The following is a 70,850-nucleotide window of genomic DNA, read 5'->3' as shown; positions in this document are numbered from 1 at the left end:
ATTCCCGGCTGGATCACGCTCGCTTGCATCCCCTTCGCGAATTATTAGTTTTATGCAAAAGACTACCTCAACTGCTATTTACGTGTCTGTAGAACCTAAAATATACAGTGAACCTTGTGTATTCCCTGAGTTTGTTTCCTATCTACCACTCCCACGATAGGACTACCTCATAGTGGCGCCCAACTAGTGGAGATACGAAATAGTAAGTGTGCGCCAGTGTCTTTGTGAAAAACTATGGCACCGAAGAAAGGACGAGCGAGGCGTTGCAACCTCGACAACGATGACGACCGCAGCCGCACCGGTGAGACCATGGTGATGACCCGCCCCGGCGCGCCCAGCGTGCCCGCGGCGCGCGCCCCCGCCGCCTCCACCACCGTGCACGGCCCTCCTGCCACGCCCGGCGCGCCCTACGAGCACGCGGCGCGCGGCCCCCCCGCGGCGCGCGCTACCCCCGCCGCGGCCGCCGCTACGCTCGACGCGCCCGCCTGCGTGACCGCGGCGCAGCTCTCCGTGCTGCTGGATACCATCGCCAAGGCCGCCGAGACCAACCGCGTCCTCCTGGAGAGGATGTCGAGCGACCCCCGGACCTGCACGCCGCCCGCCCGGCGCGGGCCCGGCGCCGCGAGCCCCCCCGCGCGCGCGACCGCGTCTGACTACCAGACGCCACCGCCGGGGACGTTCGCCAAGTGCACGGCGAGATTCGACGGAGCCGGCCGCAGCGCGGACCAGCTGGACGCCTTCATTGACGCGGTGCAGGTGTACAAGGAGTGCGCCAACGTGTCGGACGAGCACGCGCTGCGCGGGCTGCCCATGCTGCTGGAGGGCGACGCCGCCGTGTGGTGGCGCGGCGTGCGCGCCTCCGTCGCCGGCTGGGCCGCGGCCCTGCAGCGCCTGCGCGCCATGTACGGCACTCCACTCCCGGCATACAAAGTGTTCCGCGCGATATTTTCGAGTGAACAAAATGAAGTGCGGTCTGATGTGTACATATCGCGAGTGCGCGCCCTTTTGGCACAGCTTCCGTACGAGCTATTAGAAGACACTAAGTTAGATATAATTTATGGACTTTTAAGTTACCATCTAAGAAAACGCATTCCCCGTGAAGGTGCTGCAAGCGTTGATGAGCTTATTGTTAAATGTAGGGCGGTTGAAGAGGCGAGTCGCGAGGTGCGCAGTTCTAATCGGTTTTACCCCTCGAATATCACTCATAGTAATGTTAACCCTTCGACCGCGACCCATAATTGTTTTAACCCGCCAAGTGCGGCGCCTTGTATAAATGTAAATAATCCCTCCGTAGGCCACAATAGATTGACTGACAGACCGACATAACGTAACGGCACCAGTAATGGACATGGAACCAGTAATGGACACTACAAACTTATAATGTCTAAAATAAGAGTATGCATAGTTTTACGAAAATTACAACACCTTAGTTTCAAAGCCTATACATCCCTCCTTTGTTATATCTAGACAAGTGACTTATGTCATCCATTTAGATTAAAAATTGTGAGGCAAAAAAGTTCATTTGGCGGAGGTTCACCAATTCAACCGAAATTTGATAAGGAAATAAGGAAATCTTCGAAGAGGTTAGGTGTAGATTTTTGTTGATGATTTCGTTTTATTTTATGTTATATTAAAATGCTGTGATTTTATGGAAACTATACTGAATTACGCACATATTTTCAAAATAATAGGAGAGCTTACGTTTATGGATATGATTTCAGAGGGGGTGTTCATTACTGGTTTGTAAATTTTCAGTAAATCCAGTTATGGACACATGTCCATAATTGGGTGTCCATAACTGGATTTTTTATTTTGTTCAAGAAAGACTTATACGCCCAAGCAAATGGAATATCCTATTATGGAAGCACAAGATGGCCACTGCAGCCATGCGTTACGGAGACACAAACATGTTCCCCCTACATCTATTTCAAGTATTCCAGAACAAGTATTGATCAAAGTTGCACATGAAAATCCAAGCCTTCACAGGAGCGGAATTTAATTGAAATTTAGTTTAGCACGTCTAGATATGTGAACCCATCAACCCGCAGTGGACCAACATGGTGGGAAATGGTCCAAACTTAGGAAGGCAATTTAGACCTAGGGGATATTCACAAAGGTTCCATTCGAGAGAGCCAGGTGCAGGTACTTACAGCCCCACAGAGAATAGAAATAGAGAAATAAACAGTGATAGTGTGACAAATAGACCAGAAAAGTTGAGAATACTATGAATAGAGAGGCTTTAGGAGGAGAATAGATTAAAAGCAAAATTTTACTACATAAAAGGGAAGTGAGAGAAAAGGTTGTCAAAAGAAAATTTAGACTTAAACTTAAAAAAAAACTGGCTAGTGTAAATGCAAAACCTGGATAACCCAGATGATATCTGTCTGTCTGATATGACGAGAGGGTCGTAGGAACGGTACAAGTTGGGACGGTATCCTGGCTCATCTACTAACGCTACCTAGTTGTTGCAGGCGATGGTGGCATTGACCTAGATGTGGGAGCCCGTATTGATACGGTCAAAGGTGCATTTGCGTGTCTGCGATCCATGTGGCGGTCAAACACCTCTCTATTAGAGTGAAAGATATTTAACACCAACGTTACTAAAGTCGGTACTGTTATACGCTTACGAGACCTGGTAGACCACAAAGACAAATAGATACACAGAATCTGCAGGTCTTCATTAACCGCTTTCCTTCGCGGAACCTTCCAACAAAGATCTGAGGAAAAGATCCTGTTGGTTCACAGATAAAACGAAGTTGGAATAGCCATAGCCTGCGTACAAAGACAAATTCCAAACCCTGAGACAGGCTCTAGAATTGTATCCGCAGGGCAAGCATAAGAAAAGCCGCCCTAAATAGACCTGGCGGAGCTCGATCGGACGGAGATGCGGGAAGTTTGAATGACGTGGGCCGATGCAAAGGCTGCTGTCCACAGTCTTGGATAGAAAACTGTTGTGTTTACCTTCTGCCCCACTGTGGGAACATAATGATACTAAGAAGAAGAATAAAATGCAGGAGGACAGGATTTATAATGTTATAAATTAGAAATTTTAGTGTTTATGTAAAACTTTTTTTTCAGAAAGTTGTATTAGCCATCTTTGATGGATCCAATAGTGTAACTGGCAACCAAGCCTGTTTGTGTAAACGGTTATGATAACTCATAATTACGGTTTATGATTACTCAAAATCGATACAATTATAATAATATAAGCATAAAATATTATTTTATACTTTAATTCAATAAAAAATCACTGTCCAACATTGGGTGTCCATAACTGGAGTTTGGGTGTCCATCACTGTGGTTTTAGGTATTTTTTACAAATATACAATTTACTGAAAAACCAATAGTTTAAATCGAGCTAGTGTACATTCATCTTAAACGGCATGATATTCCTACGATTCATACCAACTTTCAATATTTTAACTCAAAAATTGAGCGAGTAACAGCCAAATCATTTGTAAAAAATCCTTAAGGTGTCCATTACTGGTGCCGTTACGTTACCTACCAGTACACAATATACCGACGCCCTCCTCCTCCTCTGGCCCGAACGGCGCTACCAGAGTGCGGCCGCGTTGTGCATACTGTAGGAGACTCGGCCATCATGTCGATGACTGTAGGACAAAGGAGCGCGACACTGTAGTATTGACCCCCGGCAACCCTCCCTTGAGTCCGGGTCATGCAGTTAACAGTCAGAGAGGCGAGCACGAGTTTTTATCCGCCGAATTTCAAGGTAAGTACGACCCGCGCCCACTGGTCAACATCAAAGTTGGCGGTGCGCTCGGTGCAGCCGTGCTCGACACAGGTGCCACACATAGCATTGCTAGCAACTTGCTATATGACATCCTGTGCAAAAAGGGGGTGAAATTCGAAGACACTTTCCACACCGTGTACCTGGCCGACGGATCGAGACAGCTGAAACGAACGTTGGTCGGTGCAACACAGGTAAGTATAGAAGGCAGATCTTTCGAAGTTTCATTCCTCGTATTCCCGGGTTCAAACACCCGCACGACGCTGGGGCGAGACGCCATTGTCACCGCCGGTATAGTGCTAAACTTAGCACACGGAGCTTGGACTTTCGGCGACGCACCCGAACGAAATTACAAGTTCGAGACCTCGGTCCGGCTTCGCACCACTACCGGCCACAACATTGGTCCGCGCATGAAGGTAGGTATTCATCCACCTAATAATACCCATCACCGGCAGACTCCTACGTGGTTCAGGCGAGTCATACCGAACCACGCCAGCGACGCCCGGCCACATACCAAACCTGTGAGGAAACACGACCCACGGGTTCGGCTCTACCACGACCTCAGACCTGTCCTAGTTCAGGGGGAGGCTTATCACGAACGCCCGTGCAGACCACCCCACCGTCCAACACTCAAGGATCTCGAGGACGACGATCCGTTTAGGGGGAGGACCAGGGCTGCTCAGTATGCTACTCCGAACGCGAGGGCGCTTAGTTCGGACTAGAGGGGGAGGATGTAACATCACTATCTTTAGTTTTACCGCGAAATTAAATCGCGCGCCAAAATGTTAGCGTCCTACGCCGCCTCACCGTTTCTCGCGCAGCTTCTCTGCGCATACCGCGTCCCGCGCGCTCAGTCTTCACCCCCGCGCACTCCCGCTCGCGCCACCGGCCAGCGAAGCCCGCGCAGGCAGTCGGCGCCAAACCATATTCCCGGCTGGATCACGCTCGCTTGCATCCCCTTCGCGAATTATTAGTTTTATGCAAAAGACTACCTCAACTGCTATTTACGTGTCTGTAGAACCTAAAATATACAGTGAACCTTGTGTATTCCCTGAGTTTGTTTCCTATCTACCACTCCCACGATAGGACTACCTCATATATACTTATATTATAATATAAACAATAAATAAATAAATAAATAAAAATTCGTTTACTTGAAAACCAACAAAGACACATACAAATTGTTGCAACCTTGGTCCGCAAACTAGGATTCCCTGTGCTATGAGGACCAGGACCCGCCGTTGATTATTTATCTAATTTAAATGTGCCTATTAGAAGCATATATAAATTACAAAAGTTAGATGCTTACTTGCTTATTAGGCATATACTTTAGATCTGATGAGATTACATCTGGTAGGTACATACTTAATGAATAAATTAAAAAAAAAAAACAGTTATTGAACATTTAACTTTGTAGGTACATTTTATGAAAGTAGAATATAAAAAGTTAAAAAATAAAAACCAAATCATGTATGATAGTGAGTGTTGTGTGTGAGCTGTGTGTATGTGTGTCAGGTGTGTGTATGTTTGTGTGTGTGTGTGTGTGTGTATGTGTGTGTGTGTGTGTGTGATTGTGTGTGTGTGTGTGATTGTGTGTGTGTGTGATTGTGTGTGTGTGTGTGATTGTGTGTGTTTTCACATTTTTTTAAATATGCAATGAGATTGCTCCACTTTAGTATAGACAAAAGGAGCCAGAAAGTTGTAGAAACGCTTGTAAAATTCTGTATTTGTTTTAGGCGTTAGCCACTTTTTCAATCTTGCATTTTCTTTAGAGTAAATAGTTTGAAGAGATTTCCGATGAAAGTATAATATAAGTCATCTGAGAAATTGTTGCCTTACTGTTAAAAGTTTCGTCTCTTCATAGAGTTGTGTTGTTGGAAAACGGATTTTTTTGCAATACATCACTTTGATTACAGCTCTTTGTGCTCTTTCTAGTGATATAAGGGTGATTTTTGGGGCCCCGCCCCATGCTATTATGCAATAAGACACAACTGACTGACATAGGGCAAGGTATATTGATTTTAAAGTCTCGTGTGGCAACCTTCCGAAGACACCTAAAGGTATACATCAGTCTACGCACCCTTTTTGAGAGTACCTCAATATGGGGTTTCCAAGACAATTTGTGGTCCAACATCACTCCAAGATATTTTATTTTGTCTGTGCGTTCGATGGACGTACAATCACAGGCATCCGGGTTGATGTTGGGGGGATTAGCGTATTTGCCACAGGTATGTATGGTTAGATGGTCTTGTGTTGGTTCTGTTTTTTTTGTGATGTGAAAACCAAGAAATTTTGTTTTACCAACATTTAGGGTTAATAAGTTGCTATTTAGCCAGTCAGCTACCTCTGCCATCCCTTTTTCAGCTTTCTGGTACGCATCTTTCCAAGTATTGCCATTAAAGACAATAGCTGTATCGTCAGCAAATGTAAATATTTTAGAGTTCTCCAGTTGGAGTTTTCCAAGGGTGCTAATGTAAATTAAAAATAGTGTTGGCCCCAGGACACTGCCCTGGGGGACACCAAAATTAATAGCTGAGCACTCACTTTTTGTTACATCCTCGGAAATTTTAACATACTGTCTTCTGTCTGAGAGGTAACTTTTGAACCATGCCCATGGTAAACCTCTTACCCCTATATGATTTAATTTACTTAAAAGTATTGGTATTGAAACAGTATCGAACGCCTTGGCTAAATCAAGAAAGACGCCAATGCACTTCTGTTTTTTATCCATGCTCTCAGCTATGTGGTTTACCAAATAGTTCACGGCGTCCTCCGTGGATCTTCCAGCTCGAAAACCGTACTGATTGTCAGGCAAAATTTGATTTTTTTCCAAGTAACTGACTAAACGTGAATTAATTATCTTTTCTAGCAGTTTGGCTATGACACTCAGTAAAGAGATGGGTCTATAGTTAGATACTTCCTCAGGATCGCCGCCTTTGTGTATGGGACATATGCAAGACTTTTTTAGGGCCATCGGGACGCTGCCATTTTTAATACTGAGGTTGAAAATATACTCAAGTGGTTTTAAAATTAGTGTTTTAGTATTTTTTTGTATTTCAGGCGTTATGTTATCCCACCCCGAGGAACTATCAGTTTTAAGGTTATCTATAAGTTTCGCAATTTCATATGAGTTGGTCGGTCTTAAAAAGAATGACTGCAAAACGGCCTCACCTTCACAAGCTTCTGCTAAACGCTGCTCCGTTTGATGATTTTTTTGTAGTAGGGTGTTAGCCAGATTACGTCCTACAGAGGTAAAGTAATTATTTACTAAGTTTAATGAATCTTTTTTAGACTCTTTGTTAAGGTAAAGCAGCTTATTACTGCTACTTTTATTCTCAGTGATATGACATATATTTTTTATGATACTCCATTGTTTTTTTGGATTACTACTGTTTGATACAAGTTTTTCGCTATTATAGGGTAAAACTGCCAGTTATTAGCCATCGTTAGTTACTGGCCACTATAAACTTAAAAGTCATAAAATAAGGAATGAGGCATCACCTGCCATCTGTGTTTTTTAATAGAACTTTGTTATCTAACTGACTTTGATTATAGTACATTTTTTTGCCACTATGAAAAAAAGCGCCATACTATGCCGCCTTTTTCTGACAGTTGGCGGTCGGACTTCCGCGTGTACGCTTCAGAGTAACGTATTTCTTAACGAAACACATTTCTTCAAAATTGTCATTATTGGTGATAGAACGCAATTTAAGTGATTTCTTTAGCATATTTATATGGTGTTAATGGTAAGTTTTATTAATATATTATAGTTTCATGCAATTACCTTTGGGAAGGTGAGTTTATGGAGGTGGCCAATAATTGAATCAATATATTGCAAATTTTGTGTTACTGGCCGCCTATGCCAATAACTAAATAAAAATGCAAGTACTCTATTTAGATGAAAATCGACTGTTTTCACAATATTTATAAGTTGTAGTATCGTGTGGCTAAATATCACGCACTTTTATCAATTAAATTCAGTTACTGGCATAGGTGGCCAGTATTTAGTGGTGAAGTGGCCAATATCTGACCGATGTATTTTGTTACGGTGCGCAAACCATCAGCAACGGGATGCCACCTAAACGAAGACAGATGACTTAAATGAAGCCTTCAAATTCATAAAAGACAAGACATAAGACAATAGAAAATAGTTTTCAGAAATTCAACAATATTTTATTGAAGGATATCGATCGACAAACCGTCTTGCCCAAAAGCTCGACGAGTTTCAGCCCCCAGAGCAAGCTGGGTTTCGAAAAGACTTTAGTACAATAGATCTACACACACTACACAGTAAGGCAGATTATACAGAAGACCGAAGAGTATAATCAGCCTCTGTGTCTAGCCTTTGAGGATTATGAGAAAGCCTTCGTCTCCATCGAGACGGGCAGTTTTGGACTCCTTAGAGAGATGCTAAATCGACTGTCGCTATATCGGGGTGTTGAGATGTCTATACAATGCTGCTACTATGACTGTCCAAGTACAGGACCACAAGAAAAGACCTATCCAAAGGCAACGAGGAGTGAGACAGGGAGATGTGATATCTCAGAAACTGAAGACCAATGCATTAGAAGATGTCTTTAAGACGTTGAACTGGAACGGACACATGTCAATGTCACACCTCTGCTGCGCAGACGACATCGTCAATATGGCAGAATGTCTGCCGGAACTCAGCTGGATGCTAAGTGGCCTGAATGCTGCTTCCCAACCTGTAGGCATCCCTCAAAGCCTGAAGACAAAAGTCTAGTCAACCACTGCATCCTGCACAGTGATGACGTATGGTGCAGACTGGTGCACCGATTAAAAGTGCACATGCTATGGAGAGAGCTATATGCTTGGGGTTGCTCTGATAGATCGTATCAGAAATAGGGTTATCTGTCAAAAAACTAAGGTTACCGACATATAGCTGTCAAAATGTGCTTAGATAAAATGGCAGTCATATCTCCCGATTCTGCCGAAGAACCGATAAGCGTTGGGTTAGACGAGCTCTCGTATAGAGACCACGAACAGGCAAAAGCAACGTGCGACGCTCTCCTGCCCGTTGGACCGACGATCTTAGGCGGGTAGCTGGTAGTGGCGGGATGAGGAAGGCCGAGGACGAGGACCGAGTGTTATGTTTGGGAGATGATGATTCTATGACGATGAATAAAATACGCACGTACAGCGTCGGTAGATCTTGCTTTGCTTGATTGGTTGTATGTAAAGTACGCAGGAACGGTCTATATTAAGTAATTATATAATTATGTATACAAAAAACTTGTTGTATATAAATGTTATATTCCTAGTATTTTATTCTTAGAAAGTTGATTGTTTTTTTTTTTGTTTTTGAAGTTTAGCCGTGGTTAATATTATTCTGCAACTGATTTTAATAAAGTTTTTATTAAAAGAGACAACATTAATGACTATTTTTTAGAGGTTTAAAGCTTTTTTATAAAATTATTTCCTGTGGCCAATAACCAGCCTATGGATGGCCGGTAAGTGATTTTTTTGGCCAATAACTGCAATTTTACACACGTTTGCAATAACATATATATTTTTATCGGTTATAGTTTTCTAAATAAATTATTGATTTACTGCGAGGCAAAAGTAGCTTTTCTAGATTACATTCATACACCATCTGTCAATTTTGGTTTAATCTGTATGAAATAATTCAGCTTTGAAGTGGCCAATCCGCTTAGTTGGCCAATAACTGGCAGTTTTACCCTAAGTGTTTTTTAGATTTTGTAGTAAGTTGTTGCAGTAATTACGGTAGTTATAATAAGTTTGCTTTAGAGCATTGTCTTTAGGTCTTTTTTTACATTTTTGGTGCAATCTATCTCGTTTTCGAATACATCTGAGGAGATTGGGTGTAATCCACGGTTGTTGGAACTGTTTCCTATGCGGGATATTCACAGTAACAGTACAGCTATCGACGGTGTCAGTTATTTTTTGTATAAAATTATTAGTTGCAATATCTATGTTATCCTCGGATACTACATTAGTCCATTCTTCGCCACTGAGAATAGCATACAATTTATCGTAATCAACTCGCTTCATATATTTTTTCATATTTCTTACATTATTTTGTAGCCTACAATCCAACGTTAGTATAACACTGTCATGATCAGTAATTTTTGATGAACAAACAATTGTTTCGGGTTTACATTGTGATTTAATCAGAGTGTGGTCGATGCAATTGTTTTCGTGTGTTGGATAAGTATGTGTAGGGTAGAATCCATGCATAGTTATTAAATTTAGGTAGGAGTCAGAACGACTGTCTTTATTAAATGGCTTAATATCAATATTAATGTCACCCAGAATTATAGTGTGTGTTGACTTTGTATTTGAGATAACACTATCCAATGAAGTTAAAAAATTATCAATATTGTACATAGATGGGGATCTGTATATAGATATTAATGTAATTATGTTCTCAATGTTCACCATTAAACAACTGGCATCTAGAAAATCCGGTTCCTGTATCGTAATATTCAGCTGTATCTTAGAGTATATTATAATGCCATCATTTTGGTTTAAGTATTTTTTCGACCAATTAAACTTAGGTATATCCATCTAGCTGTATAGGGATCATATCTTCTACCAACCAACATTCCGTAAGAACTATTAGGTCTGGGGTAAAGTTAAGTCGTGATAGAACGAGTAACAGTGAATCGAAATTGCGTGAACATCTTACACTACGTATATTTTGCATAAATATAGATATTTTTTGTGAATTATTACACGTAAATTGTTTCACCTCATCGACGGAATTCACATAGTGGCTCAATGAAATGTTTTCGTCAAGTTCGGTACTTATTTCAAGTAAATTATTCACTATAGATAAATTTCTTCCAATATTGCAGCATGGGGGTAGACACAATTTTACCAGCTGATTTAGCTGGCAAACAAAGGCGGACGTGTTTTGGTAAGTAGCGGTCTCCACTCTGCGAGGTGTAATCATAGACACCAGCGTAAGGTCGAGCAGTTCTGCTGTTTTGTATTAAAGAGTAGTTTAGTTGTGATGTATGTATTTTATAGGAGTGTAGTATTAATATGTAGGTATATAGTGTTGTGTAGTGTGTTATTAGTATTGTGTTGTGTGTTTGCGCTGTGTTTGTTGCAATGAGATGTGTTTTAGCATGATAAGATAGTAATAGGAAGATACATGAAAGCAATAGATAATACTGTATTTGGAAGGAGTAATATAAGTAGAATTAACTTAGCTAGTCATTCTTGGGTTTCGGTAATCTCTCGAAGTTGCAATTCACTTTTCAGGCAAATATACGGTGATCCTTCTTCTTTACGTAGAAAGACTCGGCCGTGGTTTGTCCAGCAGAACTTGAAGATTTTTTGTTTAGTTAGTTCCCTGCCATGGAAGAACAGTTTTTTAGCCAGCGGTGTTAGGTATTCGGATACATATATTTTGTTGTGTCCTGACAGCGATGACGCAATTGGCTTGCTTCCACCCATCGCCTTTTTCCAACATTTAATGAAGTTGTCGCGTTGTTTACTAGATGCAAACTCAATTATTGGCCGTATCTTACCACCTCTGGCAGGAACACGAAAAACATCGCAAATAGTTGTGGGACCATATTCACATCCTATCTCTCCATGCAGTTTCTCAGTAATTTGCATTAGGTTTTCGTTCGGAAGATTTCTAATTTCAATTTTCTTGCAGCCGATGTGTCTCTGAACTTCTTCAAACTTTGATTCCAGATTCTCAATTAGCAGAATATTACCTTTTCGCTCTTTCTCCAATTTTTCAACTTTTATTTTCAGGTCATCGTATTCGGCTGAGAAGAATTTGATCGATTTCTCTAAATCCTCGTATTTTTTAATTATTGATACGTTTTGTGCCTTTACATCCGATAAGTCTTTCTGGATATTTTTTATGATAGGAGCTTGTTCTTCTTTCCATGAGTTTAACATGCCCAATATCTCCGTTTTAAATATCTGTAGTTCCTGTGTCATTTCTTCTCTTGAATCACGCCCTTTTCTTTTATGAAAAATCTCGCCTTGCTTCGCCGATACAACTGATACATCTGTTAGATTCGGCACCGATGAAGCATGCTCCATTTCAGCCTTTGAAGGAGTCCTCAACATTTTCTATCAGATAGGTACTGTTTGTTGTGGCAGTAACTTACTCTATCGCAGCCAGACGGTTCGTGTATGTACAGACCACGCGCCTTTGCAATGCGAACTGGTTTCTCCGACGAGACACTAGAAAGTTCACGGTGTCTGTACGCGCACTTTGACTCGAGTAACAGGAGGCGACTGATTAGTTCGGACTCAAACGACGGAATGAATGAACACACAACAATAGAGGTGCAAGAAAAGATGAACTTTCTTCTATCCTATCCGGCTGAGATAATGAGCACGAACCAGTGATTTAAATACTGCTCGGCTGGGAGTGCCTGGGAGCCTTTCTGATAGACTCAGGGAGGTCATTCCACAGTCGGACAGCTGAAACGGAGAAGGAATTAAGCATAAAACCTGAATGATGTAGTGGTAAGGACAACAAAAGATTATGGGAGGAGCGGAGGTGCCTGCTATGCGTATCTGATAGAAAGTTGAACATAGATTTAAGGTAAGAAGGGGAATTAGGTTCAAAGAGGACAGAAAAAAGAAGGCAGAGAATACGTACATTCCTCCTATCTCGAATAGGAAGCCACTTTAGCTTAGCACGATAACTGGACACGTGATCATATTTTCGGAGACCGAAAATAAAACGTATACAGGTGTTCTGCAAGCGTTCCAGTTTATTAAGCAATGCCTCCGTCAGATCCAAGTAGCACACGTCAGCATAGTCAAGAATGTGCAAGAGAAGAGAGGTTGCCAGAGAAAGTTTTGTCTTGAAAGGTAGAAAGTTTTTAAGTCGAATAAGAGAATGCATAGAAGCATAGATCCGACGATCGTTAGGTTAGGTTAGGTTAGGTTAGGTTAGGTTAGACAGGGTTCGTGGATATCGCACGATATCGTACGATGCGGCGACTTTGTTGGGTCGCTTTCCGCCACTCGACATCTTGGCGGAAATGGACGCTCGAGTGTACCAGCGACTACACAATGTGGAAGTTGCCGATGCGGAGCCGGCATCAGCCGTCCGGCGATACGAGCACCAGGTCGCTCTGGAGCACTGGCGGGAGCGGTTGGAGGAGCCGAGAAGTTGTCGGCAGCGAGCTGTCGCAGCCGTACTTCCGTGCTTCGACGCATGGATGCAACGGCCGGGCAACCTCACGTATCGTCTGACGCAGGTGCTGACCGGGCACGGTTGCTTCGGTGAGTACCTGCACCGGATAGGGCGTGAGGTTGCACCGTCGTGTCACCACTGTGAAAGCAGCCTGGACTCCGCGCAGCACACACTTGCAGTGTGCCCAGCGTGGGAGTCCGAAAGGCAGATCCTGGCTAACAGGATCGGGCCGGATCTGTCACTGCCCTCAGTGGTGGTAGCCATGACTCGAGGCAAGGAGTGTTGGAAGGCCGTGGTCTCGTTCTGTGAGACCGTCATGGTCCAGAAAGAGGCCGCAGAGCGAGATCGGGAGAGGGCCGATCCAGCTCGGAGGCGACGGCGAAGGGCTCAGGCCAGGTGAGCCCGTCGCGTCCCTGTAGCCCGGGAATAAGAATAAGGCTACGGTATCTCCTGCCCGTCGTAGAAGGCGACCAAAAGGAGGTTAGGGGCTGTGGGCGGTGAGGACGGGGGTCCGAGCCGCCGCATAATAGCGGCCCCGGGAAGAGCGGCTGTGCATGTGGCCATGTACAGCCGCGCAGGCTGCGAAGGAGTGGGGAGACCTTGAGTCTCCCGGAGAAGAGCTGCGGCACGGTGTGAGGTGACTCCGGTGCGTTCCCCTGGAGATCCCGGAGCACCTACCTGCACTGATGGTGGCCACCGAGGGGGTTTTAGTGGGTAAAAATCCCACATATCCCGCCTTCCTCCCCCGAGGTCGGCGGGAATCTTTCTGAAGATTTCCCCCTCGTAAAAAAAAAAAAAAAAAAAAGGTTAGGTTAGGTTAGGTTAGGTTAGGTTAGGTTAGGTTAGGTTAGGTTAGGTTAGGTTAGGTTAGGTTAGGTTAGGTTAGGTTAGGTTAGGTTAGGTTAGGGGGTCAGAATGGACTTGTGTGCGTCACAATGGGGGCTCCATTGTGGATGTCACGTTCGCGAGTCCCGCACTGGAGCCCCGTGTCCAGGGCTGGAGGGTTATAGTGAATGTGGAGACTCTGTCAGACCATCGGTATATCCGATACGACGTCTCCGCAACACTGGATACCACGCGCTGGACCAATATATGTGGCGCCGGTCCCCGTTGGGTATTAAACCGCCTGGACCGCGAAGCACTAGAGGAAGCGGCCATCGTCCATGCTTGGGCATCAAGCCCGGAAAGCCTTCCGCATGTAGATGATGAAGCCAACTGGTTCCGGGAGACTCTGTCGCAAATATGCGATGCAGCTATGCCTCGCGCCAGACCAATTCCTCCCAAGAAGAAAATGTACTGGTGGTCTTCTGAAATCGCGGAACTACGCCGCGCATGTATGTCGGCTCGTCGCCAGTATACCCGACACAGAAGACGAACCAGGCGTAGGAACGATGTCCCCCCAGACGCCGAAGAAGTTGCCCTATTTGCCATATACAAGGCAGCCAAGAAGGCAATAAAAATTGCAATACGGCGGTCCAAGGAGGCTGCTCGTAATGAGATGCTGGAGGCCCTAGACGTGGATCCCTGGGGCCGGCCGTACAGGGCTGCGAGAAAAAAGCTCCGCACCTGGGCTCCACCACTGACTCAAAGTCTTCGGCCCGAGCTAGTGAATGAAGTGACCTCGGCTCTCTTTCCGACGAGGCCTCCACATGCCCCACCATCGATGGCAGCCGTGTTGGACCCAACGGTGGAGAATCTTGTTCCTCCTGTAACGGAAGCGGAGCTTCGAGTCGCCCTTCATAGACTCCGCACGCGAAAAGCCGCCCCTGGGCTTGACGGCATCCCTGGCCGTGTGGTGTACCTGGCTCTCAGGGAGCACCTTGGGCCAAGATTCCTCTGCTTTCTGTCACAATGCCTAGAGCAGGGGAGTTTCCCACTGCAGTGGCGGACTGGCAAGCTAGTGTTGCTACAGAAGGAGGGACGGCCTGCAGATTCACCCTCAGCATACCGCCCAATCGTGCTGCTAGATGAGGTCGGTAAGCTCTTTGAGCGTATCATTGCCGACCGCATTACAGAACATCTGGAGTCAGAAGGACCCAATCTGTCCGAAAACCAGTTCGGCTTCCGGAGGGGTAGGTCCACTGTCCATGCCATTCTGCGGGTAAAGACCTTGGCGGACGAAGCAGTGCGCGATGGTGATGTGATGATTGCGGTGTCACTTGACATTTCCAATGCCTTCAACACATTACCCTGGCCCTGCATAAAGGAAGCATTTGGGTACCACAGGATGCCCAAATACCTGATAGAGATAGTGGACTCCTACCTCTCCGAAAGGTTTATAACATACCCTGGGCGGGAGGCTTGGGGCCGAAAGGCGATGTCGTGCGGCGTCCCACAGGGATCGGTTCTTGGCCCGCTCCTGTGGAACATCGGCTACGACTGGGTGTTGCGTGGTGCGACCCTCAGAGGTATCGAGACCACCTGCTACGCAGACGACACCCTAATTACGGCTCGGGGCATCACGTTCAGGGATGCTGCCATTCTTGCAACGGCTGGTGTCGCCCAGATTGTGCGCCGCATCCGAATGCTGGGGCTGGAGGTCGCTCTACACAAGTCAGAGGCACTGTGCTTCCACGGGGCCCGCAATGCTCCTCGGCCTGGATCAGGCATAGTAGTTGGCGGAGAACGTATCGCTGTCCAGTCGACGATGAAATATCTGGGACTCGTCCTGGACAGCCGGTGGAATTTTGCCGCCCATTTTGAAAGGCTGGCTATAAAACTGGTCGCCACGTGTGCGGCACTGAGTAGGCTCTTGCCCAACCTTGGTGGGCCAAGAACATCTTGCAGGCGGCTTTATATGGGCATCGTGCGTTCTATGGCCATGTACGGTGCTCCTGTGTGGGCCGATAGCCTATCGAGGTCGAACATCACCCATCTGCGCAGAGCGCAAAGAGTGATGGCCTCAAGGGTGATTCGGGCATACTGCACCATCTCCGCAGAAGCTGCCTGCCTGATTGCTGGATCCCTACCGTGGGACTTAGATGCCGGTGTCCTCTCATCCCTGTATCACTGGCGGGAGGAAGCACGTCGGACAGACATGCGTCCAGCACCAAGAGAGATCGGGGCTGCGAGAGACGGGTACGTGGACGATGCCATAGAATTATGGGCAAGAAGGCTCGACGAATCAGCCTATGGCCGGCGCACAATCGACGCGATTCTCCCTGCTCTGCGACAGTGGCTAGATAGGGAGCACGGGTCGTGCACTTTCCGTGTGTCACAGATGCTTTCCGGGCACGGATGCTTCGGGAAGTATCTGTGTCGGATCGGGAGGGAAGAGACGCAAGCGTGCCACCACTGTGGTGCTGCAGTGGACTCCGCGGAGCACACACTGGCGGAGTGCCCGGCCTGGGCCGATGAGCGCTGCGCTCTCTGCGCGGTCATCGGGCAGGACCTAACGCTGCCTGCAGTAATTGCAGCGATCGTAAGCAGCAGACCTGCCTGGCGTGCGTTCTCCACATTTTGTGAGACCGTCATGTCGCAGAAGGAAGACGCAGAACGCGAGCGGGAACAGGAGGACCCAGCTAGGCGTCGTGCCAGAAGAGGCCGCCGACCCCGGGGTGGCAGAAGATAGCATCTCTGTCGCGCTGCGAGTCGAGCGATATAAACGGTATCCCCTGCCTTAAAGGGGCCCCGCCCTGTAGTTCGGGCATTACAATAGAGCTACGGTAACCCCTGCCTCAAAGGGGCCCTGGAGTCGCAGGCGCACGAGGGGCGGGAGACCCTTAGTGCGTCGAGTTGCGGGTCCTGCGGCGTGGTAACACGTATTGTGGATGCGTGCTACTGCGGAGGGTAGGTAAATAATTCCCTCAGGAGTGCTGCTGTTCTCACAGCAGCCTGCGCGGAGGCTACCGGTAGTATGCCACATAGCGGTTCCCGGGACACCTCCAAAATGCGCGATGGAGTCCACCGTGGGGTTTTAGTCGGTGCAAGCCCGACATAACCCAGTCGCTTCCCCGAGCGCCTGGGTATGCGTTAGGCATTTCCCCACGTAAAAAAAAAAAAAAAAAAAAATTGTTAGGCTGGGTTAGGTTGAGTTTTTTTTTTTTTTTTTTTTTTTTTTTTTTTTCGTAGGGAGGGGAAATCCTAATGGACACCTGACAGCCCGTACTGTCAGGTAGTGTCGGACTCTCACCGACTAAAACCCCTCCCTTTCTAATTCTCCCCGGGCATAACCCAAGACTTTTCGTAACAAAAACTTAATTATCTAACTTAATTTCTATTTCATATTTATTTAGTCTTGTCTTGGCTTGTCTGTGGCGCGGTAAACAGCGTAAAGTTCCGCCTGAAAGACGGTGCAGTGATCTTCAAGCTTAAATTTACGGCAGGTTATTTCGTTTCCGCTGTTCCACCAAGATAGCGCTGAACCGACCTTGCCTTCAATTTTGCTGCCATCAGTGAATATGTGTGCTGCACCGTCCGTCATGCGTTCCTGTACCTCCGCTTCACTCTCTAGGCACTCAAAGTCCAACTGGATCTCCTCTGAAGGGTGTGGTCGTTGGAGAGGGCTAGCCCTTTCCTCTACTTTCCGGCCCTTCAGAACTGGCTGTGGCTTCCCTTTCTTTGCCTCATACAGGGATGCAGCCTCCTTGACTCTTAGGTCAAGTGGCAGCAGTCCCGTCAGTATTAGAGCCGAGTTCATTGAGACAGTTTTGTTCGGGACAAGAATAATAGTTTTGACTCTTGTTATTCGTAATAAATAAATAGTCTCGGGAAGTGAGGAAACTAGCGCCATCTAGTAGGAAATAGCATAACTAAGTAGAACGATAGGCTACTAACAGACAACGCAGTTACTCTACTTGGCAACAGATGGCGTTGACAGTCTAGAAGATTCTAGTACATTCCGGAACTCTCCATAGCATTCCATAGTTTTCGAGAGATTTCTATATTCGATAGAGAACAGTATAAAAGGCGACGCTTGCGCCTTGTCGATATATGTATACTACTTGTACCTATGTATGTACACTATTGGAGGTAGGTGAATAAACCAGTTAGTTGAAGCTCAGCCACCGTGTTTTATTGACACCTTTACATGGCGCAGCCGGTAATAAAACCTGTGATAGCAAAAATATCGATAGTGCTCAGAATACAAATAATTAAAAACATTTGACTAAGTGATCGTGATTAAAAATAAAATAAATTGTGTCTAAAACCACGCTTGTAAATATTAGCCGAGGTACGCGTGTGTAAAAATGGAGGCAATACTTAAGCCGCCATCTGCGTTCCAATTTGACAATAACTTATCTAGTGTTACATCGGGAAATTTATCAAAGTCATGGGAAGATTGGAAGAAATCATTTAATGTGTATTTTGAAGCGTGTGAGCTAAATAAAAAGGACCCGAATGTTCAAATAAACATTCTCTTACACGTGATCGGTGCAAAATGCAGAGAGGTATACGATCAAAAGCCCTCAAAGTGTTCGACTTTAAAACAAGCGCTCGAAATATTCGACAATTTCTTTCTACCTAAAAAGAATGTAACGGTTGAGCGACATAAATTTTTTACAAGAGACCAGTTAAATTCGGAATCTATTGAGCAATACGTTTACGAATTAAACAAGATGGCGTCAAATTGCGAATTTAAAGATTTGTCAAGTGAGTTAGTAAAAGATCGACTTATTTGTGGAATCAAAGATGGCGGATTACGTGAACGGTTACTCAGAGAGCCTGATTTAACACAGGCTAAAGCCCTCGACATATGTCGATTGGCAGAACTGTCGAAGGCACAAGCAGGAAATATAAAAAATGAATCTGCAAATCATCAAATACACGAAGTGTGTCAGCATCATGGTGAAAGCTTGGAGCCAGAAGGAGACGAGTCGGTGTACTGGGTGCAGAATACGCGCTGCAGCTGTGGAGCGGGAGCGCGGCCGGGAGCGCCGCCTCGCGCCGCCGCCCCTGCACGAGGACCGCAGGGGGCGCGCCGGCGCGGGCGAGGGCGAGGCCGGGGTCGCGGGAGACGACCTGCCGCCTTCGCCACCCCCCAGCCAGCCGGGACGGGCTGGTCGGCCCCTGGAGGCCAGACCGCCGTCCCGCAGACATCTTCGCGTCTAGTGAATAAAGTGTGTGAAAAATGTGGTACAAACCACGAGTATTACAAGTGCCCAGCATATGGGGTAGTGTGCAATAATTGCAATCGCCATAATCACTTTGCAAAAATGTGTAAAGTATATCACGTTGAAGGATCTTCTGATCAGGTAAATAACCAAGTTTCCTCAAAAATTGATTGGTCTACAAATCTAAACATAAATGGTACCTGTATTAACTTTAAACTGGATACAGGGGCTGATGTTAACATTTTGCCTAAAAGTTATCTTACACAGATTAATTTAACAGAAGCTGATCTTATTAGTACATCAATAAAATTAAGTGGATACTCAGGGCACAAAATAAATACAGTAGGTAAATGTAATTTAAAAGTGGAGTATAAAGGTAATCAATATATACTAAAGTTCATTGTGGCAGATGTTACATCATCACCCATTATAGGAAAAAATGCATGTCAGGAGTTAAATTTAATAAAATTGGTCATGTCAGTGAATGAAAATGAATATGAAAAAACTATTTTTCATGAGTATGCGGATGTATTTGAAGGAATAGGTTGTCTTCCGGGTTGTTACAAAATTCAATTAAAAGATAATGCAAAACCGGTAATCCACGCTACAAGAAAACTACCGATTGCTCTAAAAGAAAAGGTTAAGTTAAAACTTGACGAAATGGTCAGTCTAGGTATAATATCTAAGGTGGAGGGACCTACTGACTGGGTCAATAGCATGACTATTGCAAAGAAACCAAATGGAGATCTTAGAATTTGCCTTGATCCGCAAGATTTAAATAAAGAAATAAAAAGAGAACACTACAAACTACCAACTTTAGATGAAATTGCAGCAGATCTGTCTGGAACTTGCATGTACAGTACGCTAGATGCCCGGCAAGGATTTTATCAACTTAAATTACATGACGACAGTACCGATCTATGCACATTTAACACTGCTTTTGGTAGGTATAAGTTTTTACGTTTACCATACGGTATAACTTCCGCCTCAGAAGTTTTTCATAAAAAACTCTTCGAATGCTTAGATGGGATTGAGGGAACTTGTCAGTTTATTGATGATATACTTGTATATGGCAGGTCAAAAGAAGAGCATGATGCGAGATTACGTAAAGTACTAGACAGGTGTAGGGAAATAAACATTAAACTTAATAAACAAAAGTGTAAAGTAGGCCTAAAAGAAATTAAATACTTAGGTCATAAAATAAGTAAGAACGGAATTTCCCCTGATGACACACACACCTCAGCTATTCGAAATATGCCAGAGCCCAGAAATACAAAAGACCTAGAAAGGTTTTTAGGGCTTGTACAATACGTAGGTAATTTTATTCCTAATTTGTCGGATAAAACACATCTATTAAGAGCGCTACTAAAAAAAGATACTGAATGGCAATGGTCAGAAAACCATAGGAAGTGTTTTGATCAGATAAAACAATCCTTATCTAAGCCCCCTGTACTCAAATACTACAGTCTGGATATACCTATAACGTTGTCTGTAGACGCGAGTAAAAACGGCCTAGGTGCCTGTCTATTACAGGACGGTCTTCCAGTCTGTTATGCTTCAAAATCCTTGAATAAAACCGAGCAAGCGTATGCACAAATAGAAAAAGAGCTTTATGCTTGTGTTTTTGCATGTGAAAGATTTTATTCATACTTATTTGGCCGCACTGATATAACTATTGAGACTGACCATAAACCTCTGGTTAGCATAATAAAAAAACCAATAGCGAATGCGCCGGCTAGGTTACAAAGAATGCTAATGAGGCTTCAACCCTATACATTTACCCTTGTGTATAAGCCCGGCAGGTACTTATACGTAGCGGATGCACTTTCTCGTGCTTGTGAGACTCAACAAAGTAACGTACAAGGCGAATCACGTGATAACTTAGACATTCAAGCGCAAGTATGTTCGGTGTCTGTAGCTTATCCTCTGACAGATACTCATTTTATAACAATTCAAAAATGCACGAGCAGTGACAGTGAACTACAGTTATTAATTAAAACAATACAAAAGGGATGGCCGACGCATAAAAAAGAGGTCGATATAAAACTTAGATGTTATTGGGATGTAAGAGATGAACTAACGGTACAGTATGGTCTAGTCTGGCGAGGTTCACGGATAGTTATACCTAAGTGTCTACGCAGCGAAATGCTACAAAAAATACATATCGGTCACTTAGGTATTGATAAATGTAAGCTTAGGGCTCGCGAAATCATGTACTGGCCAAATATGAACTCTCAGTTAGCAGATCTGATATCACATTGTCAAGCATGCATCACATACAAAAGGTGTAATAGTAAAGAAACATTATTACAACATAGTACGCCTAACAGAGCATGGTCTAAAATAGCTATGGATATGTTTCACTTCCAAGGACAAAAGTACCTATTAATTGTAGATTATTACAGCAAATTCATTCAAGTAATAAAAATGAAAACAATTACATCAGATCGTGTCGTAAAACAATTAAAATCCGTGTTCAGTACCCAAGGGATTCCGGATATAGTCATAAGCGATAACGGACCGGAATTTAGTAGCGAAATATTTAAAAAGTTTACAATTGAATGGAAATTTCAGCACATTACGTCATCTCCGATTTATCCGCAGTCAAACGGGCTGGCCGAAAGAGCGGTGCAGACAGTTAAAAACATTATGAAAAAAACAAGTTATAATAACGGTGATTTTCGATTAGCATTACTTGAGTACCTAAACACTCCTATTGATAACGAACTGGCCTCTCCGGCGGAATTGTTGAACAGTCGTAAGTTTCGGAGTATTGTTCCTTGTCCACCAAACTTATTACAACCTAAAATTCAAAAAAATGTTGTAACCCAGCTTGAACGTAGAAAATACACACAGAAAACATACTACGATAGAAATGCAAAAGATTTATCACAGTTAAAACTAGGTCAAAAAGTTAAAGCTAGATTAAATAATGAATGGAAAAACGGAATTATTACTAAATTAGAAGGACCACGGTCTTACTCGATACTAATAGATAATGAAAATGTGATTATCCGTAATCGACGTCACATAATACCCGACTCGGAACGTCGAACATCAAATCAAAATAATTACTCCAAGTTAGCATACGACGACATACGAGTAACGAGTGATCAGCCGGGTTCAAGGTCACCCGCCGCCCGCGCGCCGCACAGCCCCTGCATCCAGTCAGCTGTTCATGTTGATAACAATGTACCTGTTCCTAATCAATATGTAACTCGTTACGGCAGGACAGTGAGACAGCCTGATAGGTGGGGATGGTGACGCCCTGTACTGAATCACGGAAGAAATTACGTGTTAACTATCTTAGATTAACAATATCCATCTAGGTACTTTGTGTTAAAGTAGGTATCGTTGTGTTATATAAAGAATATATTTAATTTAGTTCATAGATATTATTATAGTTACAACGAGGTAAACAATTGTATAAGTACCTAGTATTTTTTTTTTAACATAAATGTTTATTTCTAGTTTAGTATATGGTGCACAGCAGCACACCTATTTACATTATATTATAATCAATTATACCTACGAGTTTACACTGTATTTGTTTTCAACTATTTAAAGCCAACCACCTATAATGTCTGTTACTATTGGCACTATTGGTTAGTATTGGCCTTATACATATACGTACTTACCATATACCTACCTAACTAGCTAATAAATGATTGTTGATTATAAGTACTTTGTGTAATTAAGTTCCTACCATTGCAAGAAAACCGTTAATTGTTGATAACTTCATAATTCTTTACCGATGTTTAAGTAAAAGGGATAGTAATATATTAGTTATAAGTTTGTAACGAAGTCGTTACAACAACGGCCACACACCTACCCGCATCTCCGAGCCAACAACAAGAACGCCGCGGGGTGGGGCACCGCACAGACCACTCCGGGTGACCAGAGGGGAAGCGGGACGGCACGGCCGCCGCACCTATAAAGCACCGCAAGACCGCCGCTCCGGCACCATTCGTCAACTCCAGCTCCGGCGTCTGATCAGCTCCCATCCCGTGCTTCCTTCCCACTCACCCTTATTGTATTTATGTATCTATAGCCTGCGTCGCGACGATCTAGTCTCGATAGGCGCAGCTTGGTTACCCCCTCGTTGTGACTGAGGCTTCGAGCGCGGCGCGGCTGCCATTATTAGCCCGAGATCCTGTACCCTTTATCCTTTCCTACTATTTGCTATAAATCCGCGTTTGCCCCTTCAGGGCCCTGTTTAAATAGTTAGATACTTAATAGATATCCTTATTTGTGCATTTGTGTGGTGAATATATAGTTACAAGCTGTAAGTACTAGACATATAAGTTATTATTGTAAATAAAGCGGAGCCAGTCCCGCCTAATTGTTGTATATTGTAATCCGTGTTATTCATTTCCATCCCGTACACCTACCGAGGTTATTTCCCTCCAGGGGCCTCAGGAATAAGGATAGAATAGCTAGGACCGCTTCACGGTCATATTATAATCCCCCAGGGCGACCGGAGACTCCTTCAGAGGCCCGGCACCGACTTGAGCTAGCCTAGGACCGCTTCCCGGTATACACCATTCGAGAGACATTCAGTACCAGCCCTAAGCACTAGGAAACCAGTAGTCATTAGGGTAAGTACATATTTAATATAGCATCCAACCCCTACTCTCGGGGGAGGCCAGAGAGGTCGATTCACCCAGGGGTCGCTCCCCGGTGGTCCAGACCCGCTCCAGCTGAACTGCTACATTACATTGGCGCCCAACTTAAAAATCCACTTAATTTCGTCAAGATCTAATATTATTAGCCCCCCGTAATAACACGTAAAACACTAGAAATAACCAACCGACCGACTTACCGTTCAATTTAACTACCTACCCGCAATCATTCTAAAAATAGACCGACAACCGACCGACCGACCCCGTTTAACAAAAATTACAATTCAAAAGTAAAGAACAAAAATTTTTGTTGGTCATTTTTATTAAATTTTTCGTAACCGATTACAAACTGGCCCCGTTTTATAATAGAGAAATATACTTGTATAAAATCAAATGCCAACTTCTTGGATTTATAACCTTAGTAAAGAGGAATTAATAAGGGAGAGCAAGGAAAGGAAGCTACCGACCGTAAATTTAACCGTAGACAAACTAAGAAAACAGCTAGCCGACCACACCAGAGAAGAAGAGGAGGAGACCTTCGAGATGACATCCGAAGACCAGACCAAAACCGCGAGCCAGCTGAACCTGTCGTCCATCGTGAGGGAATGGAATATATCGTTCGACACCGCATGCGACCCGGTTGAGTTCATCGAGCGTTTGGATGAACTGACGTCATCAGGTGACGTTCCGCAGGACCGATTACTCCAGGTACTACCGAAAGTGCTGAGAGGAAAACCGTTATTATGGTATAGAAACAATTCCGACACCTGGGACAAGTGGGAAGACTTCCTAAAAGACTTCAAACTATTCTACTACCCGGCGGGATACGAGAAGAACCTGCTCGAGATGATCATCGCACGCAAACAACACCACCGTGAATCTTTCGTCGATTACCTGACCGACATACAAACCCTGATGAGAAGATATGGGAAAATGACCAAAACAGAAAAAGAAGAAAGAATATACGAGAACATGAACGCGAGTTACAAGTACTACATCAAGAAGCAAGACTTCACCAGCCTCGGGGAATTAATTAGACAGGCAGCCGAGTACGAGCAGATCACAGAAGAATCCTCATCTCAACAGTGGAACCACCAACCAAACCGACACCGTCAGACACCGAAAATCTATCCAGAAAGATCACCAGAACCGCGTAAAATACATGAAAAATACGACAAGACCACATGCTGTTGGAACTGCGGCAAAACAGGCCACTCACACAAGGAATGCCGGGGCAGGCAAGTACTGTTCTGTAGCCAATGCGGAGTCCTCGGAAGACTAACGCGCAACTGCTGCAGAAAAGAAACCAAATTCGGAGACACCAACATAACCGCTGAAGAAAACCGACCGGAATACCGAATCTTCGAAGACGTGAAAATAGGGGGAATCACGTACCGAGCACTAGTTGATACAGGCTCCACCAGATCTTACATCAGTAGAAACATCTATGAAGATAACTCGAGAAACGCTGATAAAGAAGAAGCCACAGGGATGCGAGTAACCCTCGCAGACGGCAGAGCCATGGACGTGAAGCTCAGAATAGAACCAGAGATTGAGATCCGGCAGAGAAAAATAACACACGAACTCTTCGTGCTACCACATTACTCACCGTCAAACCTAATCATCATAGGTATAGATCTCCTTAGAAAAGCAGGAGCCACAATAGTCTGGGAAAATAACACCGAAAATACACCGAAAGAAATCCAGGAAAATAACCAACAGAAACCGCTAGTCGTCGCACAAGAATCAACACCACCGAAAAATAATAAAATCAACGGCCCAAGAAAGTCGAAATCCCGCAAGCACAAGAAAATACCTAGTCAACAACATCCACCAAGGTATCCCGACAGAGCTTCAATCCAGGAACGAAAAGAATGGTTCGAGAGGAAAATGTTCGAAACCCAAAATTCACCTGAAAATGACCCAACATTTACGTTTAAAAACGGCTCACTCCATAAACGAATTGTAATTCCAAGGTACGGGGTCAAGATAGACGCACAATCCCAATGGAAAATATGCGTTCCGACAGTGAAAAGAAGGTCGATTATCGAACAACACCATAATGGACAAGCAAAAACAAGATACCTAAGCACCACAAAATTATTAAAAAGTATTGCCGAAACATACTACTGGCCCGGGATGTACAAAGATGTTCTTCATCATATGAAAAAATACAAAGAACGACTAAAATCATCATCATCAAACTCGCCGCAACCAAATTCCACCGAATCGAAGCAATAAGTTACCTACCGACGACGTCATCACCCATCGCCAGATGTGCCTAGCCGCGGTACTCATGCGATGCCGAACGAACCGATTATTCCAAACCTACCCTCAGTCATCAATAATGAAGATCGAAGATAAATAGCCGTAAAAAGTTAAAACATTTATATATTTATGACCTAGTCATTCCGTACCGTACCGTATAAATCTTATTAACTGTGTATAATTAGTAATTTAATTAATTATAGATGTACAACCGAAAAACCACAATCTGTATTAAAAATATAGAAATAGGTAAAAATGTAAACGCAAATGCACACATTTAATACCGTCCGTCCGTAGTATAATATAATATAAGTAAATAATAGACACACAGATACGTTAAACGTATAACAACCGCCTTTTTACATCCAAGTCACAGGTAAAAATTTTGCTCAGACTTAGAATAAGGATTGTAACATTTTTGAACGCAGCCCAATACGTTACTCTGTGAACGTACATAGGTTAGAATTTTGGTTGTTAATTCCATGGAAGTAATAATACAACAGGAATGCGCACTCACCAAAATGATGCAAACAAAAATAGACCTAACGTATTCACCTTAAGACTTATATTTGAAGTGAAAGAGGCCGCGAGCCGATAGAGAGGGTTACCACAGAGCCCTTCCTCTTTTTCTAACAATTGCCAGGATTTAGTTGTGTAAACTTTAGTAGATTTTGTACGAAGAGAGCTATGCAAAAAAAATATTAAATTAACTCATAGACTACTGTATATCATATCATTTTCAAAAGCAAATTTATAATAAATCATTATAAACATGTAATTTTAATGAAATATTTAGTATTTGTATGAATAATAATTTCATAAAAAATATTGGTAGTTTTTCTAAATACTTTACGACAAGACCGAAGTTGTCAAGATGACGGATGACGTTTTATACTGTTGTGAGAGACGTTATGGTTAGGGTGACCATTCATTCGTACTTTTGAATCACTTTCCATTAATTAGGACCTGTTTCATTCAACTTTTTGTTTTATTTTATACCTAAGTATCATTAGGTATTATTGTGACTGTTATCTTATAAGGCTGGTAAAGAGTTATGAGCTGTTGATTTTTTTGGTGATAGATATGAGTATTATAAGATAATTTATCAAGCTTAAAACCGGCGGAAGCACTTAGGTTGAGATATTTTTTTTGAAATCTTATGATTTTCATCAACTACACTTTACTAGACTATGTAAACGGAACACCCACAGAGTAAACACGTTTTAGGTACATAGTTGCGTTTAATGTTAACCTGTTTTGACAATCTATACAAATTTTACCTTCACCCCATTTGTTTACTCAATTGTCATATCACCAAAATACATTCGTACTTACATTGCAATCGAATTATTCGAATAATAGGTGACTTTGAGACCATCGACACCTATTCGCGACATGATAGATTAGAAGTGATGTCTCATGAATTACCTAAAATTATGGTCACCAAAAATAGAAAGAGATGGAGGGCTCCGTGCTGACTATCTCTGTCGGCTCGTTTTTTTGGTGCAGTGCGCATTCCTGTTGTATTATTACTTCCATGGTTAATTCATTGTCAAGTGTCAAACCGAACCGAGTAAATTTCAGCAGCGCAAGGGCACATGCGCCGCATAAATTTTAACTTTTAATTGATTTGCAATGTAAAGAACTTAGTAAATTGCATCCGTAAATAACCGAAACTATATTATATAAGAAGGAAAATGTATACCGAGTACACAATAAGTTGTACATAGCCTACAATGTAAGTAAAACCAACCACGCATTTTATCCTTGCTCATGCTCATAAAAACAAAATATTCACAATCTTTTGTATAGAAAAGAATACCGAATACTCCGTTTCCGTCCGAATTAACCTGCACTAAGCAAAGATGAAATGCTCATGTACTATATACCTTATAATCTTGTTTTTTTGCTAAAGTAAATAATAATGCATACTGCATACCGAAATAATGTAACTTGTAATAATAGCATAAAGATATAATACCGAATGCACAAATAATCCCGTAAAAATAACCGTTTCACCGCATAATCCCCTTTGACAATATGTATACAGATCTTGTGAATTTTTATCAGGTAAAAATTCTACCGTTGAGGGGGGAGAATGTAACGAAGTCGTTACAACAACGGCCACACACCTACCCGCATCTCCGAGCCAACAACAAGAACGCCGCGGGGTGGGGCACCGCACAGACCACTCCGGGTGACCAGAGGGGAAGCGGGACGGCACGGCCGCCGCACCTATAAAGCACCGCAAGACCGCCGCTCCGGCACCATTCGTCAACTCCAGCTCCGGCGTCTGATCAGCTCCCATCCCGTGCTTCCTTCCCACTCACCCTTATTGTATTTATGTATCTATAGCCTGCGTCGCGACGATCTAGTCTCGATAGGCGCAGCTTGGTTACCCCCTCGTTGTGACTGAGGCTTCGAGCGCGGCGCGGCTGCCATTATTAGCCCGAGATCCTGTACCCTTTATCCTTTCCTACTATTTGCTATAAATCCGCGTTTGCCCCTTCAGGGCCCTGTTTAAATAGTTAGATACTTAATAGATATCCTTATTTGTGCATTTGTGTGGTGAATATATAGTTACAAGCTGTAAGTACTAGACATATAAGTTATTATTGTAAATAAAGCGGAGCCAGTCCCGCCTAATTGTTGTATATTGTAATCCGTGTTATTCATTTCCATCCCGTACACCTACCGAGGTTATTTCCCTCCAGGGGCCTCAGGAATAAGGATAGAATAGCTAGGACCGCTTCACGGTCATATTATAATCCCCCAGGGCGACCGGAGACTCCTTCAGAGGCCCGGCACCGACTTGAGCTAGCCTAGGACCGCTTCCCGGTATACACCATTCGAGAGACATTCAGTACCAGCCCTAAGCACTAGGAAACCAGTAGTCATTAGGGTAAGTACATATTTAATATAGCATCCAACCCCTACTCTCGGGGGAGGCCAGAGAGGTCGATTCACCCAGGGGTCGCTCCCCGGTGGTCCAGACCCGCTCCAGCTGAACTGCTACATTACAAGTTAGTTAAATAGTTTAATTCCTACATAAATATGGTTATTTACTGAGTATTTAACAGATATTTGACTAAATAATATACTTACTATATTATGTTTAAGAATTTTAGTTCCTAAAATATTAGGCTTTCTATTAGATAAGTTCACTTACCTACGGAGTTCTTCCTGTTTAAACTGACAAGAGTGCCTATACTATAGTATGAATAACAACTACCTAGGTATAACTATTTTAGTAGTAGAACTATGGATTGTAAGATTTCTGTAACCCTGTTTCTGTTAGATGCTATGTTTCTTATGCAGTTATACCTAATATCTTGTAATATAAAACATTCGAGTAACATAACAATAGAAGGTAGGTAGTTCAATGATACCTTGTTATTATTATCATGAAGTGCTTTGCAATGTAATGATGTTAAACAAACTTACCTACTTTCAACTTTATTTTTTTTGTATCTATTATTTTTGAAGAAGAGAGATGTCGATATATGTATACTACTTGTACCTATGTATGTACACTATTGGAGGTAGGTGAATAAACCAGTTAGTTGAAGCTCAGCCACCGTGTTTTATTGACACCTTTACACGCCTCACAGTCATTCAGTCTAATAGTAAATAGTGAACAGAACAGTTCAAACAGAAAATAGCATTCAGTTAAATAGTAAACAGAGAACAAAACAGTTCTAACAGTGGAATTCAGTTAAAAGGCAAAAGCGAAAAGGAAAACAAAAAGAAAAACAAGCATCTTTCATTCCTGATCCCTGCCCGCCGTACTTCCCTCAACCAGAATAGGTGCATCCCGCACATTTGGTCCTTCGAGCCGGATACTACGTTATTGGAAGTCGGATCAAGAAGAATGCCGATCACCACGAGAGCCGCCGCCGTCGCCGCTGCCGCCGCCGAAGCTGCTGGCGCTGCCGACGCCGCTGTCGCTGCCGCTATCGAGGCCGCCGACGATGCCGCTGGGCCTGCCGCTGCCGGTGCCGCCGCCGTTTCTGTCTCCGCCACCCCCACAGAAACCTCTTCCGCTGCCGTGAAGAAGGCCGGAACAGAAGCTCTCACCACCGCCGCTGCTGTTGTCGCACAGAAACCCCAGCTCGCCGCCTCGTCGTCACAGAAGTGCAAGTCGAAGAGTAGCAAGTCTGCGCGTGCGCTGCGAATAGCTCGAGCCAAGGAAGAGATGCTGAGAATACAACTCGAGCTCGCCGCCGCACGCATCGCCGTCTTGGAAGCAGAAAGTAGTGAAGACGACGATGAAGAACAGTCGGAGCACGCGTCTGAAAGTTGGAAAGTACAAGAGTGGCTGGATCAAACGGGAGTGCCACCACAGCTACAAGCTCCGCCGCCTGCGCCCTGCGCTCCCGCCTGTGTCGCCCCCGTTGCTGCCACCCCCGTCGTCGCAGCCGCCACTGCCGCCGCGCCTGCACACGCCGCCCCCGTCGCCGCGGCCGCCCCCGCCGTCGCAGCCGCCACTGCCGCCGCGCCTGCACACGCCGCCCCCGTCGCCGCGGCCGCCCCCGATGCAGCCGCCACCGCCGCCGCGCCTGCACACGCCGCCCCCGCCACCGCGGCCTACCCGACTGACGCCGTGCTGCCGCTTCACTCATCGTACCCACAAGCGGGTACCTACTACGAAGCCCTACAGTCAAGAAGCCAACCGCAACAGTACGTCCCAGCCGCAGCGAGTCAGCAACAGAAAATCAACATCTCCGAGCTGGCATCTGCAATAGCGCTAGCCGCGCAGGCCGGACAGAGAGCTGTACCGCGCTACCACACGGAGCTGCCTATATTCGCCGGCTCACATCACGAGTGGCTGTCGTTCCGTGCGAGCTTCTATGAAACAGCCGATAGCTTCACCGAGACAGACAACGTGGCAAGACTACGACGAAGCCTGAGAGGAAGAGCCAAGGAAGCAGTCGAGAACCTGCTGATATTGAATGCACGCGCCACTGACATCATGCGCGCCCTGGAGTCTCGCTTCGGCCGCCCCGACTCCATCGCCATGTCCGAACTCGACCGCCTGCGTGCGCTGCCGCGCCTCACGGACAACCCGCGCGATGTCTGCGTGTTCGCCAGCCGCGTGCTCAACGTCGTCGCCAGTTTGCGGGCGCTCGACCGCATACACTACCTCTACAGCCCGGAGGCCACGAAGATCACCATAGAGAAGCTGACGCCCGTACTACGCTACAGATGGTTTGACTACGCCGCCACTCAGACTACAGAAGAGCCGGACCTACTGAAGCTCTCCAGATTTCTACAGAGAGAAGCCGACCTCTGCGGGCCCTACGCACAGCCAGAGACAGAACCCACAGAGCACAGTCAAAACAGAATGCAGAGAGCTTACACCACAGCGGCCACAGTCATAGAAAAAATAGTAAAATGCCGCCACTGCGCCACAGAGGGACACAACATCACTAAGTGTCCAGAGTTCCGAGCAACAGACGTGAACTCGCGATGGGAAATAGCCAAATCGCAGCGACTATGTTTCCGATGCCTTCGCTACAAGAATAAAACCCACAGTTGCAAGCGAATCCGCTGCGGAGAAGATGGCTGTAATTACTTCCATCATAGATTGCTGCACTTCACAAGATCAACGGTTACAGCAACAGAAACCGCACCGAAAACAAAGAACAGCGAAACAGTATCGTCTGTGTGGTCGCCGCGAAAAACACACGCGTATCTCAAGATCTTACCTGTCAAGATCGTCGGACCGGCGGGAGAAGTACACACGCACGCTCTGCTCGACGATGGCTCTACCGTGACGCTCATAGACGCGGCCATAGCGAAACAGGCGGGCCTCACAGGCCCCTTCGAGCCGCTCAACATAGCTGCCATCGGCGACACAAAGATGAACGCGTGCCATTCTCGCCGCGTCAAAGTGACTCTACAGGGAGAACGCGCACAGTACACGATTAACGCGCGGACCATCGACAACATACGACTCTCCGCACAGACGGTGAAATCTGAAGATCTGCGAAATTGTGCTCATCTGCGTGACATCGCACAGCAGCTGAAGTACGAAGCAGCAAGACCAAAGATCCTCATCGGTCAAGACAATTGTCATCTTCTCATCGCGAGTGAGGTGCGACAAGGACAGCAAGATGAACCCGTCGCCTCACACACGCCTCTAGGCTGGGTTCTTCACGGAGCGCACACGAGAACAGTGAATAAGAAACACAATAGAGTCAACTGCCTGACTACGCGTGAAGATGACCTGTGTGAGCCAGTCATCGTGCCCACACACCCCCACAGCAACTTAGAAGGACGCGCCACCAGTACTCTCGCCAAGTGTACAAAACAAACAGAAGCCACACGTTCATGTCGCCGTTACGCCGCCCGTCGCCACGCCTCAATCGAAGATCATAGTACAGTCCACGACAGGCGATGGGCATCGAAGATGAACGTGGGCAACATAGCTACGCGAGGAGGCCACAGACTAATAGGGCGCCCCCACAGTGTGGTCCCGACTACAGCCACAGATCAATGCCACAGACGAAGGAAACCGCCGCACCACCGCAGTCGCCGCTGCCGCCGCCGCCGCCGCCGCCGTCGCCAAGAACAACTAATAATAGAGCCTACAGGGAGCGACGAGCGCGCTGGCCATCCTGCCCCCCGAGCCTGCGGAGCCAGACGTCCCTCACCGAGATCTGCAATGACGACCACGGCGTCAATGCACGGCGGGAGTAATGTTCGGGACAAGAATAATAGTTTTGACTCTTGTTATTCGTAATAAATAAATAGTCTCGGGAAGTGAGGAAACTAGCGCCATCTAGTAGGAAATAGCATAACTAAGTAGAACGATAGGCTACTAACAGACAACGCAGTTACTCTACTTGGCAACAGATGGCGTTGACAGTCTAGAAGATTCTAGTACATTCCGGAACTCTCCATAGCATTCCATAGTTTTCGAGAGATTTCTATATTCGATAGAGAACAGTATAAAAGGCGACGCTTGCGCCTCACAGTCATTCAGTCTAATAGTAAATAGTGAACAGAACAGTTCAAACAGAAAATAGCATTCAGTTAAATAGTAAACAGAGAACAAAACAGTTCTAACAGTGGAATTCAGTTAAAAGGCAAAAGCGAAAAGGAAAACAAAAAGAAAAACAAGCAAGCAACAGCTCTAGCTCTCTCACTTCCTGACTGGTGAACATTAAGAAGTCTTTCATTCCTGATCCCTGCCCGCCGTACTTCCCTCAACCAGAATAGGTGCATCCCGCACAAGTTTTATGTGCCTTGCATATTTTTTGAGCGAATCCTCTCATAACGGTGTTCAGCTGGTTTTTAATATACACTTTGTCCGCTGCCTTTACCCATGCACTCGACGCATACAATATTATGGGCTCAATCACTGCCACGTATATGGTTCTCACCACCTCAGGATTCAGGCCCCACGTCACTTTGGCCGCTCTAGCTAAACCTTTGTATATATTAATGGCTTTCTTGCACACATAGGCGACGTGGCTCTGAAAGGTTAGTTTTCTATCAATGATAAGGCCAAGAATCTTGATTTCGTTCACCAGCTCAATATCAGTGGTGCCCATGCGCAGCCGTGGGGTATCATACTTAAGTTTATTTGTCAGCAACATCGCATTTGTTTTATGCGGAGCAAATTTAAGCTTGTTTCTGATCCCCCACTCGCTCACACGAGCAAGACTGACATTGATCTGGCTCTCTAATTCTAGTGCCGTGTCACCGGAGAAGATAAGCACCACGTCGTCAGCAAACGCTTGACAGTAAATACGACTGTCCTCTAGTTCCTGGATGAGTGGGTCAAGCAGCAAATTCCAGAATGTGGGGCCTGCGATCGAGCCTTGTACGCAGCCTTTTGTGGTGTTTCTCTTGCATTCTGCCCCTGAATATTTCATAGATACTGTCCTGTCTTCCAGGTAACTCGTTACTAACCTACGGAGATTGCAAGGACATCGCTTTTCAGCCAGCCGACATTTTACCGCAGGCCACCATGCACTATCAAAAGCCCCCTCAATGTCAAGTGAGACTAGTACTACGATCTTTTTGTCCTTCATTTTTGAATCGATGTACCCGATGATGTCATACAGTGCATCCTCAGTACTTCTTTGTGGGACAAAGCCATACTGCCGTGGGTTCATCCTCGGAAACACATGCCATCTTATCCTCCTTACTAGCATTTTTTCAAGGATTTTGCCCAGCATCGACAATAGCCCAATGGGTCGATGTGCTTTTGGGACAGTATAGACTTCTTTTCCAGATTTCCTGAGTATCACTATTGCGGCTTCCTTCCAAGGAATCGGGAAATGCGCTATCTCAAGGCACTTATTCGTGATGGCCAGGAATGCTTCTTCGTCAGCGGCGATGGCAGCACTGCAGATATCGGCTGTAAAACCGTCACTGCCGGGCGCCTTCTTGCAGCTAAAACTTCTCACTGCAAATCTAAGTTCGTCAGCTGTGAAAGGTGGATCCCATGAGTCGTCTTGTCTTATCTCAGTAGACTTCACAGCTGCTTCCCTTGTAGCCAGATGTTCGGCTGTGTCCCCATTTGTGCAGTCTTCAGGAAAGAAAGTTTTAGCCAGCAGGCTCACTGACTCCTCCGGACTCAAAGTTCTACCCTCCTCTACCATGGGCATGTCTTCGTGTCTCCTTTTTGCTTTTGCGATCACCCTGTAGATGCCATCCCATAAACTTTCGCCGTCTTGTTTCCCGCAAAACTCCTTCCATCCTTCAGTTTGTGCCTTGCTCACTGCTAATTCATACTTTTCTTTTTGTTCCAGGTATTCCTTCACCACCCAGTTCCGGCGTCGTGGAGCAGCACATCTAATTCTCCTCTTCTTTTTAGAGACTTCACTTTTCAGGTTCTGAAGCTCGTCATTCCACCAGGGAAGGCGTGTTTTACTCACCATTTTGGTTTTTGGAATGGCTTCGTCGCATGACATCGTTGTTACATCTATGTATTTGTTAATTAGCTCTTCCAGTTCCACTGTCGTGCTGATCATATTTATTGTGTCTTTATTTATGTTTTGGTCCTGTAGAAATTGTGCCATTTTCTCATGAAATTGACTCCAATTTGCTTTTTTTGTGTTATATTTTCTAGTGCTATTTTTTGTGTTTGTAGTGTCCGAATCTTTATTAATTTTGATTTTAAAAGTTATGGCATTATGGTCTGCAGTGGTTACTGTTGGATCGACTCTCCAGTTTTCCACAAGAGCAAGCATTTCAACAGAACAAACGGTGATGTCAACTCGACTTTGGTATATTTTGCCTCCCCTTATTGTGTCAAACGTTGGCTTGTCTCCTTTATTGAGAATGTTGAGGTCTAGCTCCTCCAGCACTCCCGACACCTCTTTTCCTCTTATATTTTCGGTCTCGCTTCCCCACCATGTACTCCACGCATTCACGTCACCGCCTGCCAATATATTTTTAGCTCCTGTACTTCGCACCACCTCGCTCAACTGATCCAAATATGGTTCGACTGCTTGGTCTTCCTCCCAGTATACTGACACTGCCAATATTTCGGTCTTTCCAAGTTGCAGTCTCACCACTACCATATTCTCCGTGGTCAGTGTTGGACACAGGGTAGCGCGGATGTCATTGTCAAATACTGCTATGCCGGAATGCTGAAAGATTCTTACTCCTGGGTAGCTTTTCATCTCACCGATTGTCCCTATATAAGGTTCCTGAATCAGCGCCAGCCCTATTTTTCTTGCACCTGCTTCCAGTACTAGTTCGTCAGTAGCGAGCCTCTTCCTTTGCAGGTTAGCTTGGACGACGCTAATCCATTTTTTACAGCTGTTTGGTGCAGTGCCAGGGGCGCCCTTAGCAATACGCAACACTTGATCGGGCTATGGTGTCCCACTTTCTCCTAATCGGGCAGTTGGTGTCGAAAGCATTGTGGTCGTCTGTGCTGAGTTTGGCTAGCTGGCAGTTTCTGCATGTTGCGGGCTCTTCGGCGATCCAAACGGTGCACTGAGCGCGCATGTGTGGGCCCCCGCAGTGTCCGCAAAGGTCAGTTTGTTCCTTACAGAGTTTCCGGCCATGTCCAAACGCCAGACACTTTGTGCACTGCACTAGCGGTGACTGATCCATGACCGGTCTTGTTTGCAGGTCTATATGAACCCTTCCAGCCGTCGTCAACCTCTGCCAGAGCTTTGGGGACACCTGGAGCACCACGTGGTTCTCGTGTGGGTTCCTTGCTCTTCGTCGATACCGTACTGTGGCTCTCAGCTCATCCTCGCTTAGGTCCGAAGTGACTTGTTTGTTTTGTGACCTAAGGGAGTTAATGATGTCGTCGTCAGTGTTGTAGCTCAGAACATTCTTTATAATTACCAACGGGTTTTTGTTTACTGCTGTCTCCACTTGTAATGCTTTGCCAGATGTCTTAATTTTTTCCGTAACCTTCTGGGCTTCTTCCTTCGACTGACAGCTAAGAACCACTTTTTGGTTTTTAGCCTTTCTCACTTTTTGAATTTGGAAGCCATTTTCCCTTGGTTGGATGGCCTCCCTTATTTTAGTGAGGATTTGGTCACTCGTATCGTTACCCTCATCAGACGAAATGATGATAGAGTGACTAGGTCCGTTACTGGAGATAGAGTGACTAGCCTTAGACTCCAGTGGAGCAGTTCTGGGTGAACTGGCTCCCAAAACCTCTGCGTACGAGAGCTTGAGGCTTGCATCAAGTTGGGTTTTGAGTTCATCCATTTTCTCGTTTGCCAACCTTAGCTTTTCGGTATGAGTTTCTAAAGCCCTGATAATTTCTCCGCTTAGGTCATTTATCGGAGGGGTTGGTTTGCTTTCTGCCTCTTTGTCTATTGGCTCTCTATCTTTTTCCTTCATCACTTCGCTCTCCTTTCCTCTTCCTTTGTCCGTTTCCGAGTCTTTTACGAGCTGGTATAGGCGCTCTATCGTCTGTGTCACTTCGTTTTTTATATCTGTCCTTAGATTTCGCGCCTTTCCCAGCTGCAATTTAGCGCTAGTGAGGCATGCCCGGGCCTCTGAGGTCCTATTCTTGTACTTGGGCTTGGGCGAGATTGCTGTTTCAGTGAGTTTTTCGGCTCCTTCACCGGTTAACCCCTGTGTCAGTGGTGACATAACTTTGCACGGAGCTGCCACGGCAACCAGCGCCGCTCGGGGGGCAGGGTTTGAGGAGCTTTGGCTCGGGTTTACAGCCTCCCACTCACCAATGCTACGTCGCACGTGTGAAGCCCGCATCTGTCCGGCCTCTTGGGACTGAGAATTTGTCTCTTTTTTCTCTGCGCTGTTGAATTTACGTACAGGCGTGCGGTGTCCGAACATGATTCGTTCTTTAGGAACGTGTCAATTTGTACAATTGGCCATGCTACCAATTTATGATATGTATTTTTTATAATTTATTTCGAAAATATAGACCATTTTAAGAAACTAATTTCGTTATTTTTTATTTTTATTCATTACAACTATTTTTAATATAATTTTAAAATTTGGTCGGCTGAATGGATGTATGACGTCACAGACCACCGACAAAATAACTATCTTTGCCTGCGCCAAAAAAAAAAAATCTACTCTGTGCAAGTCTCACTTAACGTCAGTGAGGGAGGTAGAATGTCAATTGTCATCCATTGTCAACAAATAACACTGAGAGCCACAAAAACAAAATTGAATTGAATTGAAGCTCATCAAAATGGGAAGCAAAGAGTGTTTCGTCCCGTCTTGTACGAATAACAGCCGTGATAATCCGGATTTGTTATTCGTACCAATTCTAGAACGTTTGCGAAAAGAATGGTGTCGTCAAGTAAACACTGAATACTTCACGGCTTATTTGCAGTTTTGTTGTGAAAATCATTTAAATGTAAGTATATAAGATGTTATACACAATAGGTGTAGAAGTGGTGTGTCGCAAAAGCGGTACGGAAAAAGACCAAGCAATTTATGTCTGTCGTAGTTATCTACCACCCCGCTCATTCAATATCCTTAATTCCTTTTTGTACTTTACCCTCTATGTATGCATATCTTCATAATCCGTTTTTTTATGCAGCCAGAAGATATCAAAAATTATTATAAATGCAAGTTATTAAATGAGCAACCAAAAATGGCGCCAACTGCGCAGCTACGACGCATTTCTTTAGTTGAGGCAAATAAAGGCCTTGTTCTGCGTGAGCTTTTGCTCCAACAACACACACCTGGTGTTACAAAGAAACGAAAACTAGACGAAAACTTATTGCCTAGTACCTCAGCATCAACTTTACCTTTCAAAGTAAGTATGTTCCACAAAGTTCATATTACAAATTACTCACATGCTATTTTAAAATGCAGCAGTTAGTACACAACTAAAGCACCTAACGTCCCGGGTTCGATTCCTGTCCCCTATTACATGAGGACTGACAATACTGGCAAAAAGTAGGTGCAGCACCACTGCCTACCCTAGAGAGTACATTAGTACAAGGTGTGAGTGTTTATGTTGTATTACGTATGCTAAAAGATAGTGCAGTTCTTCATCATAATCATCAGCCAACAATCGTCCTCTGCTGGAAATAGCCTCTCCCAAAGAGCACCACAACACTTGGTCCTCGGCTTTCCTCATCCAGGCACTACCAACTAAGTGCCTAAGGTTGTCGGGCCAGCAGGTGGGAGGCCGTCCCAAGTTACATTTGCCTTATTGTGGTCTCCACTCGACAACTCGTCTACCTCAACGGTTATCGGTTCTTTGGTAGATATGACCATCCCACTACCACTCTAGCTTACATAATTTTGACAGCAATGTTGGTAGCAGTTGTTCTTATGGTAAGATTATTATTCTTCAGAATTTAAATTTGAATGTCTTTTTAGGTGAATGCTGCAACACAATGTGAAAAAAAGAGTTATAGTGATAAGGGAACAAACACATGCTTTAAGAAAGCAAAATTACATCCAAGAAGTCCAAGAAGCTGTACCTGGGAGGAAGAGGTTATCGATGTGAAAGAGTTATCTAGTCCTTCACTGAGAAACTTTCCATCAGAAACCGATAGTGAGGAGATCCCTGTAACCGATTTTAATTTGAGAAATGAATTCTTAGCACTGATCAATAAAATGCCAAATATGTATTTGGGTCTACCTCAACAATATGAATGGTTACTAAACCATATAGTAGAAAAAAGCGAAATTAAAACAAGTGTTTTGTGTTTAATAATTACATTGTTCAAAATCAAACAAAATGACACATTTTACAGAATTTGTGATCAATTTCAAATAACTAGACCAAAGATGACAACTTTCTTCCATCAAGGAATAGAAGTGCTTGCAAATTTTTTCCAAAATTTTGTATTTTTGCCATCAGTTATACAGATAAAGAGAAATTTACCTTTGGTTTTCAAACTAAATTTTTCCAATGTGCAAATGATTATAGATTGTTTTGAAATTCAAATCGAAAAACCCACAAATCCTTTAAAGCAATCACAAACCTGGTCTCAGTACAAAAACTGCAATACTTTAAAATATTTAATAGGTTGTACGCCAAGTGGTTTTGTCACTTTTATATCTAAAGGTTATGGTGGACGAATATCAGATAAAGCCCTAGTAGAAAAGAGTGGTCTGATTGATTGCCTTCCTACGAATGCAGTGCTACTAGCTGATAGGGGCTTCAAAGAAATTGAGTCTGCATTAGCAATTAAAAATATAAAACTGTTGCGCCCTCCAAGTGTATATGCCAATCAGAGACCATCTCGAGAAGAGGTTCTTAAGAGCAAAACTATTGCAAGTTTGCGGATACATGTTGAACGAGTTATTAGGCGAATAAGAGAATTTAAAATGCTGAAGCCCCACTCTGTCATTAATCATAAACATGTAGGTTACATGGACCAGATTGTCATGATTGCTTGTGGGCTGATAAATTTGCAAGACGATATAATAAAAAAATAAATCATGTGTACATTTAAGTATTTAAGACAGCAGACTGGTGTAGTGGTTAGTGACCCTGACTGCTGAGCCGAAGGTCCCGGGTTCGATTCCCGGCTGGGGCAGATATTTGTTTAAAGACAGATATTTATACTCGGGTATGGGTGTTGATATTTATATTTAATATCTATCTATGTATTTGTGTAGATACATCAGCTGTCCGATAACCATATTACAGGCTCTGCCTAGCTTAGGGTGGGAGTGCCGTGTGTGAGATGTCCCCACATACATTCATACATTCTATTCTATTCTGGCAGGGGGTGAAGTTCCTGTACGTGGCTCTCTCGAGTGGAACCTTTGTACATATCCCCTTGATTTCAGCTCAGCCAGCCTAGCTCCTGAGTAAACTGGAGTAGCAAGCCTGGGTGTTGCAATAGCTGAGATAGGCGCTCTGTTGGTCCAAGAATAGATAATCTTGTTTCTGTAGTAGGTGGACAAGCTAACAGAATATGTTCAACCGTCTCATCTACTTCCTTACATGTCCTACATAAGGGACTAGTTGACACATACAAATTTATTAATAAAATTAGTAGTTAATAATTTTCTTTCCATTTAGTGTTTATATTTTTGTACAGGTTCCTGATTTATATTCAAAATTGCCTCTCTTAGCTCGTAGGGTTGCCTGGAAGAGCTTTTAGCGATAAGGCCGCCCTTATTGTATAGATTTTAAGTTTTAAATGTTATTTTAAGTGTCTTATGTACAATAAAGTTATACTACTATTATGAGTAAATAGTTTTATTTATTATGTACATACATTATGATTACACATATTTATTTATTTATTTGATACTTTACTGCTGCTACTAGTTTTTCTGTACCTCCTGTAGGTTGGCTGGTAGAAAATGCTTTTAGCATTAAGTCCACCTTTTGTACACTTATATTTCATATTTGTGCAATAAAGTATCAAATAAATAAATAAATGATTACACATACACTGTACAGAGTGCAAAACGTGTGCAAACGACTTGTGACTGTGTTCACTCAACCGCCAAGATGATTTGTGGGCACTATAGTATGGCTTCCGCAGGCTGCTTACTATCAGGATCAGAAGGGTCAGGTATTTCGGCATAGTCTAGTCTAGTTACATTTGGCACTTGACATTATTTTTGGATATATAAATGATTCCCAAAAAGTTTCCGCTTTGCCTATTATGTCAGTCAGAAATGCTTCATCAAAATCAACGTGAAACAGATGAACTTTCTTTGTTGTTTCAAATAAAGGATCTGCAATGCAAAATATGCCTTTTAAAAGGCCTGTTGCTTTCATTTGCAAATTTATTTGTGCTTTATATTTATTACATATTTCATTGTTTTTAACATATGCTTGGAATGTTTTGGCTGAGATGGGGCATTTGATTTCAATCACACAATCTTTAGTTACTCCGTCAGGTGAAGCACCCATCAAGCTATTTATCAAAACAAAGCCACATTCTTTCACTTTAATGTGTAGTTTTTTCTCTATTTCTACAATAACTTGCTTTTCTAAGGTTTTACCCCTTTTTATAGCTTGTGTTTCCGGTACTTTATAGCCACCTAAAATTTGCTGCACTAAGGTCCCATCAGTCTTGGAACGAGCAGCTTCATACAGCTTTGAAGCTGTAAGCCGTCCCTGCCGAATGTAATGCCAATATTTACTATTCACTTGCTCTGTTGTATTTTTACTTATTTTTTCTATAACATCTTTGGTAATTGTTTGATCTAAAGTCTCTTTAAAATATTTAAAACCATGATTAGTTTCCTTTTCAAAAAAATCTATTGCCATGTCAAATAGGTTAAAAGTCTGTTTTTTAAATTGTTCTTCTAAATTGCATATTAATGAACTTTTTACATCCTTTTTTGTACATTCTTCATAGAAGCTTTCCAAAACCGTAGTATCTTTCGGAGCCAACTTAATTTTCTTGACATTTTCATATACATCTTCTGCCAAAACATGATTTGTTCGTTCAGATGCCAGGGTAGGCTTTATCCAGAAGCACTGTTTGGATGTGCTAGAAGGTTCGCAACTCCGCTTCTCAAGCCAAAATAAAAGCAGTAGTGAATGCTTGCAGCCACCTTGAAATAAAAGGAATAGGTAAGTAGGTACGACAATTTTAAATTGAATACGTATGAGATATGATACCTTAATATAATGATAATTAAATATTTTATAAGTTCTCACCTGCAGAAGCTGCACAATCAGAACAATTTGACTCAAGAATCTCAGAATCAGTCTCCTTTATTTTGGCCATTACAGTGTATGATTTCTGTGTTCTGTGCTCCGGAACAACTCTGGCTTTGACACTACAGATTCCTAGGCTTCTATGCACTTCTACATATCCAACTGCTGATGACAAGTAACTATCCCGTGATGACCTAAAAATACAAAATATGATGATGAATACCTAGTATTAGTTCTGTCACTAACAGTCACACAATGTCTACCACTTAGTTAGGAAAATATTTTACTTACATGAGAGCCTTGGCTCCTCTGATTTCAGCAATGTTATGGTTGCTGGAATTTGTCATGAACTCTAAAATCATAACATTGTTAACTTCAGGCAAATTTCTAGAGTCAGCTTTTTCGAAATCAGTCGTTCTTGTCGCCATCGTAGTTGTAGAATCCACTGGTTTATTATTTATACGTAGAGTTTCAAAACCACAACAAATAAATTAAAACAGTTTTTCTAATTCTAACCTCTCTGTAACAAACGACAAAGAGAAATCAACGCACATGACGTTTGCGACGTTTGCATTTGGCATTTACTTTTTTTGTAGGCAAATGCCACAGAGTACTTTTCTGTGCATTATGCTTATGTGGCGTCGTAGAAAGGGCAAATTAAGGTCATTAGTTTTTATTGAATAATTTAAAAAATACAGACTTAATTTAAAATCTGATAACTAGAAATTGCACAGAAAGCATATTCCTCGAAACGGTTTTAAGCATTCCATTCTTGTTCAGAAAGTTAGCATGGCCAATTAAGTTTGTATAAGTTGTAAAATTTATGAATAACAATAAAATGTAGAGCAAAGTTTATTACAGTGAATAATAATAAACAGTTTTTAACACGTCAATCAAAATATGGACAAACAATAATTTTATAATGTAGAGTCTTTGCTCTCTTTAGCAGAAAGGATCGTTTGCCAACTTATAATAGTTGACAAATCAGAGAAGAACAAAAGAATTAAATTAAATCTAAATAAAACTCTTGTAGAGTGAGTAATACTGACTCTAGGTCAATTAATCAGGGCTCAATAAAGCTCTGTATCCATATAAAAACCGAAAACTTAATTAACACTTTTAATTTAAAATATGCAAAAACTCTATGTAGAGTCAGGGTCTATATTCTGTAAAGCAGCCCTGGCCCACCCGAGTGTAGGCCCAAAAACCGCGCCGAGATTGGATGTCGGGTTCCGGAGATAAAGCGATTTTAAGATTTCCAATATGGCGGACAAAATGGCTGCCAGAAAATTCAAATACCTATAACTCCGGATCCAGATGTCCCAGAGCAACGCGGTTTTGGCCAGAAAGTATGGGTCAGTGGTACCAATCCGAATCTTGTGCAATCTCTAAATAAAAAAAGTTGCTCTATGTAGAGTCAAAAAGTATAAAATATTATAGAGTATGAGGGATCAGCTATAACAAAGAAAACCGCAGCTCAATACGAGTATTCTGTCAGGAGTTACTTCAATCCAAGGAAATTCAAAATGGCGTCCAAAATGGCCGCCGTTTTGTTAACTTTGGATTCTATGGTCCAAAATCACCCGAGATTGGGCTCAATCTGTCGGGCTTGATGAGCCCAGTTCAGTACAATTGTCAAAATAATTTTAATATGATTAAATACTTAATTAAATACAAAAAACAACAATAAAATCCAAAAAAAATATAAATAACACAGAAAAAATAATGTTTTCAGAAGTATATGTCATAGATCACTTGGGCAAGTTATCGGGCTGCCCCTCGTATTCTGGGGGGGGGCAATTTGCACCTTTGTGATTTAGGAAAAAAAAGTTGTGATAATGTGTCAATTGGTAATAGTGTGTCAATTTGTGACAATGAATTTGCGCGCCCATTTGAGCGCACGTCTCAGCGCAGAGACAGTGTCGGGTCGGACACGTCGTCGGTGGTGTCATTTATCTCAATGACATCATCGGACGTCGTGTCTAAACGGCCCAGGAAAAGGGGGAACCCGGGAGCCAATAACAGCCCGCCGGGTTCAAAACGCCGAGTGCTAAGGCGCTCGGTTAGGGAAGGAAGTGGGGAGGACGATGAGATTCTTGGCCAATCTCTCACCCCCTCCAACACCAGGGCGAAGGCCGCACTACCAAAGGTGGATGACCTGTTGGCAGAAATGCAGGGACGACCGACAGCTGATCTGAATGCTTTTATTGCAGCTCAGCTGTCCACTGTCGAAGGGGTTGCCGACAGGTCGAGAAATTTGAAGGGCACCTTCGTCCACAGTCTTCGCCTTGCCGCGAGACAGGTGCAGGCAGCCACCACAGAGCTGGTTGAACGCACGGTGTCGGGCCGGAACGAGGAGAGGCTGGAGCGGGAGAACGCAGAGCTGCGCTCTCAGGTAGCCGCCCTCAGCTCGAGGCTGGAGGACTTGGCCAAGGAGGTGGCAACACTCCGGCAGACCCAGGACCAGGTCGCAGCGCCGGTTTCGCCTGTCAGGCCTTCCCCCGAACCTTCGGGAGATTGGGAGCGGCGCCTGATGGAGCGCATTGGGAGCTTGATGGACAAGAAACTGGCGGCAGTTGCGTCCATCGCTTCCGCTCCAAATACCCCACCTCGTTCCGGCTCCACACCGTCAGCCGGGCACAATAGGCCAGCAGTTGGGGCAGTCCCAGGGACACAGCCCAGGCCTAAGGCCAAAAAAAGGAAGAGGAAGAGGAAGAAAGGGGTTGTGGAGACCCCAGCTCCGGTGGCTCGGTCACAACCAGTGCCTTCTTCTGCTACTCCGGCAGCGGGAGGAAGCACCTGGGCCACCGTAGTGAGCAGGAAAGCCCAGAAGCCGAAAGTAGCAGTCACTGCATCGCAGCGGCCGGCACAGACGAAGAAGGTGGTTCCGGCGAAGCCTCCCTCATCGGCAGCTATTGCCGTCACAATTCGGGAGGGCGCAGACGTCACATACGCTGCTGTCATGGCAGCAGCGAAGGAGCGTGTGCGCCTGAGTGACTGCGGCATAAGCACCGTCCGCATGAAGCGAGCCGTGACTGGGGGCCTCGTCCTAGAGGTTTCTGGCGCAGAATGCTCGAAGCATGCGGAGGATCTTGCCGCAAAAATGAGGGAGGCCTTAGCCGACATGCCGGTTCATATCGCGCGCCCTTTCAAGACGGGTGAGGTGCGCGTCATGGATCTGGATGAGGCAATCTCGCCTGTTCAGTTGGCCGCGGCGATTGCGAATGCGGGAGAGTGCCAGGCTGCCGACATCAAGGTGGGCGAGATCCGACAAGCACGGTCGGGTTTGAATTCGGCGTGGGTCTGGTGCCCGCTCTCTGCGGTGCGCAAGCTGGCAGCAGCGAAGCGCATCCGCGTGGGGTGGGCATCGGCGAGAGTTGAGGTCCTGGCGGCCAGACCAATGCAGTGCTACCGCTGCCTCGAGACTGGCCACGTCCGCCGCCAGTGCCCCAACTCTGTTGACAGGAGCGACAGGTGCTACACTTGTGGGGAGACCGGTCATCGCGCAAACCAGTGCAGGGCGGATAGGCCGAAATGCCCTCTTTGTGCCGACCTCGGTAGGCCATCAGACCACCGGCTAGGCAGCAAGAGATGCACTACTCCAAAGGGCCGTAAAAAGAAGCCGCAGGCCTTGCCTGCCAATCCCCGAGCCGATGAACCGGTCCCAGCCAGCTTGCCGGTTCCAACGGGCAACACGGGCCCGAGGGAGGCAATGGAGGTTTCCCATTCGCAGCCATAAACTTGTTGCAAGGCAACCTGAATCACTGCCGAGAGTCACAGGACTTGTTCCTGCATACTCTGGCGGAGCGTTCGGTTGCCATGGCAGTCGCGTCGGATCCTTACCGAGTGCCAAATCACCCCCGTTGGTTCGGCGATACCGGAGGATTCGTCGCCGTTTATTGGTGCGGTGGATCGGGTGACCCCCCGTGCACTCTCCTCGAGCGGGGCTTGCGCTTCGTGGCGGTTCAGCTGGGCCCTATGGCGGTAGTGGGCTGCTACCTGTCCCCCAACAGTCCCCGTGCAGAGTATGAGTCTCACCTGGATGCGGTAGCGCTGTGTGTTCGCAGATGCTTGCCTCGCCCCGTGCTTGTCCTGGGCGATTTCAACGCCCACTCTAGAGCCTGGGGCGGGGAGGCAGACGACGCTAAGGGAGACTCAGTGCTGGAATGGGCTGCTGGGCTCGACCTACGGCTCTTAAACCGGGGGTCCGTGCCCACGTGCGTGCGGTGGCAGGGGGAGTCGATCGTGGATCTTTCATGGGCAACTCCTCCTGCTGCACGTCTTGTGTCTGGATGGAGGGTATCTGAGGAGATGGTAACCCTGTCGGACCATCGACACGTCGTGTTTGAGGTGAACCTCCGGCCAGCTGGCCATACCATCCGCACGGACACTGCACAACGCCGCTGGGCATTAAAATCGCTGGACCGAGATAGCCTAGTTGCTGCTGCAACGGTAGCGTCATGGGCGGGAAGACCAGCCGAAGGCGTCAGGGTAGAAGAGGAGGCCAATTGGTTCCGGGAAACGATGAGGTCCATCTGTGACGCGTCAATGCCCCGGGCCAAGCCATCCACGCGAAGAGGGGCGTACTGGTGGTCAGAGGAAATCGCGCAGCTGCACGCGGTTTGTCTCCGCAGTCGACGCCAGTACACCCGAGCACGGAGAAGACGCCAGGCAACGGAGGCCGAAAAGAGTACCGCCTATGACGCTTATCGGGAGGCCAAAAACGCGCTTCGTTTCGCGATTGCAGATGCGAAGGCTCGGTCCTGGAAGGAGCTCCTGGAGGGTCTCAACAGGGATCCATGGGGCCGACCATACAAATCAGTACTGGGCAGGCTGCGTCCGTGGGTCCCTCCGTTGACCGAAACCCTGGAACCCGCTCTGGTAGAGACGGTGGTCAGCACACTGTTTCCCAGGGCCCAGGAAGGTCAACAAGACCCTCTCCCGTTAGACCCGACCACGTGGTCTGATGAGTTAGGAGTGAAGGATCCGGAGCTGGAACGAGCAGTCAGGCGTCTCGGAGCGCGGAACACCGCTCCCGGCCCCGATGGCATACCAGGACGTGTGTGGGTGCTGGCGCTCAGGGCTGGTTTATTCAGACAGTTCATCTGTCTGCTGAACCGCTGCCTGAGTGACGGCGAGTTCCCCACCGACTGGAAGGAGGCCACGCTGGTGCTACTGAAGAAGGAAGGCAGGCCCGCAGACTCTCCCTCTGCGTACCGACCCATCTGTCTGCTGGACGAGGCTGGCAAGCTCTTTGAGCGAGTCATCGCCGATCGCATCCAGGCACACCTGAGACGGGATGGTCCCGACCTTTCGGATAGTCAGTACGGCTTCCGAATTGCGCGATCGACAGTGGATGCGATACTTCGCGTTCGCTCACTGTCGGAGCAGGCTGTGAACCAAGGGGGAGTTGCGCTGGCTATTAGCCTAGACATAGTTAATGCGTTCAACTCCATCCCTTGGGGAACCATTAGGGAGGCTCTTGCGTACCACCAATTGCCTTCCTACCTGCAGCGAATAGTCGGGTCATACCTATCGAACAGGTATATCAAGTACCCGGGCAGAGAGGGTATGTTTTCGCGGAGGGACGTCAGTTGCGGAGTTCCACAGGGGTCGGTGTTGGGCCCACTGCTGTGGAACTTGGCATACGATGCGGTCTTGCGAGTTGAGCTCCCAGACGGCGTTAGCACAGTGTGTTACGCCGACGACACACTGGTGGTTGCTAACGGGGCCTCCTTCGAGGAGGCTATACCAAGAGCGGAGGATGCTGTGGCCAGAGTGATTGGCAAGATCCACCAGCTGGGTCTCAAAACAGCGCCACACAAGACCGAGGCGCTGTGGTTCCACAAACTGCCTAGGAGTAAGGAACCACCTGACCTAGCGGTGCAAGTTGGTGATGCTCGTATCGCCATAGGACGGCATATGCGCTACCTCGGCCTAGTCCTGGATAGTCGCTGGTCATTCGAGGAACACTTCAAAAGGTTAGCCCCCCGGATACAAAAAGTAGCTGGTGCTTTGCACGGGCTGCTTCCGAATCTGGGGGGTCCTCGCGAAGGAGTCCGCCGCCTCTTTACGGGAGTCGTGCGATCCATGGCCCTCTACGGAGCACCTGTCTGGTCGAAGAGACTGACGGGTGTTCGACGCAACCGAGCGCTGCTCAACAGCGTCCAACGTAAGATGGCCATCCGCGTTGTTCGCGGATATCGCACGATATCGTACGATGCGGCGACTTTGTTGGGTCGCTTTCCGCCACTCGACATCTTGGCGGAAATGGACGCTCGAGTGTACCAGCGACTACACAATGTGGAAGTTGCCGATGCGGAGCCGGCATCAGCCGTCCGGCGATACGAGCACCAGGTCGCTCTGGAGCACTGGCGGGAGCGGTTGGAAGAGCCGAGAAGTTGTCGGCAGCGAGCTGTCGCAGCCGTACTTCCGTGCTTCGACGCATGGATGCAACGACCGGGCAACCTCACGTATCGTCTGACGCAGGTGCTGACCGGGCACGGTTGCTTCGGTGAGTACCTGCACCGGATAGGGCGTGAGGTTGCACCGTCGTGTCACCACTGTGAAGGCAGCCTGGACTCCGCGCAGCACACACTTGCAGTGTGCCCAGCGTGGGAGTCCGAAAGGCAGATCCTGGCTAACAGGATCGGGCCGGATCTGTCACTGCCCTCAGTGGTGGCAGCCATGACTCGAGGCAAGGAGTGTTGGAAGGCCGTGGTCTCGTTCTCTGAGACCGTCATGGTCCAGAAAGAGGCCGCAGAGCGAGATCGGGAGAGGGCCGATCCAGCTCGGAGGCGACGGCGAAGGGCTCAAGCCAGGTGAGCCCGTCGCGTCCCTGTAGCCCGGGAGTAAGAATAAGGCTACGGTATCTCCTGCCCGTCGTAGAAGGCGACCAAAAGAAGGTTAGGGGCTGTGGGCGGTGAGGACGGGGGTCCGAGCCGCCGCATAATAGCGGCCCCGGGAAGAGCGGCTGTGCATGTGGCCATGTACAGCCGCGCAGGCTGTGAAGGAGTGGGGAGACCTTGAGTCTCCCGGAGAAGAGCTGCGGCACAGTGCGAGGTGACTCCGGTGCGTTCCCCTGGAGATCCCGGAGCACCTATCTGCACTGATGAGACAACCTTTTCAAAAACCACGGGCGGCGGGTCTTAGGTCTGTGAATTCACAGGCTGCTAGACAGGCTTTTCTACAAGCCACCGCCGGCAAACCTGTTATCCCAAGGTGACGTGGTCATGTCTCGCGGCCTGGGACCAGGGAGCTTGCCTTAATCGGCCGGCTCAAGAGGAGAAAACCTCAATAAAAATCCTCAAGTTACTGGCGTTGTGGTACCTACGGGTCTAGCGTGGCGTCAGGCTCCTACTCGCAAGGGTAGGAGGCGGGGGAGTATCTCCGTCGTTAACGACCAACCCTGGAGAAGTCCCGCACTCCAGGTGTATTAGGGATATTTTAAAATGTTCATACTCGTGGGATCTAAACATGCAACAATCCAACAAAGATGAAGACGAAGTTGTAGATAGTAGGAGGCGTAGTTTAAGTAGGTTAAGTTTTGAGGTTGAGGAGGGAGAGGAGAGTAGTAGGAGTAGTAGTTATGAACATTGTGCTAAGGCACACACTTTGGGCACTAAAGCGGGCGGAAAGCCCGCGGAGCAAACTAGACTGAGACCGGGTTCCACCACCCCGGAATCGGTTCAGGGCTCTGGCCAAGGCGCTCGCGCCAAAAAGGGAGGAAAAAGGGACGGGGTCTCTGAGGGATCGATCCGAAGCGGCAGGGGTCGATCGCTCGAGTCTCCCGCCCATGTAAGCGAGGCTAGTGTGGTCATGCTAGAGTCTGCGGAATCTACAGACAGCGCGGAGAGCACTGCAGACGAGGAGAGAGTGGGTCCCTCTGGCAAATATTGGCAGAGTAGGTCCCAAAAACGTAAACGATCTGCGGTCTTCGACTCTGGAAGCGGCTCAGGAGGAAGCCCGAGCGGTGTGCCTAACAAGATTGGCACACCCAAAAGGGGCCGAGGCAGGCCGCCTACCACTGGCCAATATGTTGGCTTAGCAAAGGCCAAAGCTGAACTCGCGGCAGCCAAGGAGAAAGAATTACGGCTCCGCTTGGAAGAAGAGGTTGCAAACCATTCTCTGAAAGCCAGAGAGTCGTTTTCCCGGTTGGATCAGGCCATCTCCCAAACACTTGGGGATGGCGATAATAGGCTGTCTGCTGACTTGCAGACAGTTATAGCCAATAACTTGGATGTTATCATGGACGTGGGGAAAAAGTCCCGAAACCTAAAGGGCACCTTTGTGCGGGCGATAAAAGATTCCGTCGAGGCAATTTCCACGGCTGTGAAAACTCTTAGTGTTCGGACTACAAACGAAGAGGTGGCTAAACTACAGGCTGATAATAATCGCCTGCAGTCCGAGGTCGAGCGCCTGAGAAGGGAGAACGAGGCACTCAGAGCGGAACAAGCGGACCTGCGAAGGGAGTTCCAGACTCTTCGCTCCGGCTTCGAAGCAGCGAATGGACGCCGATCCCCCTCCCCTGTTCCCTCGGTAGGCCCTAGGCAAATTGATGAGGCACGTCAGGTTTCACCGCCACGGACGGTACAACCAAGCCAACCCAGCCGGGCTGGGCCGCCGGCGGAGCGGGTGAGACCAGAATTCGCCGAGTTTGCGCGTGCTATAATGCTGGAGGTGGGGAACATGGTGGATGCCAAGCTCTCCTCATTAGAGTCGCGTCTGCCACCCGCTCCTCCGATGCGCCCTCCTTTAGCTGCAGATAAAAAGAAGGCGGAGGCTGCAAAGAAGCAGATCCAGACACCAAAAGGCGGTATAGTGGCTCAACAACCCGGACCAAGCCACAAGAAAAAGAAGGCCAAAAGAAAAAGAGGCAAGAAACCTAGTAGGCCCGCACCAAATGTGGCACCCAATGTGACAGCACCAGTGGACCAAGACTCACCCTCACAACCCGTTCGGCCAAATAGGAGCGGGGAGACTTGGACTACTGTTGTTAAGCGTGGAACCAAGAAACGGGCGACAGTGGCAGCGTCCACTAAAGCGCCTTCTAGGGAACCCCCGAAGATTAAACTAAGACCTCCACGGTCTCAGGCCGTGGTTGTAACCTTACAGCCGGAAGCGGCGGGCAGGGGAATGACCTACGCCAAAGTCCTAACTGAGGCGAAGTCCAAGATCGATCTCTCTAGCCTAGGAGTTTCAGGGATGCGGATTAGGAATGCAGCCACGGGTGCCCGCATCCTTGAAATTCCGGGAATTTCAAGCAAGCCCGCTGCCGACGCTTTGGCAGCAGAGATCGAAAAAGTTATAGGATCTGAGACTGTAAAAGTGTCTAGGCCCACAAAGTGTGCGAGTCTACGCATATACGGTCTGGATGACTCTTCAACCTCGGAAGAGGTGGTTGAGGCAATTGCCCTTGTCGGAGGATGCCCTAAAGAGCAAATAAAAGTAGGAGAGTTACGTATGGGACCTTCTACCACGGGCAGTGTGTGGGCTAGCTGTCCCGTCGCTGCTGCTCAAAAAATCAACAATGCTAAACACCTCAGGATTGGTTGGACGTCAGCCTCGGTAAAACTGCAGCCACCGAAGACAATGCGGTGCTACCGTTGCCTTGAGGCAGGACACGTTGGCGTCTGTTGCCAGTCGGAGGTGGACCGCAGTAACACTTGCTACCGCTGTGGGCAGCCTGGCCACAAGGCCAGCACCTGCAATGCCGACCCTCACTGCTCCATATGCAGTGCCGCTGGTAAACCGGCCAACCACAGGGTGGGTGGTAAAGCCTGCGTTCCTCCCTCGAAGAAACAGCGGAAGAAGACCTTGGCGGCCACACAACCGCTGCCTACCAGTGCCTCGGCTAATACTGAAGCTGCAGCGGCGGTGGAAGAAACAATGTCCAGCTAGATGGCCCTCAGAGTTCTCCAGGCGAATATCAACCACTGTGAAAGCGCTCAGGACTTACTGTACCAGAGCATGGCGCAGTGGCTGATACACTTGGCGGTGGTGTCCGAGCCATACTATGTGCCTCCAGACTGGGTCTCGGACCGGGATGGAACGGTGGCCCTGGTATCGCGGGGTGCCGTTGGCTCCCCTCCTTTTGAAAAGGTAACAAAGGGAAGGGGATGCGTGGCGGCACTGTTGGGCGGAATAGTGATCATTGGATGCTATTTCTCGCCCAACAGGAATGTGGCGGACTTTGAACATTTCCTCGCGGAGCTAGGATCACTGGTTCTGCAAAGTCGACCATACCCAGTCATTGTGGCAGGAGACCTGAACGGGAAATCAGAGGCGTGGGGATCCCCGGTGCGCAATGAGCGTGCTGAGCCTATGGAGGATTGGCTTGCCCAGGTGGGACTTTCTGTTCTCAACCGGGGGTCAGAATGGACTTGTGTGCGTCACAATGGGGGTTCCATTGTGGATGTCACGTTCGCAAGTCCCGCACTGGAGCCCCGTGTCCAGGGCTGGAGGGTTATAGTGAATGTGGAGACTCTGTCAGACCATCGGTATATCCGATACGACGTCTCCGCAACACTGGATACCACGCGCTGGACCAATATATGTGGCGCCGGTCCCCGTTGGGTATTAAACCGCCTGGACCGCGAAGCACTAGAGGAAGTGGCCATCGTCCATGCTTGGGCATCAAGCCCGGAAAGCCTTCCGCATGTAGATGATGAAGCCAACTGGTTCCGGGAGACTCTGTCGCAAATATGCGATGCAGCTATGCCTCGCGCCAGACCAATTCCTCCCAAGAAGAAAATGTACTGGTGGTCTTCTGAAATCGCGGAACTACGCCGTGCATGTATGTCGGCTCGTCGCCAGTATACCCGACACAGAAGACGAACCAGGCGTAGGAACGATGTCCCCCCAGACGCCGAAGAAGTTGCCCTATTTGCCATATACAAGGCAGCCAAGAAGGCAATAAAAATTGCAATACGGCGGTCCAAGGAGGCTGCTCGTAATGAGATTCTGGAGGCCCTAGACGTGGATCCCTGGGGCCGGCCGTACAGGGCTGCGAGAAAAAAGCTGCGCACCTGGGCTCCACCACTGACTCAAAGTCTTCGGCCCGAGCTAGTGAATGAAGTGACCTCGGCTCTCTTTCCGACGAGGCCTCCACATGCCCCACCATCGATGGCAGCCGTGTTGGACCCAACGGAGGAGAATCTTGTTCCTCCTGTAACGGAAGCGGAGCTTCGAGTCGCCCTTCATAGACTCCGCACGCGAAAAGCCGCCCCTGGGCTTGACGGCATCCCTGGCCGTGTGGTGTACCTGGCCCTCAGGGAGCACCTTGGGCCAAGATTCCTCTGCTTTCTGTCACAATGCCTAGAGCAGGGGAGTTTCCCACTGCAGTGGCGGACTGGCAAGCTAGTGTTGCTACAGAAGGAGGGACGGCCTGCAGATTCACCCTCAGCATACCGCCCAATCGTGCTGCTAGATGAGGTCGGTAAGCTCTTTGAGCGTATCATTGCCGACCGCATTACAGAACATCTGGAGTCAGAAGGACCCAACCTGTCCGAAAACCAGTTCGGCTTCCGGAGGGGTAGGTCCACTGTCCATGCCATTCTGCGGGTAAAGACCTTGGCGGACGAAGCAGTGCGCGATGGTGATGTGATGATTGCGGTGTCACTTGACATTTCCAATGCCTTCAACACATTACCCTGGCCGTGCATAAAGGAAGCATTTGGGTACCACAGGATGCCCAAATACCTGATAGAGATAGTGGACTCCTACCTCTCCGAAAGGTTTATAACATACCCTGGGCGGGAGGCTTGGGGCCGAAAGGCGATGTCGTGCGGCATCCCACAGGGATCGGTTCTTGGCCCGCTCCTGTGGAACATCGGCTACGACTGGGTGTTGCGTGGCGCGACCCTCAGAGGTATCGAGACCACCTGCTACGCAGACGACACCCTAATTACGGCTCGGGGCATCACGTTCAGGGATGCTGCCATTCTTGCAACGGCTGGTGTCGCCCAGATTGTGCGCCGCATCCGAATGCTGGGGCTGGAGGTAGCTCTACACAAGTCAGAGGCCCTGTGCTTCCACGGGGCCCGCAATGCTCCTCCGCCTGGATCAGGCATAGTAGTTGGCGGAGAACGTATCGCTGTCCAGTCGACGATGAAATATCTGGGACTCGTCCTGGACAGCCGGTGGAATTTTGCCGCCCATTTTGAAAGGCTGGCTATAAAACTGGTCGCCACGTGTGCGGCACTGAGTAGGCTCTTGCCCAACCTTGGTGGGCCAAGAACATCTTGCAGGCGGCTTTATATGGGCATCGTGCGTTCTATGGCCATGTACGGTGCTCCTGTGTGGGCCGATAGCCTATCGAAGTCGAACATCACCCATCTGCGCAGAGCGCAAAGAGTGATGGCCTCAAGGGTGATTCGGGCATACTGCACCATCTCCGCAGAAGCCGCCTGCCTGATTGCTGGATCCCTACCGTGGGACTTAGATGCCGGTGTCCTCTCATCCCTGTATCACTGGCGGGAGGAAGCACGTCGGACAGACATGCGTCCAGCACCAAGAGAGATCGGGGCTGCGAGAGACGGGTACGTGGACGATGCCATAGAATTATGGACAAGAAGGCTCGACGAATCAACCTATGGCCGGCGCACAATCGACGCGATTCTCCCTGCTCTGCGACAGTGGCTAGATAGGGAGCACGGGTCGTGCACTTTCCGTGTGTCACAGATGCTTTCCGGGCACGGATGCTTCGGGAAGTATCTGTGTCGGATCGGGAGGGAAGAGACGCAAGCGTGCCACCACTGTGGTGCTGCAGTGGACTCCGCGGAGCACACACTGGCGGAGTGCCCGGCCTGGGCCGATGAGCGCAGCGCTCTCTGCGCGGTCATCGGGCAGGACCTAACGCTGCCTGCAGTAATTGCAGCGATCGTAAGCAGCAGACCTGCCTGGCGTGCGTTCTCCACATTTTGTGAGACCGTCATGTCGCAGAAGGAAGACGCAGAACGCGAGCGGGAACAGGATGACCCAGCAAGGCGTCGTGCAAGAAGAGGCCGCCGACCCCGGGGTGGCAGAAGATAGCATCTCTGTCGAGCTGCGAGTCGAGCGATATAAACGGTATCCCCTGCCTTAAAGGGGGCCCCGCCCTGTAGTTCGGGCATAACAATAGAGCTACGGTAACCCCTGCCTCAAAGGGGCCCTGGAGTCGCAGGCGCACGAGGGGCGGGAGACCCTTAGTGCGTCGAGTTGCGGGTCCTGCGGCGTGGTAACACGTATTGTGGATGCGTGCTACTGCGGAGGGTAGGAAACCCTTCCCTCAGGAGTGCTGCTGTTCTCACAGCAGCCTGCGCGGGGGCTACCGGTAGTATGCCACAAGGCGGTTCCCGGGACACCTCCAAAAAGCGCGATGGAGTCCACCGTGGGGTTTTAGTCGGTGCAAGCCCGACATAACCCAGTCGCTTCCCCGAGCGGCTGGGTATGCGTTAGGCATTTCCCCACGTAAAAAAAAAAAAAAAAAAAAAGGTTAGGTTAGGTTAGGTTAGGTTAGGTTAGGTTAGGTTAGGTTAGGTTAGGTTAGGTTCCACGGACCTGCTTAGTTGTCTAAGTGGGAGGGGAGGTGAACCCCTACGTGGCGCGTCCCAGGTGGCGGATAGGGAGCCTCGGCTCTCTGCAACTACTACACTCGTACTAGTGACAGTGAGCCGAGGTTGAGTTTAACTCTCGCGGACCAAACACCAAGGTGGAGGAGTTCTAAATCATGGAGGTACAAAAAATAGATGATATTGTACCCCAGGAGGGTCCCGTAACTGGAGAATCCCTCCCCGAGCCAATTGGCTCGGGCTGCCCCTCGTATTCTGGGGGGGGCAATTTGCACCTTTATGATTTAGAAAAAACTACTTGTGACAATGTGTCAGGTATTGAAGTTTCAATTTGTGATAAAGAATTTGCGCGCCCATTTGAGCGCACGTCTCAGCGCAGAGACAGTGTCGGGTCGGACACGTCGTCGGTGGTGTCATTTATCTCTATGACATCATCGGACGTCGTGTCTAAACGGCCCAGGAAAAGGGGGAACCCGGGAGCCAATAACAGCCCGCCGGGTTCAAAACGCCGAGTGCTAAGGCGCTCGGTTAGGGATGGAAGTGGGGAGGACGATGAGATTCTTGGCCAATCTCTCACCCCCTCCAACACCAGAGCGAAGGCCTCACTACCAAAGGTGGATGACCTGTTGGCAGAAATGCAGGGACGACCGACAGCTGATCTGAATGCTTTTATTGCAGCTCAGCTGTCCACTGTCGAAGGGGTTGCCGACAGGTCGAGAAATTTGAAGGGCACCTTCGTTCACAGTCTTCGCCTTGCCGCGAGACAGGTGCAGGCCGCTACCACAGAGCTGGTGCAACGCACGGTGTCGGGCCGGAACGAGGAGAGGCTAGAGCGGGAGAACGCAGAGCTGCGCTCTCAGGTAGCCGCCCTCAGTTCGAGGCTGGAGGACTTGGCCAAGGAGGTGGCAACACTCCGGCAGACCCAGGACCAGGTCGCAGCGCCGGTTTCGCCTGTCAGGCCTACCCCCGAACCTTCGGGAGAATGGGAGCGGTGCCTGATGGAGCGCATTGGGAGTTTGATGGACAAGAAACTTGCGGCAGTTGCGTCCATCGCTTCCGCTCCTAAGACTCCTACTCGTGTCGGCTCGACACCGTCAGCCGGGCACAATAGGCCAGCAGTGGGGGCAGTCCCAGGGACACAGCCCAGGCCTAAGGCCAAAAAAAGGAAGAAGAAGAGGAAGAAGGGGGTTGTGGAGACCCCAGCTCCGGTGGCTCGTACACAACCAGTGCCATCCTCTGCTACTCCGGCAGCGGGAGGAAGCACCTGGGCCACCGTAGTGAGCAGGAAAGCCCAGAAGCCGAAAGCAGCGGTCACTGCATCGCAGCGGCCGGCACAGACGAAGAAGGTGGTTCCGGCGAAGCCTACCTCATCGGCAGCTATTGCCGTCACAATTCGGGAGGGCGCAGACGTCACATACGCTGCTGTCATGGCAGCAGCGAAGGAGCGTGTGCGCCTGAGTGACTGCGGCATTAGCACCGTCCGCATGAAGCGAGCCGTGACTGGGGGCCTCGTCCTAGAGGTTTCTGGCGCAGACTGCTCGAAGCATGCGGACGATCTTGCCGCGAAAATGAGGCAGGCCCTAGCCGACATACCGGTCCATATCGCGCGCCCTTTTAAGACGGGTGAGGTGCGCGTCATGGATCTGGATGAGGCAATCTCACCTGTTCAGTTGGCCGCGGCGATTGCGAATGCGGGAGAGTGCCAGGCTGCCGACATCAAGGTGGGCGAGATCCGACAAGCACGGTCGGGTTTGAATTCGGCGTGGGTCCGGTGTCCGCTCTCTGCGGTGCGCAAGCTGGCAGCAGCGAAGCGCATCCGCGTGGGGTGGGCATCGGCGAGAGTTGAGGTCCTGGCGGCCAGACCAATGCAGTGCTACCGCTGCCTCGAGACTGGCCACGTCCGCCGCCAGTGCCCCAACTCTGTTGACAGAAGCGACAGGTGCTACACTTGTGGGGAGACCGGTCATCGCGCAAGCCAGTGCAGGGCGGATAGGCCGAAATGCCCTCTTTGTGCCGACCTCGGTAGGCCATCAGACCACCGGCTGGGCAGCAAGAGGTGCACTCCTCCAAAGGGCCGTAAAAAGAAGCCGCAGGCCTTGCCTGCCAACCCACGAGCCGATGAACCGGTCCCAGCCAGCTTGCCGGTTCCAACGGGCAACACGGGCCCGAGGGAGGCAATGGAGGTTTCCCATTCGCAGCCATAAACTTGTTGCAAGGCAACCTGAATCACTGCCGGGAGTCACAGGACTTGTTCCTGCATACTCTGGCGGAGCGTTCGGTTGCCATGGCAGTCGCGTCGGATCCTTACCGAGTGCCAAATCACCCCCGATGGTTCGGCGATACCGGAGGATTCGTCGCCGTTTATTGGTGCGGTGGATCGGGTGACCCCCCGTGCACTCTCCTCGAGCGGGGCTTGCGCTTTGTGGCGGTTCAGCTGGGCCCTATGGCGGTAGTGGGCTGCTACCTGTCCCCCAACAGTCCCCGTGCAGAGTATGAGTCTCATCTGGATGCGGTAGCGCTGTGTGTTCGCAGATGCTTGCCTCGCCCCGTGCTTGTCCTGGGCGATTTCAACGCCCACTCTAGAGCCTGGGGCGGGGAGGCAGACGACGCTAAGGGAGACTCAGTGCTGGAATGGGCTGCTGGGCTCGACCTACGGCTCTTAAACCGGGGGTCCGTGCCCACGTGCGTGCGGTGGCAGGGGGAGTCGATCGTGGATCTTTCATGGGCAACTCCTCCTGCTGCACGTCTTGTGTCTGGATGGAGGGTATCTGAGGAGATGGTAACCCTGTCGGACCATCGACACGTCGTGTTTGAGGTGAACCTCCGGCCAGCTGGCCATACCATCCGCACGGACACTGCACAACGCCGCTGGGCACTAAAATCGCTGGACCGGGATAGCCTAGTTGCTGCTGCAACGGTAGCGTCATGGGCGGGAAGACCGGCCGAAGGCGTCAGCGTAGAAGAGGAGGCCAATTGGTTCCGGGAAACGATGACGTCCATCTGTGACGCGTCGATGCCCCGGGCCAAGCCATCCACGCGCAGAGGGGCGTACTGGTGGTCAGAGGAAATTGCGCAGCTGCACGCGGTTTGTCTCCGCAGTCGACGCCAGTACACCCGAGCACGGAGAAGACGCCAGGCAACGGAGGCCGAAAAGAGTACCGCCTATGACGCCTATCGGGAGGCCAAAAACGCGCTTCGTTTCGCGATTGCAGACGCGAAGGCTCGGTCCTGGAAAGGGCTCCTGGAGGGTCTCAACAGGGATCCATGGGGCCGACCGTACAAATCAGTACTGGGCAGGCTGCGTCCGTGGGTCCCTCCGTTGACCGAAACCCTGGAACCCGCTCTGGTAGAGACGGTGGTCAGCACACTGTTTCCCAGGGGCCAGGAAGGTCAACAAGACCCTCTCCCGTTAGACCCGACCACGTGGTCTGACGAGTTAGGAGTGAAGGATCCGGAGCTGGAACGAGCAGTCAGGCGTCTCGGAGCGCGGAACACCGCTCCCGGCCCCGATGGCATACCAGGACGTGTGTGGGTGCTGGCGCTCAGGGCTGGTTTATTCAGACAGTTCATCTGTCTGCTGAACCGCTGCCTGAGTGACGGCGAGTTCCCCACCGACTGGAAGGAGGCCACGCTGGTGCTCCTGAAGAAGGAAGGCAGGCCCGCAGACTCTCCCTCTGCGTACCGACCCATCTGTCTGCTGGACGAGGCTGGCAAGCTCTTTGAGCGAGTCATCGCCGATCGCATCCAGGCACACCTGAGACGGGATGGTCCCGACCTTTCGGATAGTCAGTACGGCTTTCGGATTGCGCGATCGACAGTGGATGCGATACTTCGCGTTCGCTCACTGTCGGAGCAGGCTGTGAACCAAGGGGGAGTTGCGCTGGCTATTAGCCTAGACATAGTTAATGCGTTCAACTCCATCCCTTGGGGAACCATTAGGGAGGCTCTTGTGTACCACCAATTGCCTTCCTACCTGCAGCGAATAGTCGGGTCATACCTGTCGAACAGGTATATCAAGTACCCGGGCAGAGAGGGTATGTTATCGCGGAGGGATGTCAGTTGCGGAGTTCCACAGGGGTCGGTGTTGGGCCCTCTTCTGTGGAACTTAGCATACGATGCGGTCCTGCGTGTTGAGCTCCCAGATGGTGTTAGCACAGTGTGTTACGCCGACGACACACTGGTAGTTGCTAACGGGGCCTCCTTCGAGGAGGCTATACCAAGGGCGGAAGATGCTGTGGCCAGAGTGATTGACAAGATCCACCAGCTGGGTCTCAAAACAGCGCCCCACAAGACCGAGGCGTTGTGGTTCCACAAACTGCCTAGGAGCAGGGAACCACCTGATCTAGCGGTGCAAGTTGGTGATGCTCGTATCGCCATAGGACGGCATATGCGCTACCTCGGCCTAGTCCTGGATAGTCGCTGGTCATTCGAGGAACACTTCAAAAGGTTAGCCCCCCGGATACAAAAAGTAGCTGGTGCTATGCACGGGCTGCTTCCGAATCTGGGGGGTCCTCGCGAAGGAGTCCGCCGCCTCTATACGGGAGTCGTGCGATCCATGGCCCTCTACGGAGCACCTGTCTGGTCGAAGAGACTGACGGGTGTCCGACGCAACCGAGCACTGCTCAACAGCGTCCAACGTAAGATGGCCATCCGCGTTGTTCGCGGATATCGCACGATATCGTACGATGCGGCGACTTTGTTGGGTCGCTTTCCGCCACTCGACATCTTGGCGGAAATGGACGCTCGAGTGTACCAGCGACTACACAATGTGGAAGTTGCCGATGCGGAGCCGGCATCAGCCGTCCGGCGATACGAGCACCAGGTCGCTCTGGAGCACTGGCGGGAGCGGTTGGAGGAGCCGAGAAGTTGTCGGCAGCGAGCTGTCGCAGCCGTACTTCCGTGCTTCGACGCATGGATGCAACGACCGGGCAACCTCACGTATCGTCTGACGCAGGTGCTGACCGGGCACGGTTGCTTCGGTGAGTACCTGCACCGGATAGGGCGTGAGGTTGCACCGTCGTGTCACCACTGTGAAAGCAGCCTGGACTCCGCGCAGCACACACTTGCAGTGTGCCCAGCGTGGGAGTCCGAAAGGCAGATCCTGGCTAACAGGATCGGGCCGGATCTGTCACTGCCCTCAGTGGTGGCAGCCATGACTCGAGGCAAGGAGTGTTGGAAGGCCGTGGTCTCGTTCTGTGAGACCGTCATGGTCCAGAAAGAGGCCGCAGAGCGAGATCGGGAGAGGGCCGATCCAGCTCGGAGGCGACGGCGAAGGGCTCAGGCCAGGTGAGCCCGTCGCGTCCCTGTAGCCCGGGAATAAGAATAAGGCTACGGTATCTCCTGCCCGTCGTAGAAGGCGACCAAAAGGAGGTTAGGGGCTGTGGGCGGCGAGGACGGGGGTCCGAGCCGCCGCATAATAGCGGCCCCGGGAAGAGCGGCTGTGCATGTGGCCATGTACAGCCGCGCGGGCTGCGAAGGAGTGGGGAGACCTTAAGTCTCCCGGAGAAGAGCTGCGGCACGGTGTGAGGTGACTCCGGTGCGTTCCCCTGGAGATCCCGGAGCACCTACCTGCACTGATGGTGGCCACCGAGGGGGTTTTAGTGGGTAAAAATCCCACATATCCCGTCTTCCTCCCCCGAGGTTGGCGGGAATCTTTCTGAAGATTTCCCCCTGTTAAAAAAAAAAAAAAAAAAAAAAGGTTAGGTTAGGTTAGGTTAGGTTAGGTTAGGTTAGGTTAGGTTAGGTTAGGTTAGGTTAGGTTAGGTTAGGTTAGGTTAGGTTAGGTTAGGTTAGGTTAGGTTAGGTTTTTTTTTTTTTTTTTTTTTTTTTTTTTTTTTTTTTTTTTTTTAATGAAATTCTTTATGAACTGACGCTTTTTATTTTGCGTCATCCTTTATACTTTAAAATAATGAAATAACTTTTTATATATCCAAAAATTAATAAATTAAGTTTCTTTTTTCAACACTAATTGCAATAGGTAGGAGGAAAATCCATCATGGACACCTGGGAAGGGAAGACCCAGGTAGTGCCGGACTCCTACCGGCTAAAAACCCCCTGCCTTTTATCATTATTAATTCAAAACATTATTTTAATTTAAATCATTTTCCATAATAAAATCTAAATGAAGAAGTATACAATACATAACATGATACAGTAACAAATTAAAACAGTATAAAGAAAAGAAACAATAGAAGAATACAATTTAGAAACAGAAGAATGAAGTCTAAGAGACAGTAAGTTAAAGTTACATTAAAATAAACATAATAACAATAGTAATGCATTATAATATAATATAATGCATCATTCATATAATTAACATTTTAAAAATAACAATAAATAATTATAAATCAAATTCATTACATCTAAAACTAATTATATTACAAATTACAATTAAATTAATTAAAGCTTATTATTACAAATTTTTATTTAAAAACAACTTAATTAATTATACTAAAATTATCACAGATTATTATCACCTGGTCCTATTCGCACCGTTTGCTAGTTTTACAACATTTAAGGCAAAACCCATAAACACTGATCGTGTGGATTCATTGGCCATGAGAGCAGGGAATTCCTCACTTCTTATTCTTCCTTTGACCTTTTGTTCGCAGTCAAACCTAGCAGCTCCAAACCTAGGGCATTCCTCCAACAGGTGTTCTATGGTCTCCGGAGTCTCATCGTCACAAGAGCAGGATGGGCTCTCGGAGAGTTTGAACCTGTGGAGGTACGCTCGAAAGCCACCGTGTCCAGTCCAGAGCTGCGCCTTGGTGTTGCACATTGTGAAGGAACCAAGGATTTTGTAGGCTGACGTGACATTTGGGAAGAACAAGAAGGTGACTCGGCCAGTGGAGGAGGTTGCGTACCTCTCCTGCCATTGCTTCGTCGTCTCCCATCTAATTGCATATTTTGCATGAGAGAGGGGAAACGAACTGTACGCCGCCGAGTCTTTTCGAGTTAATGCTGCTCTCTTGGCCAACTCATCAGCCCTTTCATTGCCAGGGATCCCGATGTGAGCTTTGACCCAATAAAATGCAACATCACCCCCACCCCCTTTTAGATCTTCTATCTTTTTTCTAATCTCGTAGGCCAGGGGATGGGTTGATGATGGGTCCCTCAGCAACTCCAGTGCAGATCTAGAGTCGCTGAGTATATTGCCTCTTTTCACATGGGACTCCCTGGCGATAAGATTCAGTGCCCTTGAAATTGCCACCAGTTCGGCCTGGAACACCGAGTTGTAATTTTCCAGTCTGAAGGCGTTCGTTTTACACTCTTTGCCATTTCTCCACAGAGTCACCGCACCTCCCACTTTATCCTCGATCTTACTGCCGTCTGTATAAACCATCGGCCAATCGTTCTCGATTTTTGAGAGCTCCTCCTCACTGGCGATTGTTTCGAAGGGTAAAATAGCCCTTCGGGCTGGGTGTGGCAGTGAGAAGGTGCTCTCTCTCAGTTCAGGTAGTCGACCTGGAAGGCCGATGAAGGGTTTTCCTCTTTTGACTTCATAAAGCTTGTAAACTTCTTCTGCTCTTAAGTCCAGAGGTAAAACCCTTGCCAACAGGACGGCAGATGTAAGTGACGTGGTGCGGTGGGCCTTTGAAATTCTAATGGCAAAGGCCCTGGTGACTCTGTCGAGTACAGTCCGTGCGTATTGACGCCGCGCAATAGGAGCCCAGACACATGCCGCATACAGAACAGTTGGTTCAATGATGGCAATGTAGAGCAGCCGGAGGATATTGGCATTTAAGCCCCACGTTGCTCTCGCCGCTCTAGATACCATCTGGAACCGAACCATGGCCCTGCCGCAAACTTTATTAAGATGGCTCAAGAAATTAAGGTTTCTGTCTATTGTGAGACCCAGGACAGTTACTTCCCCCGACAGGCTGATTTCGACTCCGTTAAGTCTCAGCTGTGGGAGGTCGTATTTCAGTCGCCTAGTGACGACCATAGCCTGGGTCTTATGAGCAGCGAACTTCATCTTGGCCCTCTTTCCCCACTCAGACACGGCTTCCAGCGCCTCGTTTGTAATTCGTTCCAGCTCACCAGTACCATTTGCCGCTGCGATGATCAAAATGTCATCGGCAAATGCCTGTACGTGAGCTGAAAGTGAGTCGGAGCGCTGGAGCAAAGGGTCGAGTTGGATATTCCACAACAGAGGACCGCATGTCGAGCCTTGGATGCAACCCTTATTGGTAGGTCTCTCCACCGCTGCACCAGCATATTTGACCTTAACCACCCTGTCATTTAGGTAGCTGCAGAGCAGTGTGTAGAGAGACGAGTCGCATCCTTTGGCCAGGAGCTGATCTTTTATCCCTGGCCACCAAGCATTGTCAAAAGCGCCCTCGATGTCTAAAGACACTACCGCGACAATTTGCTTGTTCTCGACATGCGCCCTTATGAGGTTAACGGCGTCATACAGGGCGTCCTCTGTGCTAGTCTGCGGCATGAAGCCATACTGCCGTGGACTTAGCTTACCTTCCGAACCGAGCTGCCAGAGAAGTCTCTTAGCGAACATTTTCTCTAGGATCTTTCCCAGTACGGCCAATAATCCTATTGGCCTGTGTGATTTAGGCTGCGAGTAGTCTTCCTTGCATGGCTTTCGCAGGATTTTCACTACCGCAGCCTTCCAGTATTTGGGAAAGTATCCTAGTCTGAGGCAAGTGTTTATTAGAGCCAAGAAGATGTTGACGTCGGCTCCAATAGCTGCGCTACAGATGTCCGCTGTGAGGCCGTCCTCTCCAGGTGCTTTTTTGGGACTAATACCTTGAAGTACCTCTGTCAGCTCGTGTCGGGTAAATGGCAAGTGTTCACACGGTGCCGCTCTTAACTGTTCCTCAGCCCTGTCTGTTCGGATCCTAATAGCCCGCTGTTCATCGGTCTCACAGTCCAATACGTCAGCTGGGTAGAATGTTTGCGCTAGAAAGTCGACCGACTGCTGGGCATCCAGGGTGTTTCCGTCGTTGTCCTTAAGCAGGACGTCCTCTTGGGACTTTGAGACGCATCTTAACACCCTGTATATCCCGTCCCATACGCTTTCTCTATCCTGTTTAGCACAAAACTCTACCCAGCTGCTCGTTTTCGCCTTTTCAATTTCTGTCTTATATTTCTCCTTCGCAGTAAGGTACTCTTCAACTACCACATCCCTCCTGCGGCTATTTGCATTTTTGATTCTACCCCTCAGGATCTTCAACTCTCTTTTGAGGTTGTTAAGGTCCTTAGTCCACCAATTTGCCGGTTTGTATTTTTTGGATGGACTTATTAGAGGGATAGAATCGTCGCATGCTTTTTTGATCGCCGCAGTGTACTGTCCAATCGCCTTTTCTAGGTCATCCGGCGTCTCAATAGCCTCAATCATTTCGACCGTGAGGTCCGCGAGGCCTACGTCCATTGAAACGCCAAATTTGACCCAATCGGCTTTTTTGGAGTTGTAGAGTCGAGTTGTCTTTGGAGGAGGAGGAGAATGCGCCAATTTGCCGAAGTCAATGGCAAAAGTGATGGCACGATGGTCTGGAGCAGAGGGAACCAGGTCCGCTTGCACGCTCCAATTTTGCACTCGATGAAACAGAGCCGAGGTTGCGAGGGTAACATCCACTCTACTGGTGTACAAGTTATCCCCTCGCCAGATGTAAAATGTCGGCTCTGTTCCCTCGTTTAGCACGTGGAGGTCCTGCTGTGCCGCAAACTCTGAGAATGTGGTCCCTCTGGGTTCCTCATGCTCACACCCCCACCACTGGCTCTTAGCGTTGATGTCCCCTCCTAAGATGACAGTCTTAGTGTTAATGCGACTCATACAACTCTGGACAGTTGAGAGATATGGGTTGAGGCTCTTATCTCCTTCGAGGTATACCGACACTAAGCCTAGCTTAACTGGACCTCGCTCTAACACCACGGTGACAATGTTTTCTGTCACCATGGTGTGATCTTCTACTAAGGAAAAAGAGGGGTCCAGAATTATAATGGCTGACTTAACTGGGTTATCCCTGGTAGCCATTTTCTGTACACAGCGGTATTTGGTGTCTACTCGGCCTGTGGATCCAACGTAAGGTTCTTGAATCAAAACTGCCGAGTAGCCACCTTCTATGGCTACTTGGAGCACCTCATGGAGAGCGGCCCGACAACGGCCTGTATTGATCTGAATGATCTTTAGTCGGGTTTCCGCTTTCCTGGTGAGGTGGTCGTGGGTCCCAGTTGGGTAGTCGGTGTACTGAGGTGTCTGGGAGATCACAACAGAAACTGTTTCAGCAGTATTGGACTGATTGACGGGCTATTCTGTCCCAGCGTTGACGTTCTGGACAAATGTCCCAGTACGCTGGATGCGCGGCGTCCCCTCCGGCATTCCCTTTGCAGTGACAGCAGCTGGGCGGGGCAGATTTGGACGCTGGGGGACAAGATCTTGTTTCGTGAGCCCCGCCGCAGTGACCGCAGCGCTCCTCGGCGCGGCAAATCCGGGCAGTGTGGCCGTAGCCCATGCATTTGAAGCATTGGACTACTGGTGACTGATCCACCACATTGACCACTTGGTATCCTACCCGGACGCGTTGGTCACACAGCCGCTGCCAAATTTTTGGCCCCAACTCTACGATTATGTTATGCATAATAGAGGTTCTACCCCTCGTGCGCCTGACTACCCGCATCTCCAGCTCTTCATGTTCCAAGCCATCTGTGAGGTTTTTATTCTGAGCTCGGAGGGCCTCCAAAACGCGTGCGTCCGATAGGTCTTTAGAAACTCCTATTAGTCGGACGAGCGGCCTCCTCATTGGTGGCTCTGAGGTTTTAAAATCCTTTCTTTCATCGAGAGCTCTCTTGAAAGCCGCTCGTCCGGCACTGGAGTCGCACGAGACCATGACTTTTTGGTTGCGGAGCTTTTTGACTGCGTTCACCCCGACACCCATGGCGATGACGTCGACATTCGATTTAATTTCAGACAATATATCGTCACCGGTCTTATTCGGATCTGTCGACTCCACCACCACAGGGTGGCGAGGCAAGGACGCTGCCTCCGCGTATGTCCGAGCCGCACGTTGTGTCCGTTGTGGGCCGAGTATAGGGGAGGAGGATGATGGCAGAGCTGTGTGGGTCACGGGTCGTGCAGCCAACTCTGCGAGCAGTCTCCTCATGTCCTCTAACTCTGTGTGAAGAGTTGTAGGCAGCAGTTGCTCGCATGGCTGTTGCGTTTGCCACACAGCTCGTTCATGTGCACGTTTGAGCTCCGCTGTCAGAGACGCCAACTGGTCTTTTATACCCTCTGTTTTTTTTAGCTCTTGTGCCACATCTTGAACCTTTTCCATCAGAGCCCCCATCTCCTTGAGTGAATCACTCATGCCCTCCGGGAGTGGCGCGCTGGCGAGACGCTCCGAGTGCTCTCTCTCACGTCTGGCAATTTCCCCGGCGAACTCCTTCTGAATCGTCTCACACCTGATGGTCAGGGTCTGTGAAGACTCACTCAGCTGGAGTATCATTTGATACAATTCGCTGAGCGACTCGATCACAGACATTTTTATCTCCCGCTTAAGGTTCCCCGACGCCTCCAGCATTTCCTTGGCCAATAACATTACAGTATTCGCCCTTTGAGGGTACGAAGCCAAACCAGTGTTTGCCTCCGCACCCCCAAGTGACGATCTTCGTCGTGAGGATCTTGCTGGCGTCGCCGGGAGTTCTGCGGGTTGCTGGAGCTCGGTGTCCGCTGTGTTCTGGGGCGGCTTTCCTCTATTTGCCGCTGCGAGCTCGAGCATAGAGACAATAGGTGATACAGTCGAGGTTATCGAGCTACTGGTCCCTGATGCGGGTGCCAATAAGGGACGCACGGTGCGTTCGGTACCATCATTTAGGGCAGAACCTGGGTCTTGCATTTGGATATTGGGTGCCGGAGTAGACTGTGTTAGGCTGGTAATACGACGAGTAAGTGGTGGAGCCTTAGACACGCGAACTGCTGGCGGTCGGGCTTTGTCCATGGGCTTCACCTTGGTCGCTTGTTTGTTGGACATTATGTTAATGTGCGAATTGGAAGGGATAATCAGGAAGGCAATAGCCAATACAATACAAAAATAAAATAATTGAAAATGAATGAGGCAATAGCCAATACAGGGTAAATTAAAATAAATAATAGTAAATTACAAGAGGCAAAAGCCAAAAAAGAAATAATCTAAAATCACCTAACAAGTCAAACAACACAAAAAATAAAATAATTGAAAATGAATGAGGCAATAGCCAGTACAGGGTAAAATTAAAATAAATAAGAATAATCTAAAATCACAATAAAATGGGAACAAATTATAAGATATAAAACAATTATTTTTTTATTTATTTTTTCGTTTTTTTTTTTTTTTATTTACTTCAGAAAGTCTGTTTTGATTCAGGTACAATATTATGTTCTTTTTTTTTTTTTTTTTTAGTAAATTTTACTTTAAAAACTTAGCTGTATGCAAGATAATTTAAAACACTCGTAAATTTCATTTAATAACAAAGTATACAACAACATAAACTAAATTCAGGTTCTCTATGTAGAGACCCACCAGTGCCAAACAGTAGTCCTAGTGGAGATATAGTCAAAGGAGAAAACCGCACTCAAATCGGACAACCGATGCCTGAGATATAAGAAAAACAGTTTTTTCAAAATGGTGGACAAGATGGCCGCCGAAAACTTTAAAATTGTGTAACTCCGGTTCCGAGTGACTTACAAGTGTGCGGTTTGCGCCATCAGAACTATAACATGGACATCTGCAGACTTTCTGAGTCTCTACACAAAAAATTCTGTCGCTCTATGTAGAGACGAAAATATACCTATCAGAAAGAATTGCTTGTGACCAACAAGGAGCCGAAAACCTCGTCCCGATCGAAGTGTCGGTTACAAAGCTACGGCCGTTTGAATAATTTCAAAATGGCGTCCAAGATGGCCGCCACGTGCCAACTTTGTATCCCCTTGGCCGAAACCCTTCGAGATTGGGCTCGTTGAATCGGGCTTGACGGCCCCCGTCTAGCTACGTCAACGAAAATATTTTTTATGCAAACCCCGTCAAGTACTTAGCAAAAAACTATTATTTTCTTATAAATATTCATTAAAAAATTATAAATAGAGCAAAAATAAAAATAAAAAATATGGAAGTTATAATAAATAAATGGGGTGGATGATTTCTAGGGTATATTTCCTCTCCACAAAAGCGCTGTGTACAAACACGTTTATACCTAAAATATTGAAAAATCGATAACTTAAAAACTACAGCACAGATTTTTTTAATTTTTTGCTGGAATGTAGAGTTCCGTAATGTCTATATAAAACTGCACCGAAACTCTGCTGTCAAAGATCTTGTTTAAAAGTTACGACGGATCAAAAAAGTCACTTTTAAAAAATGTTAAATAACTTTTTTCTGAGTTAAAATTTCCAAAAAATAAAATTGGTGTCACAACTTGCCAATTTTTATGAGTCTTCCTGATGTGTCAAATGTTTCCAGGGTCCTCGGGATCGTTGACCTCGTGGCCACGTGCAACTTGTTTTTTTGGTGATTGTACTTTCAGTTTTGACACAAAAAATCTGAAAGTCGGCACTTATGTAGAGGTCACCAATGCGCACGAGGACACTCCAAAAAAAGTAGGGGTCGTCGATCGTTTTCGGCCGCTACGCAGCCGAAAAGATTGAATTCTTCACTTTTTGTCACTTCCTACTTTCACTTTCACTTTTCAGAGAAAAATTTTTGCACAGCAATATAGCTCTTGCTTGCCCGCACAATTTGGTACTATTTTTCTGAAAATCGCACTATTTTTACTGTATTTCGCGATTTTTTAGGTGCGGAGCGTTGCAAAAACGATGCTTCCCGGACGGCGGCAAGAATGCGACGAATGGTTAGGTTAGGTTAGGTTAGGTTAGGTTAGGTTAGGTTAGGTTAGGTTAGGTTAGGTTAGGTTAGGTTAGGTTAGGTTAGGTTAGGTTAGGTTAGGTTAGGTTAGGTTAGGTTAGGTTAGGTTAGGTTAGGTTAGGTTAGGTTAGGTTAGGTTAGGTTAGGTTAGGTTAGGTTAGGTTAGGTTAGGTTAGGTTAGGTTAGGTTAGGTTAGGTTAGGTTAGGTTAGGTTAGGTTAGGTTAGGTTAGGTTAGGTTAGGTTAGGTTAGGTTAGGTTTTTTTTTTTTTTTTTTTTTAATGATTCTACAACTGCAGACACGTGGTCCGCACCTTTTTTTACTTTACTTCTTAAAATTATCATATTGAAAACTACAGTGTTTTTAAAATTCACCACATGGGTGCGCTCCGCAATAAAATGGTAACAAAAATAGTAAGTACAGATATTTATTTCATGATGTCTTAGCATCACAGTTCTAGTGTTCCTTAATTTAAAACTTACAAACTATTATAATATATATATAGATCAGGACTTAAATACTGTTTTCAATAAAGATTTTAACAATTTTAACATTTTCTGTGACTCATTGGTGATAGGAGCAGGCTTGATTCTAATGGCAGCATAAAACGCGAAAGAGGTGGGCCAATGTCAGCCGTCTTCGGAGAACTTAGTAGATTACTGACAGTGGCTCGCTCTCTTCGTTGTTACAGATGTTGGGTTGCCTTACAGTGAGCTGCCCCTTTCTTTGATGTTATACATAAATTAAAGTATGTTGTATTGTTTTACATGCAAATATTATATTTTCATATTATATTTATTTATTATTATTATTATTATTACAGTTATTACAGTTATTGTTGTATGAGGTATGTTGTTTTACATGCTTATTTTATATTTAGTTATTATTAGGTACGTTATGTATATTAAGACGTTTTTTTTTTTTTTTTTTTTTTTTAATATATATATTTTTATATCGGTATGTTTTTTTTTTTTTTTTTTATGGTATATTGTTTTCCATTGTTATAAATATTCTTTTTTTTTAATGTTTATATATATATTTTCTTATGCTTTTTTTTTTTTTTTTTTTAAATATTATACATAATTTTCTTGTCATTATTATACTTATAGTATACTTATAATGAAGTTGTCAAATCCGGTAGGTTATATATTATTACATTTCACAATCTTCTTATTGAGTATTGTTAGTAATTTATTTTACAGTTATTGTTGTACTAGGTACAACTTGATGGTATAGTAACTTTAACTTGATGATATAACTAATAGTAACTTTAACTTGATGATATAGTTTTAGTAGCTTTAAAATACAGTTATACAGTTGTTATTTATATGGTTGTATTGTATTTGGTGTATACGCTATCGTCGGTCTCCAGCACCCCCGCTGCTAGGCAACTAACACTTGGTTTTTATATATATTTTATTCTATTTTCTTCGTGGCCATTTCAGCCGGCGTGTCGGGCCTGACTCCGGATCCCGCAAGACCTGGAGAATCTTCTCCCGAGTAAGGTGGTCACCTTGCCTTATGGCCATTTTTAGGTTGTAATCTA

General features: G+C 47.2%; 6 protein-coding genes and 1 long non-coding RNA gene across 7 annotated transcripts; 6 read left to right on the top strand and 1 right to left on the bottom strand.

The window, feature by feature from the left end:
- The first annotated feature begins 17,841 nt into the window (after window positions 1-17,841).
- Window positions 17,842-22,727, top strand: LOC125488929 (uncharacterized protein K02A2.6-like). The gene has a single exon (XM_048622969.1). The coding sequence runs from the start codon at window positions 18,101-18,103 to the stop codon at window positions 22,226-22,228; it is 4,128 nt and encodes a 1,375-aa protein (XP_048478926.1). The 5' UTR covers window positions 17,842-18,100; the 3' UTR covers window positions 22,229-22,727.
- A 4,685-nt stretch (window positions 22,728-27,412) lies between these two features.
- On the top strand, window positions 27,413-28,516 carry LOC125488930. Its single transcript, XR_007266605.1, has 2 exons — window positions 27,413-27,592; window positions 27,925-28,516. It is a non-coding gene; the product is annotated as an uncharacterized LOC125488930 (long non-coding RNA).
- Window positions 28,517-37,461: 8,945 nt separating this feature from the next.
- LOC125489024 lies at window positions 37,462-39,800 on the top strand. Its single transcript, XM_048623289.1, has 3 exons — window positions 37,462-37,669; window positions 37,856-38,074; window positions 38,647-39,800. Exons 1-3 carry the CDS (start codon window positions 37,502-37,504, stop codon window positions 39,712-39,714), a joined length of 1,455 nt encoding a protein of 484 aa, XP_048479246.1. The 5' UTR covers window positions 37,462-37,501; the 3' UTR covers window positions 39,715-39,800.
- Window positions 39,801-40,577: 777 nt separating this feature from the next.
- On the bottom strand, window positions 40,578-42,698 carry LOC125489025. The gene is made up of 3 exons (XM_048623294.1): window positions 42,200-42,698; window positions 41,909-42,102; window positions 40,578-41,802 (listed from the first exon to the last, which is right to left on the bottom strand). The coding sequence occupies exons 1-3, from the start codon at window positions 42,334-42,336 to the stop codon at window positions 40,829-40,831; spliced, it is 1,305 nt and encodes a 434-aa protein (XP_048479251.1). The 5' UTR covers window positions 42,337-42,698; the 3' UTR covers window positions 40,578-40,828.
- A 1,170-nt stretch (window positions 42,699-43,868) lies between these two features.
- LOC125488950 lies at window positions 43,869-45,647 on the top strand. The gene has a single exon (XM_048623062.1). The coding sequence runs from the start codon at window positions 43,869-43,871 to the stop codon at window positions 45,645-45,647; it is 1,779 nt and encodes a 592-aa protein (XP_048479019.1).
- A 3,737-nt stretch (window positions 45,648-49,384) lies between these two features.
- On the top strand, window positions 49,385-51,808 carry LOC125488949. Its single transcript, XM_048623060.1, has one exon. The coding sequence runs from the start codon at window positions 49,385-49,387 to the stop codon at window positions 51,806-51,808; it is 2,424 nt and encodes an 807-aa protein (XP_048479017.1).
- Window positions 51,809-55,616: 3,808 nt separating this feature from the next.
- Window positions 55,617-57,662, top strand: LOC125488948. Its single transcript, XM_048623059.1, has one exon. It carries the CDS (start codon window positions 55,617-55,619, stop codon window positions 57,660-57,662), a length of 2,046 nt encoding a protein of 681 aa, XP_048479016.1.
- Window positions 57,663-70,850: the final 13,188 nt, after the last annotated feature.

The sequence above is a fragment of the Plutella xylostella genome, chromosome 9 (genome assembly GCF_932276165.1).
Source record: "Plutella xylostella chromosome 9, ilPluXylo3.1, whole genome shotgun sequence".
Taxonomy (NCBI): domain Eukaryota; kingdom Metazoa; phylum Arthropoda; class Insecta; order Lepidoptera; family Plutellidae; genus Plutella; species Plutella xylostella.
Note: the sequence above shows the minus strand (reverse complement) of the source record. Positions and strands in the feature narration are given on the sequence as shown.

Coding starts and splice junctions, on each gene's coding strand:
- LOC125488929 (XM_048622969.1), top strand. CDS start 18,101: ATGGAGGCAATACTTAAGCCGCCATCTGCGTTCCAATTTGACAATAAC.
- LOC125489024 (XM_048623289.1), top strand. CDS start 37,502: ATGGGAAGCAAAGAGTGTTTCGTCCCGTCTTGTACGAATAACAGCCGT. Junction 37,670..37,855: donor GTTGTGAAAATCATTTAAAT/GTAAGTATATAA, acceptor TTTTTTATGCAG/CCAGAAGATATCAAAAATTA. Junction 38,075..38,646: donor CATCAACTTTACCTTTCAAA/GTAAGTATGTTC, acceptor ATGTCTTTTTAG/GTGAATGCTGCAACACAATG.
- LOC125489025 (XM_048623294.1), bottom strand. CDS start 42,336: ATGGCGACAAGAACGACTGATTTCGAAAAAGCTGACTCTAGAAATTTG. Junction 42,103..42,199: donor AGAGGAGCCAAGGCTCTCAT/GTAAGTAAAATA, acceptor TTGTATTTTTAG/GTCATCACGGGATAGTTACT. Junction 41,803..41,908: donor TGATTGTGCAGCTTCTGCAG/GTGAGAACTTAT, acceptor TTTTATTTCAAG/GTGGCTGCAAGCATTCACTA.
- LOC125488950 (XM_048623062.1), top strand. CDS start 43,869: ATGACATCATCGGACGTCGTGTCTAAACGGCCCAGGAAAAGGGGGAAC.
- LOC125488949 (XM_048623060.1), top strand. CDS start 49,385: ATGCAACAATCCAACAAAGATGAAGACGAAGTTGTAGATAGTAGGAGG.
- LOC125488948 (XM_048623059.1), top strand. CDS start 55,617: ATGGAGGTACAAAAAATAGATGATATTGTACCCCAGGAGGGTCCCGTA.